Source organism: Harpegnathos saltator, unplaced genomic scaffold (genome assembly GCF_003227715.2).
Source record: "Harpegnathos saltator strain DR-91 unplaced genomic scaffold, Hsal_v8.6 scaffold111, whole genome shotgun sequence".
Taxonomy (NCBI): domain Eukaryota; kingdom Metazoa; phylum Arthropoda; class Insecta; order Hymenoptera; family Formicidae; genus Harpegnathos; species Harpegnathos saltator.
Genome location: NW_020229886.1, coordinates 400,309 through 472,397, shown reverse-complemented (window position 1 = coordinate 472,397; position 72,089 = coordinate 400,309). Strand labels below are relative to the sequence as shown.

Genomic DNA, 72,089 nt, shown 5'->3' with positions numbered 1-72,089 from the left:
GCGTATGTGTGTGTGTGTGTGTGTATGTGTGCGTGCGTGCGTGCATGTGTGCGTGAACTCGGAGATATACCGTGACTCTAAGTGGGTCTCTCGGACCGATGTGTCTCGCTTGAGTCGCAAGTGAGAGGGAAAGAAGTCTCTTTCTTCTTTTCTCTCTCCCTCTCTCTCCTGTTCTTTCTTGGGCGGTGGCATCTGCTTGATTCAATTTTCGAGAGAATCAAGAGAGGCGCGAGAGAGAGAGAGAGAAAGAGAGAGAGAGAGAGTCGAGGAGGACCGGAGAGAGAAGAATCGAGTTGTAACGTACGCGTGAACTGTCATCTCGCGGACGTTTTCACGCCATCTGCGCCGCGACGACGTTGCTTTTCCGGTCCGTGAAGGTGAACTGAAGTTTCCATGCCAAGTGGCCGCGCGAAGATTTCATAAGAGAGACTTTTTCTCGTGGCGGTTGCGCGATATTTCTCGGCGCGCCGTCCGTACCTCGAGAAGAGAAGAAACGATAAGAGGCAGAAGCGATAACAAAGGAATAATACGGGAGAAATAGCAATAAAAGAGAACGGGAGAAATGACTGAGCATCTCTTCCGTGTGTATAACTTTTATCGAAGTAGAAGGCATTGTAAGGAGGCTCCTCCGCGATAATTATGGGAAAGCTGTCGATAGCGCGTCGTCGCTTATCTTCGACGGCGATGTTCTCTCACAGCAATTCTCTTGTTTTGCACGCACGTGGGTTGTCGTAAGCTTGATAAGTGGGAGCAAGGACGATTGATACGCCGTCGCACAGGGCGCAAACAATGTCATACCTTGTACATACACACGGTGCTGTAATCTACCGAGAGTTGACATTAATGAAGAGCTGCACGCGCGCGACGTTGCGTTATGCGGCGCGAGCCTGCACTCGAGAGACTTTTTTCCGCGGGTTCTACGGGAAGTACCGTGTTTTAATCTAATTCATCAGTTCTGATAGGCGGAGGAGTGCTGACTATCCCTTTCGAGCGATCGCGAGATAGCGAGATACAGCATTATCTCGACGTGAGATATGAAGATACCTCATGAGTCTCGGCTGAATGTTCTCTATGGATTCGAACCTAGCTGTGTCTCCTCGTGCACGCTTTAATCGCCGATGTCTTTGTCAACGTCTCTTTCATATCTGGCGAAGAAACTTCGCGGGACGTAGGATATTCACAGACAAAAAATCAAGGTTGGGGAGTAACTCGTTACTCGTAAGTTACAGTTATTTTTTGTTTTGGTAACTATAACTCAACTTCGTTCCGTTTTTTCCATCTGTAACTGTGACTTAACTTAGTTACTTTATTTGATAACTAGTAACTAATTTAATTGTTACTTTAATCGTTACTTTATATATTTAAAATTTAAGTTTCTGACAGACCAGCACGATAACGCGACGTGTGATGCTTGATATTCAACAAGCATACAGTTATTCTGGCTGCATTTGGAAAACGCGCAATTGCATCATTTATCTTTATCGTTCATTAGATGCAAAATAAGGATAAAATGACGCAATAGCGCTGATAGTCTCCTCTCCGAACGCAACCTGTATTTCTTTCAAAAAAATTGTATACCTATTGAATATTTCCATCGCGCGTCGCTAGTCCTTATTTGTTAACATAATCTGCGTTTAGCAGATGAACCGTGAAGTGCGTGGTTTCAGTTGTATAAAAAATTCAAACAACGAATAAAACATCTCAATTTCCGGAAAAGGATCGTAAAATGCTATGGCCAGCATATGCAGAAATATTTGAGTTACAGTAAAAATTTGGAAATGAGAACTGGACATTTCTTTGCAAAATATGCGCTGGCAAAAAAATTATTAATGCAAGTTCATGCAGAATTTTAACTGCAAATTTGAGAATATAATTTAATAGCGTAATTTAAGAACATATGAGTGTAAGTCTTTATTTATAAAATATTAATATATTTTTTTAATGGAAAAATCTAATTTTTGATGTTAAGATTATTTTTAGTATTTTTAGTACTTATTATTCTCATCAGATTCATTCACTTTCTTATAATTGTTATTAACAGTCTTAAAGAATAAATATGAATTGCTTATTTAAATTAATGAATCTGATTTGTAAAAATTATATACAATATGAGGAATATAATCAACAAACTACTTTTGTATGAAATTGAAGGAATTTACACAATTATAAAATTTAAAATAATAGCACAATTATTGTAAAAAAGTAATTGAAAAGTAACGATTCGTTACTTTCTAAATAACTGTAACTGTAACATGTTATTTTTGAAGGTCAGTAACTTATAACTGTAACTAGTTACTTTTTCAGTGAAGAAGACTATAACTGTAACTAGATACTTTTACAAAGTAACTTTCCCAACCCTGCAAAAAATATCCACACTGTAAAAAATATATAAACCATAACTGTGTAAAACGTTTCTCGTCGTGACTGAGAAAGTGACGTCGATCAATTTTCTTCAATTGTCCCGAAGAATTTTCTTGAAAAATACCTAAAGTCCTTAAAAATTTCCTCTGATATAAAATCGCTTACCAAATGAGCGACGGTTTCGCAGCCTTGGATCGTAAAAGGGAATGTTCAATATCGAGTAAAAGTATTCTCTCGACGACTCAGAATGGAAGAATTCATTCCATATGATTCAACTCCCTCCGCTTTTCAAGAAATGTCACTTGAAAGAATCTCGAGAATATAATTTTTAATCAGACGATATGCCCATAGAGACTTACATAAAGCCTCAGTGGAGCGTCCTCTGCGTATGAACGGGATTAAAAATCCCTCGTTGCAAACAGTGTCGGAGGGGATGCTCGCGAATGGTTCATCATGCGGATGCGTCATCGAGCGGCAGGGAGATAGGCGTTACGCGCTCTTCTTTGACGCGAGTTGTTTGCCGTCGTTTGAGTATATCTGTCGAAAGCCGCGCTGGTAGATGACACGATTGCGGGCCGTAATCTAATCTGGACCACATGGACCATCGTGTGAATACGTGCGAGTGCTATCGACATTGTTTCTACGCGCCAGCTACATATCACGAATAAGGTGCGTCACTCTAACGCTTCCCCCCCCCTCCCTCCCCCGTGCGATATTTCTCTGCTTACACAATTTTTGAGGAGAAAGTTTTTCTCGGATGAGAGTTGTTTCATGCCAAGCGAAAAGTGTAACGCCGCTATCAGTTTGATCTTGAGCGGCATTTCCAAGGTCAGCTGAACGTCATCAATTCTTTTAAACCGGACTATGCATATTCATTTGCACTTTTGCATAGGTCACGTCGAGACCTTTCTGAAACACCGGTTGTTTGCTATTTTCACGTATACACGAGGTCTGACACAGAAAAAAAAACAAGACTGTGCTTGCATCTCTTTTTATTGAACAAATTGAGAAAAATTACGATTTCCTTCAAAGTAGTTCCCTTCCAAATCGATACATAATGCTGCCATCGTTCAAAGTAATTCTGCAGGTAAGTTTCTGAAAGGCTGTTAAGGATCTCCATCGTTTTTGTTCTCACATTTTCTACCAATAAGAAACGGGTTCCCTTGAACACTGACTTGATCTTTGGGAAGTGGTAGAAGTCGCAGGGAACCAAGTCTGGCAAATAGAGTGAGTGGTCAAGCACAGTGATATTGTGATTAGCTAAAAACTGCTTCATGGACAAAGCATGATGAGCTGATACGTTGCTAGACGCAGAATCCAACCGTTTCTCCACAATTCTAGTCGTTTTCTTTTTACGCGTTCGCGCAATTTCATCAAGACTTCAAGGTAATACTGCTGTGATTTGTTATCTTTTCCACTTCGTTGTCGCGTCGCTTGCACTGGAGCTCGAGAAAAAGGAAGAAAGAGGGTGAAAGAAAGAAGCAGCCGCGAGAAGCTGCGTAAAGATGTGAAAGCAAGAATCACGGAGGTCCTTTCAATTGCTTTGAACGTTGATGGTATCGTATGCTGCTGTGTATCCAGTCAGAAAAGGGAATTTTGAAGGTCATACTTGATTTCCTTAATTTCTTAAATAAAAAGAGATACAAGCACAGCCTCGTTTTTTCTGTGCCAGACAGCGGACTCACGATAAAAAAAAACATTTCAAAGAAAACAATTCATAGGAAAAAAGCCTTAGCACGAATACGTTAAAATAGCCCATCCAGTATATACGCATATACACATCGGTTTGTATCGCATATACATACCGGTGGGAAGATAATTGTAAGCTACAAATGTACGAATTTGTGTGATGGGGACTCGAACTTCATCTGCACCAAATGAACCACCTGGTCATCTGGTGACGTCGCGCGCGTGTGCACGCGCATGCGCAAACTGTGGACATCGTTTCGTTAGGTTATGTTACATGTAATTATGCATATATACATGCACACCAATTTGACCGATGCAAAACTGATCGCAAGCTGCAAAGAGGATTTTTATCAGGAAGGCGAGACTTTGACCTAATCTGCACCGGATGGACCAACCGGTGACATCATCGTACAAACATGGGCGAGGACTCGGAGAAGCAAACAAGAGCGATCTAATCGCGCGCGAGCGCGCCCGTCACTTATCGGCAACGGAGTTTTACGGAGCAAAGAAGCTATTGACGTTGCAGCATCACCGCGCGCACCTTTCTCCCAACCTCTCTCCCGAAGGAGACTCATCGGAGAGACTTGGGAAAAAATTCCCCGTGTCCTCGTGAGTGACTGATAAGACTGGAGTATCATTATCGCCTGTCTCACGGGCGGCTGTTTGATCGGTTCGTGATAGAAGCGCATCGGCTTTCACGTCTTTTACTCGATGTTTCTCGGATTTTCAACATCGAAAATGCGGATTTGGAAGATCTCGCAAATCTGTGTACAATGCAGGGTTGACAAGCAACCCTCGTTATTTATAACGAAGTTACAGTTACGGTTATTTCTTTTTCTTTTTTTTTTTAGATAACTAAATTAACTTCGTTTCTTTTTCTCCATCTGCAACTCTAACTTAACTTAGTTACATTTTTTTGGTAGCAAATAACTAATTTAATAGTTATTTTCAATTTCAATTATCAGTAATTATTTTGGAAGAGAGAGCTGGTTATATGATTATATAGATTAGTGTACGAAGTACTTTATGAAATTGTTAGGAAATTATTGATTAGAAATTGCGGAATAAATTGAATGTTGTAATGTTTTAATAAATTTTATTAAAATATTAAAATATTATACTTTATTATAATATCACATTTTGTTTTGTAATATATACAAAGTATCCGGGATCTTTTGAAAACGAAAAATTGTGAAGATTAATTAGATCAAACTAAGCAGAAAAATTATGTACCATTTTGTAAACAAGTGCGCAAATTCCCAGGTTATTAATTAAAAGAACTTCTAGATGTGGTCATTTTCAATCATTAATAACTTAATAGCTATTGCGATTTTTGCAAAATGGCACATGACTTTTCTTAGTTTCATCTGATTAATCTTCGCAATTTTTCGTTTTCAAAAGATTCCGAACACCCTGTATATTTTATGATATGCAAGCGGAAAACTATCAATGCCGATACTCAAAAGAGGATATTTTGGAAATGCCAATGAACTTCCTAAATCTGAGTGAATTTCCATTGAAAGTTTCATTGGAAGTTCGAATGGTTTGTTATTAAGGCTAAAATATACATCTTCCAAATTTTAACTTTCCAAAATTTTCAGGCGTTATATCCAACTAATGAAACTTTGAAGTGTAATTATTCGAAGACTCGAGCACTCGCACTCGTTTAAATATTCGAGACTTCAGCGACTCGCAAATCATACGATTGAATAAGTAGAAAATTGATTCTTAAAATTCCGGTATTTCGAACCTTCGATTAGAATTCGAAGATCTGAGATTATCGAATTAGTTGAAAGTTCGAATTTCAACATTAACCATGAGATTCTATCGAAGCTTTGAATATACAGAATGTCCAGGATCTTTTGGAAACGAAAAATTGTGAAGATTAATCAGATCAATCTGAGAAGAAAAATAATGTACCATTTTACAAAAATCGCAACAGTTATTAAGTTATTAATGATTGAAAATGACCACCTTTGGAGGCTCTTTTAATTGATAACTTAAAAATTTGCGTACTTATTTGCGAAATGGTAAAAGACTTCTTTATTCAGAATAACCTAACCTATAATTATATGATGATTATTGTGTCTAGCGATTGATATGAGCATATTGAACTTTGAACCCTAAATTTTGAACCTGTCGCTAGGCGCAGTAGCCGTCATATAATTATATGACCGTCATATAATTATAAGTTAGGTCAATTTGAATAAAAAAGTCCTTTACCATCTTGTAAATAAATTTGCAAATTTTCAATTAAAAGAGCCTCCAGATGTAGTCATTTTCAATCATTAATAACTGAATAACTATTGCGATTTTTGCAAAATGCTACATGACTTTTCTTTTTAGTTTGATCTGACTAATCTTCACAATTTTTCATTTCCAAAAGATCTCAGACTCTCTGTATGTCTCCGATGAGTTTGGTGACGTATCGGAAGGGGAAATTGATTTCTCGAGGATTACTAAAAAACAAATTTTATTACACACGGAATATATTATGAGGCGAAAGAGTGTTGCGACCTTCAGTCGGTTAACCAATTGTATCGGTTTGGAAAACAGCTTTCATAGATTTTGTTCCGATCAAGATAAAATCACATCAAGCTCATGAGCTTGCACAGTAATCGGTTATGACAGGAGCTGAAGTAACAATATTTGACTAATAATATTCCATGTCGCAACTGTCACAGGGGATTTAGGAAAAATCAAAGTAAAGTATCTTTATTATATTCTCATTTGTTAGATGAGAATATAACAAAAGGCCCCAAGATTTACGCTATGCTGTTATTTCAGCTGCTGTCATGACCGATTACTTTTCTGTCAAACGGCAGAAGAAGTTGTTCTATAATTGTCGTATAATTCATAAACAGTTTCGGTATGCTTTCAATCGTGACTAAATTTAAAAACATACCCGATCGATCAAGTTCGCGAATTTTATAACTGTTGTAAAACAATTTTCTCTGCTGAATTGCGACGCAGCTAATTGCGACTACTTAACGTTCTTCAAATTTCGTCGGCGTGTACAATCTTTTGTTTGACTGTTGCACAAGAATTTGTCGGTCTTCTTCTAAATGCTTGGAAACTGTGGAGTGAAAACATCTTCGTGACCAGCTGTGAGCAATGTCTTTTAAGTTTTGAGATATCAGCTCACTAGAAAATATTAGTCTCCGTATGTTTCATACGACAACTTGTTGCTTTCTACTTTTTTGTTTGACCGTTGCACGAGAATCTCTCGGTCCTTTTTCAAATCCAACACAGCTTCTAGACGGAATGATTTGCAATCGTGATATTAGCCTGCACTTCCCGCTGCTCGTTGTTACAGCATGTCGTTTAAGATATTTAACCTTTTCAAAGTTTTCAAATGTCAACCCAGAAGAGAACATCAGTCGAAGAGTTCATAGTAAAATCTTATGCGACTTCTGTCTAAAGCCACTTCTTTGTTTGCTTTGTCCCAGCTTAGGAATTTTTTGGCACTTCTCCACAGCACAGATTCTCAACGTTGAAACATAATAAATGATGTGATTTAAGACAAAACTCGTCCGTCGCATCACGCGCACTGATTCTAGCTCGTTTTCTTGCAAAATATCGCAAAAACCAGCGTGGTTGTAAAATGTTAGAGGACTTTCCTTTTCAGTTTCCCTTTTTAAGCACACGAGCGTTGCTACATTTAAGTCGAGACACCTTGTACACCCGCAATATTTTACGTGTTATATTTTATGTTTTATTTGTTATGTTTTATTTTAATATAAAACGAGAAAAAACCAGTAAAAATGTTTTAAAAAATATGTTTTAGAGAGCAAGGGTATGTGTGTGTGTATATGTATATGGGCCTGTTTTGTGTTATACCTTACCTGTCGACATAGCTAGAGCCGAGTCGTAGCAGTTATGGCTGAAATCAGCCATTTTACTACTACTAAGCTCTTTAGTAAGATCTGAGCTCTTCGTATTGGTTGATTTTGTTGAAGTCCGAAGAGTTCCAACGCCTTGAGAAAACGCCTTATCATTTTATATTGCAGCCAATCATCTTGCGAATTAGCTGCAAGTGGAACTGGCAAAATAGAATTGCGTGAGTTGTCTCTTCAAAACATGTCGTATAAAGTAGCATAGAATTCAAATTGTATAAATTAATTAAATTACGATTGTAATGACGCAACACTTGGATGGAAATTGAACTTTCTAATTATTTATTTTATGTCATTCCTTCCTTTTTGTCTTATATTTTTTTATTATTGAACTTGCATGTATATCTTATTAAATACATATAAACGTTTTGAATTATTGTGAGACTTATTAAACTATAAGGAGGAACTATAAATATAAGAATATAAAATAATGTTACAGCAAAATAATGTTACGTATTTTTCGAAATATAGGCAGTAAAATTGAAAGCAAGTTTGAGGTTCGGCGAAATTCCGACAAATAACTAAAGCTTCAAAGACAATCGATTTTCTTTCTGAGGTCTTTGTTGTTATAGTCAATTTAGAACTCGTATTTTTTCAGTTAGTTGCACCCCAGGTTATATCCGCGTGAACATTAATATATTATTTTCGTTTAAAGATTGCGGCCAAAGTTAGATCGAGAATAGCTTATTTCTTTGATAGAAAAGATACACGGAGAAGAATACTACTGACATATCCGAATTACTCATTATCATCTTCATCAGTTATCTTGTAAAAGAATTTATATTTAAATAATTTATATGTTTATATTTATCTAATTTATATAATTGATGTATATATGGGGTGCCCGGGATCTTTTGGAAACGAAAAATTGTGAAGATTAATCAAATCAAACTGAGCAGAAAAGTTAAGTATCACTTTGCAAAAATCGCAATAGTTATCAATGAATGAAAATAACCACATCTAGAAGATTCTTTAATTGATAACTTGAAAATTTGGATACTTATTTCCGAAATGGTAAAAGACTTCTTTGTTCAGAATAATCTAACCTACAATTATATGACGGCTATTGTGCCTAGCGATAGATATGAATCTATTGAATTTTGAATCCTAAATCTTGAACCTGTTGCTAGGCACAATATAAGCCGTCGTATAATTGTAGGTTAGGTCATTCCGAACAAAACAATCCTTTACCATTTTGCAAATACACATGTAAATTTTCAGATTATTAATTAAAATCTATTGACTTTTCTTCTCAATTTGATCTGATTAATCTCCACAATTTGTCGTTTTCAAAAGATCCCGGACAGCCTGTATATAATATTTTTTTTATTTTTTAATTTATATATGTAACATAATTTATATAATAACATAGTTATATAGAGCGGTTATACACATGCAAAGTCTAACCCTTATAAATAAGTATAAATCACTCTACGTGAGAGCCAGGTCATCCGTCCGAAAGCTATCTCGCCCTTTTTACCTGAGGTGTACATTAGGAAGATCAACTGGTCGCCGGAGGTGGAGGGGAGGAGGGTTGTGATCACGTACACTTTTCTCAAACAGGACAAAGAGAACGGTTGAAAGTTAACTGCTCCGCAGCCGTTTTTTCGCTGATCTTTGCAGCTAACATGACTTCAAACAGACTCAGGTCCGAACAATGGGGTAAGGGTCGAATCAGCCAGACTTTTTAGCTTCTTCCACAGCATCTGGTCACTAGATCAATCTTCCTGCAGAGTCACGGTCCAGGTATCTCGAATTAGCATAGACAGGCGTTCCTTTGACATTTTCGAACTGTCCTAAAATCCCCGTTTTTCTGCCATTGGTTTCCGTTGCCCGAGACAAAAGTGACGTCATGGTTCTCGGACGTGGTTTTAATGCGCGCGCGCAGTACGCTCTAAATTTCATGAAGGGAAGCCTCACTCGTAATAAGAGGAAACTTTAGAGATTAAAGAATAAAGATTATTATTATTGCTATTATTATTATTAAACTTTATCCCCTAAGCGATAGTGACAATATTGTCGACTCGAGAATGCAAGGGTGGAATATATCATATTCATTCTTCAGTCTCAAGAGAAAATCTTTGAGGAAAGTGCGAGTGGACAAGAAAATGGTGAAAGAAAATAACATATTTAGGTTTCAAGCGCAGACATCGCACATGGAAGTTGTTAATGCTTTCGCCGCGAACATACAAAGCTGATAATGCGTGACAAAGTTGTGTATCGAAATCTCACCCTTACTGGTCAAACTTACCGAGATATAACATGAAATAATAACGTACAAATATTTTCTTGAAAATCAGTGAATACTACGCAGTGCGTGAATTCTGAGTCGTCGAGAGGATATTAGGGTAAACTCGGGTATGATGGCCATAAATTGTGATCTCTTCAATAATAGCCAAGTAGTGTTTTTTTGTAGTCATTCTCAAAGATAATTGATAGTTACAGTAGTTTATGCGCATACACTATACGAAATGATTATATTGTGAATAGTATATCATGCTTTTACTTTCAATTGTCTATAAAGTTTCTCGTGTGTTCATTAAAAATCGTTACAACGTCGAATAAATTACGATTAAGCTATCGTGATCAACGTTTGATACATAACAAAAGTATCTTTCAATTATAATGTGATATAATTTTTATTTCAGTTTTCACTATTTTTTAAATATTATGGTCGTTTCTTCCTCACAGTTTTTGTACGACAGGCTACTTTTTCAGGGTAAGTTGGCCAACGCAATTGACGTACATTAGCATCAGTATTGTAGACGGAGAACTATCGATAACTTGTAATATTTCCATCGATAACTCGCCGATTATCGCCGATACTACCATTGATAGCTTTCCGTTTGCATATTATGAAATATACAGAGTGTCTGGGATTTCTGAAAACGAAAAATTGTGAAGATAATCAATCAAGCTGAAAAAAAGTCAAGTACCAGTTTGCAGAAGTCGCAATAGTTATGAAATTATTAATGATTGAAAATGACCACATCTAAATGTTCTTTTGATTGATAATTTGAAAATTTACATACTTATTTGAAAAATAGTAAACTTTGTAACTTTGTAATTGTAAACTTAAATGATAGACTTTTTTGTTCAGAACGACCTAATCTACAGCTAATATGACAGCTATCGTGCCTAGCGACAAGTTCAAAATTCAAAGTTTAGAGTTCAATATATTCATATCTATCGCTAGACACAATAGCCGTCATATTAGCCGTAGATTAGGTCGTTCTGAATAAAAAGTCCTTTATCATTTTGCAAATACGCAAATTTTCAAGTTATCAATTAAAAGAGCCTTTAGATGTGGTTGTTTCCAATCATCTAATAATCTAATAACTATTGCAATTTTTGCAAAATGGTACTTAACTTTACTTCTCAGGTTGACCCGATTAATCTTCACAATTTTTCGTTCCCAGAAGATCCCGGACAGCCTGTATGTTCAGTATTATAAAACAGAGTAAATATGTATGTGTAAAGTTATAAGTTTTTCATTATTTTACAAAATATTATATAATGATCGACCGTCCCAAAATGATAAGGTCATCTTTTCCTCAAAAGTCAAACCGCTAAGATAGCCAATGCTAATGTTTTAATATTTGGATAATATGAAATTATTATCAAATATTTTCTCCTTAACTTCAACGATATCAAATACTTTAAGCTTCAGTAAAGCAAGCGCTATTAAAAAGTAACAGAAACGAAAGTATGACCTTAACATTAAAATATTAGGTGTGTGAATTAATTCGGTCCGTTTTTTCTTCCAAAAAAGACTTTAGTATGACAAACTATGAAAAAGTACACTAATTAAAGTATTTGCCATCACTTGCTATTATTTTTTCCCATCTGTCTGGCAGTTATTGCATTCCGTGACGGAAAAACGACTCGTCCTTCGAAGCGATCCATTCATTGAGCCATTTCTCTATTTCTTCATAATTGTTGAAGTGCTGGTCCGAAAGCCCGTGTGCCATCGATCTGAACAAGTGACAATCGGATGGAGAAATGTCTGGTGGATACGGCGAGTGAGGTAAAACGTCTCAGCTAAGTGCTTCCAAGGTGGCCTTCACAATCTTTCCAACATGTGGCCGAGCGTTATCGTGCTGGAAGATCACTTTGTCGTGTCTCTTTGCATATTCCAGCCGCTTATTTTTCAATACGTTGTTTGAACGGATCATTTGTTGTTGGTAAAGTTCGGCAGTGATGGTTTGGCTCTGTTTTAATAGTTCATGATACCCTACACCCTTCTGACCCCACCATATATCAGGTATGTAAACATGAAACCGGAATTTTTGTATAGAAAATACACGTTTATTGTATGAAAATGATAAAAAATATTTTATTCGAAGTATTGCCCATCGCTAACTATACATTCTTCCCACCTGTCTGACAATTTGTGGATGCCACGCTAAAAAAACTGTTGCTCTTTTGAGGCAAACCAGTCATCGAACTATTTTCGTACATTTTTGTAAGAAGTGAAGCGCTGCTTAGCAAGTGCGTGTCCCATCGATGCAAATAAGTAGTAATCGGACGGAGCCAAGTCTGCTGAGTAAGCCGCATGCGAAAGTATTTCCCAACTAAACGCCTCAATCGTTTCCTTCACCAGTTTTGCTGTGTGTGATGGTGCATTATCATGAAGCAAAATCACTTTGTGTTGCCTTTTTTGATATTCTGGTCGTTTTTCACGCAAAGCTTGATTCAAATCGATCATTTGTTGTCGGTAGCGTTCAGTATTAACGGTTTCGCCAGGTTTTAGCAGCTCATAATAGATCACACCCTTCTGATCCCACCAAATACAAAGCATTGTCTTCCGTCCATAGCGATTTGGCCTTGCAGTCGATGTCGATGGTTCACCTGGAGTTACCCTTGATCTTTTACGCTTAGAATTCTCAAAATATATCCACTTTTCATCGCCAGTCATAATTCGATGGAGAAATGACTTTCTTTTGTATCTGGCGAGCAGCATTTCGCAAGTGGTTTTTCGGTTTTCCTGCTGTCTTTCATTCAGTTCATGTGGAACCCATTTTGCCATCTTCTGGATCTTTCCCATGGCTTTCAAACGTGTGGAAACGGCTTCTCGTGTCACATTTAATTGATCCGCGAGTTGTTGTTGCGTTTGAGCGTCATCCTCATCCAACAATGCTTGCAATTCGCTGTCTTCAAACTTTTTCGGTGGTCTTCCACGTTCTTCGTTTCTCACGTCAAAATCGCCACATTTGAATTTTTTAAACCACTCAAAGCACTGTGATTTCCCAAGAGCATGCTCACCGTAAGCTTCGACAAGCATTCGATGCAATTCTGCAGTTTTCTTCAAATGGTAACAGAAAATCAATGCTGTCCGCAAATCGTAGCTTCCAGGCACAAAATTCGATATGTTCAACGCTATTACAAACTATGCTGTTGTATAAAACTTGTATTATTGTGAGTTGAAAATCTTTGTCAGATGTCAACAAATGGAAATGGCGCCAATGACGCGGTTTGACGGTAACTACATTGACAGCTAGGGCCATCTATGGGCAAATTCCGGTTTCATATTTACAAATCTAGTACAGAGCTGACATTATTTTCTTGCCATGAATATTCCGCTTTGGTATCGATGTGGATGGTTTTCCTGAGTCGCTAATGGATTTCCTTTGTTTGGGATTATCGAAACATATCCATTTTTCGTCTCCAGTCACAGTACGATGCAAAAAACCTTTTCTTTTTTGCCTGGCAAGCAAGATTTCAGACATGGCTTTTCGCCTCTCGGTGTCTCCTTCTTTCAGTTCGTATGGCATCCATTTTTCTTCTTTGTAAATCTTTCCTATGGCTGCCAAACGCACAGAAATTGTTGATCGATCAACATTCAACAATTGCGCGAGCTCGTGTTGCGATTGACAGCGGATCTTCATCGATTAGCGCTTGCAATTCCTCATCCTCGAACTTCTTCGGCTGACCTGGACGAGATTTGTCATCGACACCGAAATCATCACTTTTGAAACATCGAAACCATTCTCTGCATGATTTATCGGTGGGAGCACTTTCACCATAAGCTTCTACGAGCATTCGATGAGCTTCAGCGGCTGTTTTCTTCAAATGAAAATAGAAAATGAGAACTTGCCGGAAATGATGCTTTTTTGACTCGAATTTCGACATTTTCAAATCAGATAAACACGATATTATTGTTACAAACCCAAACGTTTATCAACTGAATATTATTGCCAGATATCAAAACTAAAAAATAAAGCCTTTTGCAGATATTAAAAGTTAGAAAATTACATAGTACAGCAATTGACCGCCAGATGGACCGAATTAATTCACACACCTAATAAAAAGAAAAGAACTATGGCCATCTTATCTAAGTTTACCCTGCCGTTCGAAGCCAACCTGCGCTGCAATGACGTCTCCCAGACGTCCTATTGTTTACGAACCAAAATCGTCCAGCGCGTCCCAGGCACGTATAATGTAACGTATGCTTTTGTTCTCCCTAAGCGTCGACATAAACATATGCGTAGTATGTCCCGCACGATCATCGATTAAATGCCAACGCGAAGGGTTAAAGAACGAATCTCTTGATCATAAAACGACCAAGATTTAGACACAATGAAATAAAGGACGCGGCAAATTACCCAGTGTAAACATTAGCCCTTTATGGCGCTTTTATCTGATAGATAAGAGTCATGAAAAATTCCGGTGTTCCTCTTGACTCCTCCGTCGCAGCTGCTACACCGACGTTTCAGCTTCCAACATAAGCGATTAATGTACCGATCGGCCGTCGATAGCTCGACGAAGATTTATTGCCTAAACCGTGTCGCAACAAAGCGCGTTCTCCATCGTCACTAGAACGAATTCATTCCGGTCGATCGAAACGTTCCATCGTACGGGCCAAAAGTCCACCCTAAGTTCCAGCAAAACGTTCGCTCTCATGGCCGAATTTTTACTATCGCTCGCCGTAGAGAATGTTCCTCTCTTCCCCGTCCCGGCAAGTTTGCCGTGCAAGTTTAATGGAGTTAGAGAGAGGCATTTGCAGGCTAATGAGCTCGAGTCATATGCGGTAATTTAGACAGACGCGATAAGTCGAGCGCACTTCTCTGGAAGAAGTATGCGAGAGCAGAAGGGGGAGCAGAAGGGAGAGGAAACTCGCGATCGAGAGCATCTTTTCCCACTCTGTCTCGCGGTTCTCTAGGTCGGGAATATATGAGACAAGATTTCGGTCCGACATCGCGCACACTCTCCGGAGAGACAGAAAGAAAGAGAGAGAGAGAGAGAGAGAGAGAGAGAGAGAGAGAGAGAGAGAGAGAGAGAGAGAGAGTGCGAATATGAAAATCCTTATGTTAAATTTTCAGCGAGCGGAGCTGATTACTTTCAAATGTGTCTCTCCGTTGACAAATGCGCATGCATTTGCCACGGAGACTGAGGCGATCACGAAACACGCCAGGCTAATAACAGAAGCTCTTACGAATTCCATATGAAACGTGTGTCCTCTCTCTCTCTCTCTCTCTCTCTCTCTCTCTCTCTCTCTCTCTCTCTCTCTCTCTCTCTCGCTCTCTCTCTCTTTCTTTCCTGCGACTTTATCGGGATTGTAAATGGCGCATCGCGCGTCTCGACGCTACGCGAGTTCGAGCGCGTACGCTATCTATGAAATTTTAACGCTCGGTCATCCGTCCGATGCCGCTGACCTTGCATCTTATCGGTGAAATTGCCATGTTAGCGGTAGGTCTCTTCGCGCGGCTCGAGTACCGCGCTATTGTCGATTTTCCCGCAGTGAGAAAAATTCGGTTAACGAAATAAGTAACCGCAACAGATGGTTCGTTAATGTGAGACGGCAAATGACCCCGTTGTGGTAACGAATGATTTGTTACTTATGATTTGTTGCTCTAACCAACAATTTTATAACAGGAACAAATGGTATTGCTATGTTGATCCGACAAATTATAAATTGTTTATTTGTTGGCGATACAGAATACGAGTAAAGGTTAGAAATTGTGTATAAGCAAATCAGTTGTATCAATTCTTCATCACCAATAACGTATAATGTATAGCAAAATATGTAGAATACTTGATGAAAGCACATTATGCTACACTAGCGCGTATCATAATTATCAGATAATTCAAATGTAGCTCCATTACATTTAATCAAACATTGGTAGAGATAGGTTAACGAAATAATAATCCTGTGTGCGTGTATTTTGCAAGAATTCGGGGAAAGAAATAGAGCAACGCATTATTGCATCAATCTTTATTTTTAGTACGACATATTACATAAAATTAGTAAACTATTAGATAAGGTTACGTAAAGTTAAAGAGGATATACATTTAAAGGCTTGTACTGTAAACTTTTACTATTACTTTTATCAATAAAAGAGTCTGTAAAAGTAATCCGCACCTACTTAACTCTTTCGTACCTAATGGGACATATATGTCCCAGAAATTCCAACATTCATATCTCCCACAAAAATAAAGATAGCGACTTCTTCTTGAGCTGATTTTAAGGAGGAAAAATAAGACTCTTCACACAAAAATCAACGCCCTTTAGGAGACCCTTGTTAGTTTCATCCTCCAATCTGCATATCTCGTCAAATACTCGTAAAATAGGATAAAAGTGAAAAAAAAATATATATATATATATATTTCACAAAAATTAAGATAGCAAGTTCTTCCTGGGCTCATTTTGGAGGTCAACGTAAGGGCTATATGAAACAAAATTGTTACTTAATTTGAAAATAGCGGATTCAATATGGCGAATCAAAATGTGAAATTTTTTTGGATTTGAGTGAAACTCATTTTTCAGAGGTTTTTTGAGTCGCTGATAACGAATTTGAAGTCAAAATTTTCAAATTCAATATAGTCATATTTAATATCGTTGACAAAATGTAAATAAAAAAGGTCGATTCAATTTTATTCACATTTTGTGGAATTTTTTGAAGCACGGAATGGAATAAAGTGGAACTTTGCACGCTATGCATATTGAATTCGTCATTTTTAACTTTGGAATTTTGACTACAGATTCATAATCAGCGACCCTAAAAATCTCTGGAATATGAATTTTATTCAAATCCAAGAAAATTTTACCTTTTGGTTCGCCATATTGGATTCGCTATTTTGAATTTTGAAATTTTGACTACAGATTCATAATCAGCGATCCTAAAAACCATTAGTAAGACGTGAATTAGTGCAAATTATTTCTAGAAAAAAGTCAGGCACTTAAAAAAGCTTATAAATTACTTTAAAAGATGCTTTTATCTACAGGGTGTCCGAGAAACGAAAAATTGTAAAGATTAATCAGATCAAACTGAGAAGAAAAGTCATGTACCATTTGCAAAAATCACAATAGTTATTAAGTTATTAATGATTAAACATGACCACATCTAGAAGCTCCTTTAATTGATAACTTGAAAATTTGCGTACTTATTTGCAAAATGGTAAAGAACTTTTTTGTTCAGAATGGTAAAGAACTTTTTTGTTCAAAATGACTTAACTTACAATTATATGACAACTATTGTATCTAGCGATAAATATGAGTATATTGAGCTTTGAAACTTAAATCTTGAACCTGTCGCTAGCCGCGATAGCCGCCATATAATTGTAAGTTAGATCATTCTGAACGAAAAAGTCCTTTACCATTTTGCAAATAAGTACACAGATTTTCAAGTTATCAATTAAAAAGCTTCTAAATGTGGTCATTTTCAATTATTAATAACTTAACAATTATTACGATTTTTGCAAAATGGTACGTGACTTTTCTTCTCAATTTGATCTGATTAATCTTCGTTTCCAAAAAAACCCTCGACATCGTGTATATTACGACTTTGCTCTTCTTTTTATTAAAGGTTGTACATCCAACAAGCATATGATTTGCATCTCCAGCGATGTATATTTGTTAAAATTACAAATAACGAAAAGTGATTTGTTGCGGTAACTGTTTAATTTGTTCCCCATACAATTATGAAACAGTTAATTTATTATGACAACAGAAGTCTTTTTCTTAGTGCGAGTGCGCACGAATACGAGCGCCGGCGGCGACGTCGTCGTCGCCGGCTGTTGCGGCACGTGCGCCTCGTGGTGCGTGCGTCAGGAAGTTGCGGAGGAAGTACCGTGGCAAACGGTGTGTCCGATCTCTTTGTGTCGGACGACTGCTTCGGATGACAAGACGGTGACTGTTACAATCCGCTCGAACGGTGGATTGACGGAGATTTCCATGTTGCTGACTGGATATTTTCTTTATCTTAGCCAGCCATTTTCTCCTTCGAAGATTCCTAGATTTTTCAATCTAAATTTCTCAATTTTTCTGAATTTTTTAATTCTAAAAATATGTTTAAGTAGCAATTTTAATTCAGGAAATTAGTTCACATTATACAAATCACTTATAGAGAAATTTTTGTTTCGTATTATATTTTTTTTATTATTTTTGGATTACATATGGCTTGTCAGAGTAGCTAAAAATCATTTCAGAAATCAATATTTATTCTCAGCAATTCTCCACTTTGTTTGGAACTTTTTGGCCTTTTTTACAGTTACACAGTTTTTTACAATAACTCAATTCCGCTAAATTTATTTTTTCATTTATTTTTTTCAACAAAGAAACTTTAACCGCATGCATATTTTTAAATGCAAATTCTTATGAAGCTGCTCAAATCGAGTAAAATCGGAGATACAGCATTAAATTAGCATCTAATTAACGCTTAAATTCTGACATGACTCTCATTTGAATTTTCTGTATCGAGAATATCAAATTAACAGAGATATATTTTCGTTTTCATTGAGTGTTGACTTAAATATATAAATATATAATATATATAAATATATAGATAAATAAATAGAGTTCTATTTATTGTTATCCTAAGGTTTATCTTCTAAGAGCGCTGTGGCGAGGGGATAAAATATACAGATTACTGAATGCAAAAATATTTAAAAGAAAATAAGAAAGGAAATTTAATTAAATAACCACAAATTAAAAACGACGAGTGTAAAATGAAACTTTAGTTTGGTGAGAAATAAATACATATGTCCTACGCAAGTAGAAAATAATTATGTGTCAAGGTGAGAGGTTAATGTGTACTTACGAAGAATTCATTCCAAGTTTGAGTTAAACGTTCATTCTTATGATTTCAAGTAGCGGTATCTCTCCTATCACTTCTCGAGTAAATCACCATTCGTTTCGAGTGAGTTGCGCTCAAAAGAACTTACAGATTCTTCTATGGACACCAATTTGGATCTTTACAGGAGTCATAAATGATAAAAAAGGTTCTGTGATAAGCTATGACAGAACCTGTGATGTTATTAACACTTTATGTGCCGGAATTTCATGAGTCTCATATGACTTATCGGTGAACCATAGTGCCACTATACGAGCCACCTTTTATTTGTCAAATAACATCTCGTCTCATAATTAGTCTCAATAATTATTACGAAAGCGCTTTCTGATTGTATCAGGTTAGTCAGAAAGTCTTTACGTATTTTAAGTCATCCTATTTGGCGCGTCTGCGTTCAAAACAAACCACGAGAGGAAGAGGAAAGGACGATTGTTTTGAACTCACCTAACCTCGTCGCGCAAACTGTGAATTATTGTGAGTTTACAAAAAAATTGCAAAATGGAGCTTTCAAAGCAAGAAATTTAGGCTAATTTTGTTAAACGAGTTTAAAAGGGGCACAAATGCGTTTTAGACCCATCGAAAGGATCTCGCACCCAACATATGAACTTTGGCTCCCGGCCAATTTTTCTGGAACTGATATATGTTGTACTATATGACCGCCCGCGTGTGTGCGTGTGTTCGTATCTTGCAACCATGTTTCGAGAAGTAGTCATGAAAACGACTTGTTTTGGAGAATACGTGACAATAATTCGTCACGAACAGTAAAACGATTGGTGAAAAGCTGTTCACTACGAAATGTCAATCGAGAAGTAATCTTAAAAACGACTTTTTTAAAAAAACACCGGCATTAGTCATAAAAACGATGGTTTCAAAAGATTACTTGGACAATATTATCTGTAAACAGTAATATTATTAAAATAGGGAAAAGGAAATAAACAATAAATAATTAGAATATATACACACACACACGCACACACGCACGCTCGTACGCGCACATATACACACATAAACATATCCCATTTACCGCCAGATTTCTGACAATGATAAGGGCTAAAACGAAACTTTCCACCTCTATGTATTCCGATAATTATTAATTTTCAGATTTAGGTTCCATGGAGATTTTTGCTCGGGCGGTCATATAGTACAACAGATGTCAGTTCTAGAAAAATTGGTCGGGAACGAAAATCCATATGTTGGGTGCGGGGTCCTCCGTGTGAAGCTCGTAGACAAGATGTGTCAAGTTATGCCAATTTTGGTTTTAAAATTTTCGAAATTTTGATCATAATCTGGTCTAGCGATAAATATGAATATATTGAACTTTGAATCTTGAACCTATCGCTAGGCACAATAGCCGTCATGTAATTGTAGGTTAGGTCATTCTGAAGAAAAAAATCTTTTACCATTTTGCAAATAAGTATGCAAATTTTCAAGTTAACAATTAAAAGAGCCTCTAGATTTGATCATCTTCAATAATTAATAACTTTATAAAAAATTGCGATTTTTACTTGACTTTTCTTCGCAGTTTGATCTGATTAATCTTCAGAATTATTTGTTTTCAAAAGATTCCGGACACTCTATATATCTCTAACGATTCTGTAATTGTATCTTTCATAAGTAAAGTGAATTATCGATTAAGTTTTGATGCTCCCCAAGTTTCTTCGAGCAAAATTCGGAAAATAGACGAAATCGTCACAGAGCCGAATAACTTTTTTACTCGTACGAACCTCTTCACTTTGAATCGTCGAGCGAATATTTCCATACAAAAGCGAAGAGTAAATCTAAAACGTAATCCATCGTTAATGGAATATACTCATTATAACCAACTGAAGGAACCTTCATTCGTATAAAAAAAAATGTATTGTGAGTGTATTCTTATCTAAATAAAATTATGTATAAATAATCAGCCAGATAAAGTTCTGACGCCGACTCATCTCTTTATTTGAATAATATAAATATACAGGGTATGTATAAAAAGTACCGGGACGATGGAACATCACAAAAACTAAGCATTTTAGAAAAAAATGTTTCAAATAAAAATTGTAGGGTTGCAAAAGATCTATTGACATTATGAATCTTATTGACATTATGAATCTTATTGACATTATGAATTTGATCTTGGGTAGCGTCGCCAAGGTCAGGACAAGGTCACCTTGAATTTTTTAAATAGGACCCCCTATTTTTTGTCACATATTACATATTCTTGTAACCCTTTTTCAGACCTTTTCAAAGCACTACAATTTTTTCCACTTTGAGTAAGCCGTTTTGAAGTTATCGAGCTTTTTATAATAAGATGTTCAGCCAACCAAAGCAAAATCAAGAAAGTATGCGGTCAAGGTAAGGCAAGATCAAAGAAGTATCCAGCCAGCCAAGCCAAAATCAAAGAAATATCCAGCCAGCTAAGGCAAGATGATCATAAAGGAAAACTAGCAATTGAAAGCGCAATTAATGTATCAAATGCTCAAATTTTTCACCATTCATTGTTTGACAATGCACTAACCGATGATAAAAACCTGAAACAGCATCTTCTTACAAAAGCGTTTGAGAATAATGTTAATCTCTAAAAGAAGAAGTAAAGTCTAACGAATAAGCTAGGAAACAAAAAGATTTATCCAATAAACAGAAATTTGTATTAATTAGATAACAAAATCGATAATTCAATAAAAGAAAGGAAAATCAGTAAGAAGAATCATTTATTTTTTCCGTACGAAACAAAGCGTATCATGTACAAGTAATGTGTTCTACTTCAAGTCAAATTCATTGCAAATTGATTTAAAATAATTCGAAGGTGAATTTTAGCGCTGTTATAAATTTAGTACATTAGTATTACTTTTTAATATTACATGTGTCTGAAATACAAGTCACGAAATTGCTCCAGCCGCTGGCTGGACATCTTACCATAAAAAGCTCGATAACCTCAAAACTGCTTACTCAAAATGGAAAAAATTGTATTAAATCGTGAAAATTGATTTAAAAAGGTCTGAAGAAGGGCTACAAGAATATGTAATAAAAAATAGGGGATCCCATTTAAAAAATTCAAAATAACCTTGTCCTGACTTTGGCGACGCCACCCAATGTCAAACTCATAATGTCAATAAATAGATCTTTTGAAACCCTACAATTTTTATTTGAAACATTTTTTTCTAAAATGCTTAGTTTTTGTGATATTTCACCGTTCCGGTACTTTTTATACACCTTGTATATTATTCTCACATCCGCATCTCTTAAGCTGAAGCGCTATCTTCACAAAATTATCTAAAATGACATTTCCCAGATAATTTGATCTACATTCCTATAAAAGTGTAAAACATTGAAATAGTTTCCGCGTTGCGTCATTGCGCATTAGTCGCTCGCATCAGACGACATTAAAACCGAGATGGCATCGAGATTTACTTATAATTGGAACAAAGTGCCAAGAAGAATGTATCTTTCTACTTTATACTTTATCTCAATTTATCTTACTTTTACTCCAGCTGATTTGAAGATAATCTAAATTCACAGTACTGAACAACTTTCAACTAAACACTCGCTCTCGCGACTTGCAGTAGCGATGTTACCGCTATTACTTCGAATGAGCTTTCATTTCCATCCCACTGAATTTACGACGGTATTCACGATCGAAACTCACATTTAAACCCTCTTAGCTGTCAATGACGGAAATATCCGCGCGAAAAAAAGAAAAAAATTTTGTAACAGAGCAAATGGAATAGTATATTTTTGTTTTCGGGGTCACTGAATTCAAATTCGCGAGGTCGAAATTGCGAATTTCAAAAGGGCGGAAAGAAAATTGAAAAAGTCGTTCAGTTCAATTTTGATCCCGAATTTAAATTCAGCAACTTAAATTTGCGCAGACATCGAGTTAAGCAATATTGAACTTCTTCAAGCCGCTATTTCTCAAATTCAAAAAAAGATTTTAAATTATTATCAATTAGTATAAAAATTGGTCCTCAAGCGTTTTTTAAACCGGTGATTTCGAATTCGAAAGAAGAGTTTCAAATATAAAAATGACAAAACTAATGATAGCTTCATTGTAAACATTTTTCTTAGAATGCATGGATATTTTCGTCATCAACGGTTTGCGCCACTTTTCTCTCCGCGGACATCTCCGTCTTTAACAACTTAAGGAGTTGAGATCGTCTGAAATTCTTTTCTTCGTCGGATCAATCTCCATGCGGATCGTCTCGCGATGAGCTTGAGATGACCTTAACGAACGCACATCGCGTCTGGCAACATCGGAATTTCTTCGAGAACACAAAAACACGTCTCCACCCCAGAGTAATTCCATTACACCGGCCGCTGGGAGCGAGAGGGGGTAAACCGCTTTAGAGATAGGGAGATCAGGTGGAAAATCGATGGATCGCAGCCGCGGACTCGCCTAGCGCCTCTTTCCCGCGGAGGGTAGTGCGTCGTCGGACGTGGATGACAATGCAGCGCGCGCGATCCATCGGCGAGGGGTGGTCTCGCAGAGTGGGTGTGGGTGGCAGATGCGTCAGGCGCCGACTCGACTCGGCTCGGCTCGAGCCGAGTCGATCGCGTCGTCACGTTCGTGTGTGGTACATACACCGGCCGACGATGATGATGATGGCTCGGCGCGGCGCCGGCATAGGTACAGACTCGGGCAAGATGGTGGGGATCGTATCGGACAAAGAGACGCGCGTCCAGACGATCTCCGGGACGTGCCAGACGAAGACGTGCGCAACGGGCGAAAGAGGGAGCGAGAGGCCACGGAGGGGACCAGAGGAGCAGCGCTGAGGGAAAGAGGAGACGCGTGCCGTGAGAGCGAGCGAGAGGAAGCGGCGGCTGGAGGGAGCAGAAGGGCGAAGGTTTCCTCCGCTGGAAAACACGTACCTGTGCATAGGCGTCTGCAAGCGGGGGCCGCGCTCCTCCGCGCAGGAGATGGAGGTTTCCCGCGAGTAACAATGAAATCATTTCCCCGAACATCATTATGGCGTGTTAGGCTAGGGAATTGCACTTTACGCGGACCGAACGCGTAGAGCCAAGGGCCAACGTGACTTTTGAGCTCTCTCGCGCGCGCGCAACGATTCGACGTCTGCAAGATGTCGATCGATTCATGCGGAGAATATTTCTTCCTTTTCTAACTATTCACAAGTGTATAACTCACTTCATGTATAATTCCACATATCTGTGGACCGCTGCATAAGTATGCTCAGCACGCGGGGTCAAAGGGTCACCTATTGCTCTCGAGGAAGGCCTCTCTGCTAATTCGCGCTGAAACCCTATCAGAGATTCTTGACAATGTTGGGACCGCTGCGAGTTTCTCATCGAAAGATGAAAAACTCGCGAGGGAACGTCCTCCTTCCCTCTCTCTCTCTCTCTCTCTCTCTCTCTCTCTCTCTCTCTCTCTCTCTCTCTCTCAGGATATTTGCACCCGGAGGACGCCAATGTGCATGTACCCACGTAGAAATATCCAGCAGAAGTCGGTGAGCGGTCGGCTGCAGGGTTGCGGACAGGGGGACTCTCCGTCCGCCGGCGGTGGTGGTGGTGGGGGTGACCGCAAGAGAGCCAGAAGAGCGCGAGCCGCACGCGGGCGGCCGGCGGGACGGGGACGGGTGCGGTAAGGGGTCGGACCAATGGGAAGGAAGGGATGATGAGCAGCGGCACAGGCTGAGAGGAATCAGAAGCGTCGTCTCACTTCTGCGCGGTGAGTCGGCCTGTCGTGGTGACCTGTTCTCATGGACCCCGAGAGAGGTCCCTCTCTCTCTCTCTCTCTCTCTCTCTTTCTCTCTCTCTCTCTCGCTCGCTCTCGCCGCGCTCCTCCGTCTCCGCTCGGCCGCTTCTCTCTCGCGCTCGCCCCGCCGCCGTCCCGCTTCCCACCCATGCAAAACAGCCGATCGCATCCCTCTCGCCCACCCCTTTCGCTCCTACCCTACCGTCGGCCCCACTCCTGAGCCGGAGCTCAGGTTCCTCTCGTTTGACGATCACTTCCGTAGCTGGAGTCCAAGTCTCGCCGCGGTGCCTCAGTCTCTGGCTGGATGCAGAGCTGTGAAGACCCGAGTCGCGGTGCGTCAGCCGAGTGCAAGAGAGGAAGAGACCGAGAGAGAGAGAGAGAGAGAGAGAGAGAGTACGAAGTGCGATCGATCGCCGTGACAGTCAGTCGTGTTCGTCGGCGCGCAGAGAACAGTCGCCCGGAGCCGTCACCGCCGCCGTCGTCGTCGTTGCGCGATACTTCTCCTCTCCGGTGATATGCGTCGCACGGACGGCCCGCTGGGGTCGCATCGTCGGAATAGCGAATAGCTCGTGGGCTTTCCCGGAACATCCCCTCGGGTCCCGGGTCCCGGGTCACTCCGGGATCAAAGTGCGTCGGCCGCGCTGTGGGAGCCGATCGCATGGACTAGTGCGGAAAATTGTGATCTGTTGTTTGGGTGTTGGAGTTTACATCCCGGAGGAGTGAACTCTCCCGCGGGACCCAGCTTACCAGTCGGTTGGTCCGCAGCGGATCGCCGCCATCGGGAATCATGGATTACGCGAAGAAGGGTAAGTCTTGACTTGAGGGAGGAAACGGCGTGTCGCGGGAGAACGCCCCTGCGAGCGCGACCTATTCCAGGCTCATTTTCCGCGTTGTTTCATTTTTATATTTTCTCTTCTATTTTCCTGCTCCCTTTCTTCTCGCTCTCTCGTTGTTCTTGGTCCGACCAATTTTCTTCATCCCTCTCCGTGTCGATCTTTCGCTCTTCACGCGGGAGGTGCGCGTTTCCTTCACGGCGAGTGTCTTTCCCTGATCGTTTTTCGAGTATCGATCTCGGCTGCACAGGTGTAAGTGTGTGCGCACATACACACACACACACACCCGTGCGTATTTCTGTGCGTGCGTGCGTGTGTGTGCGCTTCGGTCAGGTGAAATTTTACAACACCTAGCCGCGACACTCACGCGTCTTCTTCAGGCCCGATCTCGAAAGCGAAGCGAAAGACTCCGTAAACGAGGCTCGCCGAGATAACGAGATAACGAGATTATATCAATTGTATTGGTGACGCAATTCTGTGTTTGTATATTCGTGTGGGTGATCTCGACGGTATCGGGATCAGATTCTTCGACGATCGAATTCGCTCCTCCGCGTGAGATAAGGGCGATAAACGAGCGTAATATCCGGGATCGTTCTTAATCTCGTGCGACTGTACACGCGTGTATGTGTGTGTGTGTGTGTCTCGGAACGCGCGTAGCGCTGAGAAGGATATCGAAGAGACGGCTACAATCTTATTTTCGTACGCGGGGAAGCACCGACCGCGAGGCGCGTGAAAAATGTTATCTAAAAGTGGCGCGCGATTTTTAACGAGCGACACTCGAGAATCCTCACCTCCTCGAGAACGATTCTGCGATCGATATATGACGAACGAGCTCATCAATGCTCCTCGCTCTAATGACGGACGGGGGGTTGATTAGAAATGTCAAAGGTCACGTCGGACCACGTCACAACGATGACGTGTCTGAATTCTAACCTTCGTAATGATGCATCGGCAGGATTTCCGATAAGGACCGCCTTATCCGCGGAGTCCTTTCGAGAAAGTTCTGAATCTGCATGCAAACATCACTCCCGAGTGGTAAAGCGAGAACGAAGAGGCCGGATCCTCTCCGGTTGCTAAATTGTATCCAGCGGGTGCAATATTGCGCGCACTATTGTGAAATATATCTCGGTTTTAATGAATTTTTACAAGTCTCGGAGAGAAACGGATATAGCTTTCTTTGTCTCCCTCTCTCTCTCTCTCTCTCTCTCTCTCTCTCTCTCTCTCTCTCTCTCTCTCTCTTTCTTTTCCATTTCTCTCTGCTGCGAAGATGCAACAAAGTTTCGGTCTCAGTCCAGGGGGACGCGCGTCTTTCTTCAAACGACGAAAGAAAGACGCATCAATCTTCTCGTGAATAATTTATTTTTCTTCACACGAATACTTTTTCGCGACAGAACTTACACGTTATAACACATTTAAGAATGCAAAATGCAATTGAGCATAGATAAAGAGAAGCGATCTTTATTAATAGCCCGTTAGGAATTCGTTACTTCGTCTTTGTCGAACTTCTCATATCGGCCAAGTATATGCGCGAGGCTATTTCCTAATTAAGGCGCGAGAATTTGCGACTTGCCTCGCAAGCGACACGGACGAATATCGGACGGAGGAAATTTTCTTCTTCCGAGTCCCGCGAAGGCTCGCACGGGGGGGATGATTACACGGCTCCATGAGAGAGCTGAATTAGGGTGTGGTGCAGAAAGTCAACCGCTCCCTTTTCCACCCTAGCCGCGGGACGCCCTTCGGAAGAGAGACGGATTAATTGGCAATGCTTATATTAATTAACGAGCGCACGTGTTTATCGATCTTCTTTTTGCGGTAATCTCGTCCGAGCGGTCGCGTAGATTGAAAAATACGCGCGGCGGAAGTTGGAATAAATTATAAGTTTATACATTATGCGTACAAACAATGATACATAAAGTAACGGGAGAAAAACACGCTCGACCGATTGCTCGCGATTTCTCCCGTAGAGCGTAAAGAAACCCGAAAGAATTCACGGGACCCTTGGGTCCCTCAAAGTCGTCTTTCGGTCTAATTCGCGATTTATATCTCGCTCGTTTCCCGGGACTCGCTCCTTCGCGTCTCGTCCTGACGAAAAACGCCGACTGCGCGCGCGATGATGCACGATCGATCTCCGCTCGCGGTTGAAGATTAGACGTCCGCCAACCGCACCTTTCATCACTCCCTCGCCCTCGCCCCGCCGCCGCCGTCGTAAGGTCGTGAGGCCCGGGATTCGTATAGGTGTTGTTACGAAAGCGATCTATATCTGCGGCCGTAGGTAGCTAGGTAGATGGGTAGGTAGGTAGGTAGGTAGGTATGACAACCGCGTCTAGGTACATGCGGAGACACTCGGTTGGGCCACGTATACGAGAGCACTTTGCGTGACATCCTTCGCGGAATGTAAAAGCGCTCCGGTACGATTAATGAACCGCGGCGCAGATTTTTTTTCTTTATTCGGAGAGCCTCGCTCTCTCCTCGGCGCCCGCATCGGTGCGTGCGTGCGTGTGTGCGTGCGTGCGTGCGGTCGCGTCGAGCGATTGCTTTCCGCAGGACCGCTCCTGCCGCCACGAGGAGCGTCCACTCGAAACGATTATACCGCAGGCTACCTCCGGGAGAAGCGACGCGCGACGGCTGTGCGAGCGTTTGGTCAAACTTGCCAATCTACGATTGGCGTACGCGTTTTGGACTCCCCTTTCCACCCAGCGCTATCCATCTTCCGCGAGAGTCGCTCACTCACTCCTGCGTTCGAATCTCCCGATCTCCGGTCTGAAATTCGAACGGAAATGCGGACGCTCTCGCAGAAGTGTTCACGTGTCATCGTAAGCAGAAATAATGTTGCATCTCGGTGGACGGCCATAATGGGGCCGTGAGATTGTGTGATGGATGGCAGAATCGAGCCCTCCAAAAGGCCGTTGCTCTTTCGAAAAAGCAGATAAGATTTCCTCGTCGAACGCGGACGAGCCGCTGCGTCCTTCGGCGCGACGGACGCCCTCGAAAGAGGGACGGACGTCAGTCTGTTCCGCCGGTGGAACCGACGGAAAACGGGATAAGCGGAAGAAGAGGGTCGACGGGCACGAGGGAGCCGGGTGCTCATGCGTCAACTTCGGAGTAAAGCCAGCCGCGAGCCGGGCCGAAGGGTTGCTCCGCTGGGTCACGGATGGCTGCACCCAAGGTTGTCAGAGCTACAACTCTCGAAACACACTAACCGCCCGCCATCTTTGTTCCTCCTGCGTGGTGCGTGGGTGTATCCGAGCGTGGAGGAAGCGGGGATGACGAGGGAGAAGCGGCCAAGAGGGGGCAAGAGGATGGCGAAGAGGGAAAAGAGCCACCGCTGCTGCTGCCGTCGTTGAGAAAGAGAGAGAGAGAGAGAGAGGAGAGAGAGAGAGAGAGAGAGAGAGAGAGAGAGAGAGAGAGAGAGAGAGAGAGATAGCGACGACGGCAGCAGAGAAGGAAAGGGGAACAAGCACGAGACGGCAGGGTTACGAGGACGAGTAGAATCGGAGATAGACGAGGGCCGGAGGAGCGGGAGGACGGAGAAGGACGGGACGCGGTTGTGAGTCTGCGGCTGCGGGCAGGAAGGAAGACGAAGAGGAGAGAAGAAGAAGAAGAAGAAGAAGAAGAAGCGCACTTGGCGTGATCGCCGGCGGACGGAGCGATGGACGGATGTCGGCGGCGGCGGCGGCGGGAGAACAAGGGAGACGCGTCCATGGGCGAGAAAGAAGTCCAAGAGCGGGGGAGAGAGGAGGCGGAGGCGAAGAAGGAATTGGCGATCATGAGCGGGACACGTCCGAGCGAGATAAGCGGAGCAAGAGGAAAGAACGAGCTCGAGGGTACGTCCGAACGCAAGATAAAGGGGCGCGATAGAGGGGCCGCGCAGAGCGAGCGAGATAACACGAGAAAAAGAGAGCGAGAAAGAGAGAGAGAGAGAAAGAAGCGAGCCGAGGGACAAGGAGGAAGCCCCTCCGAGGGGAACGGGCGTGCGCGCGATAGTGGGGAGAATGGTGGTCGGACTGGAGGGGAGAGTGGGAGATAAAAGCCCTGCTGAGAGATGAGAGGCGGGCAATGGCGGGCGCGCGCGGCGTCACCGCGCCACGTTCCCCCACTCGGCGCGCTGCTTCAGCGCAGCATCTTACACGAGTCTCCCTGCGATTCGTAGGTGGCGGTGGCCGAGCGACGAACGGAAATGCGCATGTACGCCCTCGTAGCGCGAGCATGACACTGCTCCCTTTCGGTCGCGCGCACCACCCCGAGCGAGGTCGCGCCTTGCGGGGTGCAATGCAGATATAGGCGTGGCGCGCGCGACGCTTGTTCTTCTTTGGTCCTGCGGCCGTTCGGGAGCTTTTCATCCGAGAGGAAACAAAATGACTGGAAGGCTCCCCGAAAGATGAAACGTAAATAGCGGGAGCGAAAGAAAAAGTAGTTGATTAACCTTCAATCAAGATACAATGATTTTATAATACAACCGGACAGAGGCCGCTCAGCACGAAATAGCGGAAATTTATAATTCTAAAATATTTTACTTCTTTTAGTTCGGTTTATTCATTTAATTACGAAATAGTAACATTAATACATATTATAAGTTATTTATTAGTAACATATTACATTCGTTACATTTGATATTTAATAAAAGAGCCTCAGAGGTTTCTTTATCCGGATGAAGATTAATGTCGACATATTTATCGGTTGCGAAATTTTTGACTCGAGACCATTTGGATTTTGAACTAGTCATTTTTTCTTTCTTCAAGTTTGTATATTTATCTCACTTCAACGGTGAAAAGCCGTTCTAGCTGAGGAAAACACTCTTTCGGAATTTCTGTTGTTTTTTCGAGTGTTTTTCTTCACTCTCGTGTCGAAAATACGGTTGATATGGTCTCTCTCTTTTTTTTGACAGAGCGACCTCTAGTGTTTCAGTGGAAAGAATCCCATGTAGAGAATTTTTTGGAATCTATTTAGGACAGTCCAGTTTCCTAGAGAAATTATGTTAAAAAACTTCCCTGTAGAATACCATAAAAATATATCAATTTCACTAATCGAAAAAAAGCACTAGTTTGTATATTATTTCTATTTTGATTCTAACAAAAATCATGTTTGTTATTAATTCTTAAATGAAATGCTCCATTGATGCTCATAATCGGGTAGCCAAGTTTGAAAGAAATCTGAGCATTCTGACTGGAATTTATGATGTATCTGTTTATAAAATTTTAAAAATGTTTTATTATCCATATATAAAATTTTAAGAAATTTTTGTACACTATAGCTTCTTTTCCTATAAATTCTTTTTAATGTTATATTCTTGTTATATAATTTCTTCTCAATTTTGTTTTCTAATAACGAAGATGTGGGTTGTCAGTGGAATTCATCTTGCTAAAGAGCATAGTAAATTTTTCACGCATAAAGACTTGAGTTTCTAAAATATAAATTCTCAAATGTAAGATCTTCCGAAAAAATAAAGGTGCCTAAAAAATGCAATATAAGCAGCACAAGCAAAAATATAGTTGATTAAGGCAGAATGTCGACATGTCTCTCGGCTACAAAATTCCTTGCTAATCTTAAAATATAATTCTCTCCGTGCATGTTTCCCTGACGATGCGTCTTGTTGCTCATTTCATCGTCTCTCGAGTGAATTCGCGCACGTGCGAAAACTCCGCGCGATTTTTCGCGATATTATCTTGGCGCGTTGTTTAAGATAAAGCGCGTTAGTCCGATCTCCGTGCGAACATCCTCCATATTTCTATTCTTCTGTTACGTAACGTCGCACGCATCACGAACGTGCGTGTGTCATCGTCGTCGTCGTCGTCGTCGTCGTCGTCGTCAAAAGTCGGATATAATGCCAGAATGCACGTACGTAACGGTGGAAGAAATGATTATTAAGACACGGACGCGAATACGAAATAAAGGAAACCGCATATATCTGCCAAAATAATTGAAATGCCGCAGATGGCTTAATTAATTTGTATTAATGAACTCGTCCCGAATGCCGTAACCGTTCGGCTCCGTCATCGGAGATTCGCGTTGTCCTTTCTATTCGCTGCCACACGCGCGTCTCGGTGTACTCGCGTTTTCTAATTCTCGCCGAGTCGTCCGTCCGAAATTTCACCCGAGGACGCATCGGCGGATCGCCGGCATGGGTGAAATTCGGTATAGATCCTCGATCGTCGCAATTGGAAATCTTGCCTGTCACGGTGCTTTCCATTTCTAACGATCGTGGCTGCGACCGGAGACCCGTCGTTACGGCGTTCCGTGAACCACGAAAAGCGATTTCTATTTTTCCTCGTCGTGCGCGTTTCTCGACCGTCTCGTCCGTCGATCGTCGATCGTGCGAGCGCGTATTGACGTATCTGCGCCAATACACGCCGTTTATCTCGCCAGATGATCGCGACGATATCGAAAATGCCGAACTTATCTCCGTCGGTGACGGATCGCGCCTGTCGCCTGCCAGTACTTCGGAGCCGGGCGTAATTGAAGTTCGAAGAACGATCGGCTTTGCGGAATCACGCGAGCGCGATTATTCGGTCATGAGAAGAAGAAATTGTCAACGCGCGAAATTCTCTGCGCGTGTTGTCGCGTCTTGGTGGATAAATACGTAAGCAAGCAAGAAGCAGAGTTTCCCGAGGGAAATTTTTAAAAGAAAAATTTTCTAAAGAAAAGTGCATTTGTCGCATTCAACTTGCGTTCTGGAGTTGGATGTGAAGGTGAATTTTTCTGTCGCGTATCGCTCTTTCTCGCTTCCTCCGCACTCGCTCGCTCGATGGGATGTGATATCTTGAGAGGCAGTTCGTTTTATGTAGTTCCACTGCAGACTGAGAGAATTTCACAGATAAACTTCAGTGCGCAGATACTGAATTGATAAATTCCAATAAGAACACGGAAATTATCTCTTTCTCTCTCTCTCTCTCTCTCTCTCTTTCTCTCTCGCAGGCAATGTGATAAAATTAATAACAACAACGGTGATACATCTGTCGCCGATCGGCTACTCGACTGGAAGAAACGACGACGGCCGGGAGCTATTAACGATCAGACACGAGCCAAACCACAGGCGAAGTTGATCAGACCTGTTTCGCCGCACTCCGCTGGAACGTGCGCGCGTGCACGTGATTTACGCGCATGAATAAAGTTCACCTGCCGACAGGTACGTCTGTATGGGCGCCTGCCGGGCAGGTTCGCTGAAGTCTACACTCCACATGGCCACCACACTGCGATGTGCCCGTTGAATTTGGCGACCTGTGTAATGCGATATGCCGAGGCTCGGCTTTCTGTCACCACAAGAGATAAATCGTGTCTCATACAGTGTTTGCTCTTATCCAGATGAGATTATATAAATGCTCATCCGGATGAAGTTCGGGCTTACTAATTTATTTTTGTCTAAATAATATAAATATGTATCATCTGCACACTGAGGGAAGAAAAATTGGTTTGGGTTAACAAGACACCGGTAACCGCAATGAATGGTTTGTTGTATATAATGTAGGATATAATTGTAGGTTAGGTCATTCTGAATAAAAAGATCTTTTACCATTTTGCAAATAAATAGTCAAATTTTCAAGTTATCAGTTAAAGAAGCTTCTAAATGTGGTCATTTTCAATCATTAATAATTTAATAATTATCGCGATTTTTGCAAAATGACAAATGGTAAACTTTTCTTCTGAGTTTGATCTGATTAATCTTCGTTTCCAAAAGATCCCGCGGATACCATATATATCACGACGTTGCTATTTTCCTTTTTATTAAAAATTGCGAAGTTGAAGAAAGGTTTCGTTGGGTTAACAAGACATCGGTAACCGCAACGAATGGTTTGTTAACGTGGGACAGCAAATGACTCCGTTATGGTAACGAATGATTTGTTACTTATGATTTGTTGCCAACAATTTTATAATGAGAACAAATGGTATTATTAAGTTAATCCAATGAATCATAAATTTTTTATTTGTTGACGATATAGAATACGAGTAAAGGTTAGAAATTGTGTATAAGCAAATCAGTTGTATCGATTCTTCATCACCAACGTATAATGTATAGCAAAATATATAAAATACTTGATGAAAGCACACGTACGTGCTACACTAGCGCGTATCATGATTACCAGATAATTCAAATGTAGCTCCATTACGTCTAATCAAACATTTAGTAGAGATGGGTTAACAAAATAATAATTCTGTGTGCGTGTTTTGCAGGAATTCGGGGAAAGAAATAGAGCAACGCATTATTGCATCAATTTTTATTTTTAGCACGATACATTATATGAAATTAATAAATTATTAGATGAGGTTAAGGAGGATATACATACAAAGGCTCGTACTGTAAACATACTTTTATTAATAAAAAAGTCTGTGAAAGTAGTTCATAGCTTAAGAAAGCTTATAAATCACTTTAAGAGCTTTCATCTACAGGGTGTCCGGAATATTTTGAAAACAAAAAATTGTAAAGATTGATCAGATGAAATTGAGAAGGAAAGTCACATACCATTTTGCAAATAATCGCAATAGTTATTAAGTTATTAATGATTGATAATGACCACATCTAGAGGCTCTTTTAATTGATAACTTGAAAACTTGCACTTATTTGCAAAATAGTAAAGCACTTTTTTGTCCAGAATGACCTAATCTATAATTATATGACAGCTATTGTATCTAGCGATAGATATGAATATGTTGAACTTTGAAACCTGAATCTTGAACCTGTCGCTAGCCGCGATAGCCGCCATATAATTGTATGTTAAATCATTCTGAACGAAAAAGTTCTTTACCATTTTGCAAATAAGTACACAAATTTTCAAGTTATCAATTAAAAAGCTTCTAAATGTGGTCATTTTCAATTATTAATAACTTAACAATTATTACGATTTTTGCAAAATGGTACATGACTTTTCTTCTCAATTCGATCTGATTAATCTTCGTTTCCAAAAGACCCTGTATATTACGACGTTGCTCTTCTTTTTCTTAAAAGTTATACATCAAACAAATATATATAATTTGCATCTGCAGCTATGTATATTTGTTAAAGTTACAAATAACGAAAAATGATGTATCGCGATAACTGTTTGTTTTGTTCCCCGTACAATTATCAAACAGTAAACGTTAATTTGTTGTGTGACAATAGAAATTTTTTTCTCAGTGAATGTTTGTGTATGTATACGCATCTTAAATTAGAAAAATAGTTATTTTTATGTGCGAATTATCTAAGATGACACTCACAGATGATTTTGTGTACATTGCTGAATTTAGTCAACGTTGTGCGAAATAGTGAAATATTTTTTTCTGCGTCGCAAACGTTAGTACGTACTGCACGCATCAAACGGCATTGAGACTGAGATTCATTGATAATTAGGACAAAGTGCGAAGAGGAATTTACATATTTCATCTGATCTTTATTTAGCTAATTCTGAAATTATCTAAGCACAACGCTGCTTTCATACAATTGCGCTAAATGTTGCATCAACGAGCGTGGCTAGTATCGGGTCGGGAAAAGCAAAAATGCGCAATGCTAAGCGTGAAACTCATGAAAAAGCACCGTGAAATTGCTAGAGAAAGAAGCTCGAAGAGTATCGTTGACTGAAAAATTGCTGAATCTCCAGCGCGAAGAAACACACCGTGTGTGAATAATTAATATCCGTTATCGGTAGGCACGCATAAACATCTGCGAAGTCGACTGCGAGATTTCCGGAAAAAGAACGCGAGAAGTCCTTCGGCTATTAAAAGTGTCAGATGTTACGCTTCGACGTCCGTCTGTTGCGTAAAGTCGCACGTCATGATTATTAATTTAATAACAAACATCCCGCTGTAAACGTTGGAGGGAACAAACGGATGAAACAAACCATGAAAGAAGGAGGGCGTACTAGGTGGCAACGACGGGACGCCGTGCGTTCGGGACCTGCATCTTATTTTCGTTCCGAAGAGAGAAAAATATCGAGAGCGCGGTAGTCGCTAGAAACACCGGAGAACCGAACCCGGGTCTTTCTCTTGCCGGGCGATTGCTCTAAAACCACTGAGCTACCTGACGCTCCACGCTCACGACATTCTCCTCTCCCTAGATAACGTTAAGAGATGTCGTTCGGAAGCGACATCTCTAGTGCTATCTCGAGCGCACGGCGACTACAGGGAGAGGCATTGTTACTTGTACCTAGTGGTACAAGCTGGTGGTCTCTCAAAGTCAAAGATTGCTATCCTTTAAGACCTGCTGTCCATATATGCGCGTTTTGTGTAGACATCTGAAAATCTTATTGATGTTCCTCGAATTCTGTCGAGGAATCGGCGAGCCTGTCACAGGACTCGACTCCGGTATGCTTCTTGTGATTCGAATGAAGTAGGCGATCTTTATAGTTTCACGTTTAAAATTATCGCAGCGCGTGTTGCAGGAGTCCTAATTCTGTAGAAATTTATTTAAAAAGGACTGTTATTAGGAATGTAGTTTGGAGGATTTTTTTTCTCAAAAACTGATTTACTTAAACAAGATAATGAGGGAATACCTTAATCAAAATATTTTCCCTCGTTTTCTACAACTTTTTCTCATTTTTCTGGCAAAAGATGGATGGATGGTTCGTAGCGATAAAAAGATTCTCCTTTTTGTTTGACGATCAACGAAATGCAAACGTTCAACCGGTTCGCAATGACATTTTCCGATAATTGATGTGAAACTCATTTTCCTTCTTTACCATATTTTTCCCATATCATATGAACATTTAGTGATTGTCATACGATCAACATTTAATATTCTGGCGAGTTCTGAAGTGGATTGTGTTGGATTTCCGTCCAATAATGTTTGCAAGTCTGCATTTTCAAGCTTTTTTGCTCGTCCCGAACGATCTTTGTCGTTAACATTGGAATCAAACTTTTAAATCGTCTAAACCAATATTCACATGTCTTAATTGATGGAGAAACATCGCCATAAGTTTCTATCAGAATTTTATGACCTCCAGCCACCGTTTCCTTCTGATTAAGAACCAAAAGCAACACATGTCGAAAATGCTTTTCAAGAAGCTCTATTTTTAAGATGGTATTAATACGACTTTTACCACGTCTATTATTAGTGAAATATCATGGATTAATTTTAAAGCATTAAGAAACAATAGCTATGATTGAGTGTCTTCGACAAAACTGACATTAGTGCCTCTTACAAAATTCTCAAAACTAAATCACACTCTTAATACATTACGGACAACTATCTTTATTGAATATCTTTTAATTGTAAAGAAATTTATTCACCCAAAAAAGTAATTTCAGAACAAACGGAATCATTTAAATTTTAGAGGATTTTATATACATTGTATAACCTCAAAAAGATTCCTCTAAGATTAAGAGGAAAATATTATAAACACATTATTCTTAAAGTTAGGGGAATTATATGTTATATGTATAATGCAAATATTATTGATTTTAATATAATATAATAAATTTCTTCTTATGCATAGATTACTTAATCTTTTTTAAGAGGATTATTATTTATTCTTATTGTACTTTATTCTTACTGGTTATACTAATTAATTTGTAAAAATTATTATAATATGTAGCAGAAAATAATATATATATATGTAAATGTACTTCTGGTTCCAGTTTTACAATAAGTAGGCCCGAATGAAATAAGATCATCATAAGAAACAAATTTTCAATCAGTTTTGTTATGGATTTCATAGCTACAAAGATCTTCATCATAAGTAATTGTATGAAATATAGTTAAAAGAAAGAATGTATTATTCAACTTCTTGAAATAGATTATAAACTGTATTATTGTATTATTGTAAATGTAGATTGTAAACTGACCAAATATGGGTAAATTATCTTCGTTATATGTTACAGCAACACGTATACCTTTTTTGAAAAGCGTTCCAAATATTCTGACCTATGAGCATATGGTAATTTTTTCGTTCATGTCTGGAGGTAGAGCATGACTGAACAAAAGAAGTCGACATTCAAATCTACATATTCCTCTTTATATAAGAGGAAAATTAATTGGTATAAGAGAAAATCCTCTTGAAATAAAAGGAAAACAGAATAATATATAATAAATTTTAGATGAATGGTTCATTTTAATCGTTTTATCGAGAGAGGAATTCTTTTTCTGTACAAGGCTCCGCTTAGAATATGAGACTATGGGAAAAGTCACTTTACAAATAGAATATTTCTTTTTGGGTATTCAGAGGGGATGAATATTACATCTATCATTATCAAATAGATTTTAATTTGTAGAAATTTATTTAAAATTAACGCAATCCGACTTTTCGCATTTCGTACAGCAATCAGCCGATCTCATTACTCTCCGGATAAGTAGATTTTATTTTGTGTATGTGGGAGTGAAAAAGTAAGTAATAGATAATTATTTACGAACAGGAAGAGGAAAACTTTTTAGTTATTAGGTGTACAATTTTGCTTCCGCCGTTTTTTTCCCGAAATTTGAGGCTTTATTGTAAAAAACTGGTTATACATTTATGATTCAAAGTATTGTCCATCGCTGGCCACTATTTTCTCCCATCTTTCGGGCAGCGTACGAATCCCACGTTGAAAAAACTGGTCATCTTTTGAAGCGATCCACGAATCGATCCAATTTCTTACTTCTTCATAAAAATCGGAAGTACTGGTCAACCCGTGTGGCCAGGCCGTGTGCCATTGATCGAAACAAGTGATAGTCAGAAGGAGCAACGTCTGGAGAATACGGCGGGTGAGACTTCCCATTTCAACGTTTCCAAGTATGTCTTGACCACTTTCACAACATGGGGTCGAGCATTGTCATGCTGCAAAATCATTTTATCGTGTCTCTCGTTGTATTGCGGCTGTTTGTCTTTCAATGCTCGGCTCAAACGCATTAATTGCGTTCGATAACGATCGCCTGTGATTGTTTCGGTCGGTTTTAACAGCTCATAATACACTACGCCGAGCTGGTCCCACCAAATACAGAGCATGACCTTGGAGCCATGAATACTTGGTTTGGTCGTCGACGTGGAAGCATGGCCGGGATATCCCCATGATTTTCTGCGCTCGGGGTTATCGTAATGAACCCATTTTTCGTCCCCAGTCACAATGCGATGCAGAAATCCCTTCCGTTTTTGCCTTTCAAGCAACTGTTCACAAGCAAACAAACGCCGTTCAACATCTCTCGGTTTCAACTCGTACGGCACCCAATTTCCTTGCTTCTGAATCATTCCCATGTCTTTGAGGCGTTTTGAAATTGCTTGTTGTCACTCCCAATGATCGTGCCAATTCTTCTTGACTTTGACACGAGTTTTCATTAAATAATGCTTCCAATTCTGCATCTTCGAAAACCTTCTCTCTTCCACCACTATGGCGGTCTTCGACGTGAAAATCACCGTTCTTGAAGCGTTGAAACCACTCATGACACGTTCTTTCACTAATAGCGGCCTCACTATAATAATAAATATTTGAGAGCATTCGATGAACCTCAGCTGCAGATTTCTTCATATTGAAGCAGAAAATTAAAATCTCCCGCAAATGACGAGAATTTGGCTCGTAAACTGACATTTTCAATCGAGAATAACTTTATGATGCAGACACAAATCGACTAATGTTTCTATGGGGTTATGTTGACAGATACCCAAGTTTATTGCATGACATCTATGATCTATTTATTTCGACTACTACTTACCGCTAAAGCCATCTATGGGAAAACGGCGGAAGGAAAGTTGTACACCTAATACATAATAAGAAGAAATAAAGCAGCGTGCGTATGAGAGAGAGAGAGAGAGAGAGATTTCCTCATAACTTGGTTTTAGAATCCAAAGCGGATGTGTAATCGCAGCTCTCGAGATACACACCGTCGAAATCTGCGAGTTTAATTTCACGACGATCGATAAGGAAATATATATAGAACGACTAACATCGGCAGATATTGAGCCGTTGTGACTTGCAAAAAAAACTCTGCCACGTTCTCTAACGTAGCTCGACTTTATCTCACGTCTCATCGGCGAAGTCGAAGGATCGTCGGTCGAGACGTTTCAAAAAGCGGAACATCTCCGGAATCGGGCAAAAATTAATCCCTTTCGACGAGCGGGCGCTTTGAGATCTTCTACTCGATCTCGAAATTAAGCGAGATGTTTCTCCGATGATGTAACCGACTGTTCCAGTTATCAAATCGGCTGATTCAGGATATGGTGTAATAGCCTTAATTGCGACCGGCCATCGATTGGCATAGTTCGTCATATCGTATCTCGCGATTCCGATCGTGATTCCGCCGTCGGCTCGAGCGTCGGAGCTTCGACTTCTCTCGGATCGATAAGGAAACGACGACCGCTAATCGCGAGATGTGCTCGCTGCGTCCCTCAAAAGTGTGCAAACAGCCGAGTGCGGTTAGAGCGCGGAGCGAGGCCGCGCTGATAAATGTTATTGTCCCGGCTCGATCTGCGGTTCGGTCTGGGTATCAGCTTCCGGAATACTTAGTCAGATTTGTGTCCTGCCGCTGACACAGTTCCTTACCCGCTAAGGCGGAGAGCAAGCGAGTTTCCGCGGAGAGACAAGCACAACGCTGCCAGGATCCGGCGGCTCCTATTTATCCGCGCTTTTCAGGCCGACGCACGTCGGTCGGTACCATTATTATTATTATTATTATTCCCGCACATTTTACGTTATTACACCGTTAACGCGAAGGTCTGCCTTACGCCGCGGCCCGTAATCGCCGCATCGAGGACGGACCGTTACGTTTAAGGTCGCGATCTTCTTGAGGAAGGATTGCGTATCCTCGAGGCGAAGTTCTCCAATCGCTCGCGGATCATTACGGCTGATGGGCGATTCTTCATGAAAACCGAGCGAATATCTGTGCAAACGGACACTCAGAAGAGAGAAATCGAAATTTATGTTCCGTGTCTCGAATCCGTCTTCCTTCAGCGAGGAGAATCGTCGCTCTCTTCCGGTTTCTATTTTTTCTTTTTTTTCCCGACGAGACGAATGAAGCAGATAACAGGGGATAGAACCATAGCACCGCAGAAAGATAACACCAACCGCGATGGATTTGATGTGTAGACGTATATAATTGTGTCCTTTAGAATAATTTTATACTTGTGCGCATGCGCGCGCGTGCGCTCTTTAATTTGTTTAAGTACACCACTCGTCTTGCTACGTCCGAAGTGTCTCGGTTTTCCTGTTTCGTCAGCTGATTTGTGGTCCAGGATGATCGCATTTGCTCCGGGTTTTTCCGGTCTCTGTGTCTCAATTCTTGAAGTCTGATAAACGACTTGACGAGAAATCTGAACGTGAACTTTATGCTTTCCTCGGCGATTTGTATTCAGATCGATACGAACTGTTGCGATTAGCATCGATAATAGTAATATTGACTTTTCAAACACTTGTCTCTCTATTCTTCTCATCAAATTACTTATTTTATTATTATTATTTTCAGTAATATATATTTATATATTTCATATAATTTTTATTTCATTTTTCATTATTGTTTACTTACTTTACAAGTCTTTGCAAATTAATGGTTCACATTTCGAGCATTTAATTTAATTTGTTCTTTTTTTATTAATTTAATTTATCAATCTAAAGAGAAAACAGCGTATTTTGTGTTTTACCTGGCTTTTAGTTGCACATCATTGTATAAAAACACTGAATCAAAACTTTAGAGGTTCACATTTTTTTATAAACGCATTAAAAAATTTTTATGTGAAACTCACTTGTTTTTCCCACGCTTTTTTTTCGTGAAATCTAAAATTACCTTTCTCTTCCGATATATTGGAATTTGGAAGTTGGATTTCTTATTTTCTGATTGAAGATAAGTGCAAACTTGAATTTATGCCATAATCAATGAGTCTCCTCGGGATGAAGAAATAAGAAATAAAACAAATAAAAAATTAAACTTAAATGAGTTGTATGTTGTTCTGAAATATTGATTTATAAGGAATCGCGTAAGCATTTTTTGAATTTAAAACGGTTCGATAAAGTGGTTGCTTCTAGAATATTCTCAGCGTAATTAATCTATAAAAATTTAATGATTAAGAATTTAAGAATTTAATGATTTACTGATTAATTTAATGATTAATTTAATGATGACAATTAATTTAATGATGACAATTTAACTGATTAAGAAATTGTTGGAGATGAAATATCACACAAATATTTTCTTCTAATTTTGACATTGTCTAGCAATATTTATTTAATTACGTTAACATCAATTACGCTCACGAGCGGCTCATTAAGAAATACTAATTAAAGATTGAATATTTCTAGAAAGAATTAATAAAATTTCTACTTAATTAGCGATAAACACACGCACGAAATATTTGATAAAGTTGTCGATGGGACATACATTTATTGAATATAAATTTATGCAGATGCGAAAAAATTATTCATTGGATGTTTTCCTATTCAAAAATTTCCCGATCGAAAAGATTTTTATTACGTATATTGATGTTTAAGAAAACAAAGAATTATTACGATATTATCTTTTACATTTTTCCTTCGATGTTTTTATGTGTTAAGTAATATTAATAGAATAGAAGTACTTAAGGAACTACAATTACATTAATTAATTACAATAAATTAATACAATTAAATTAAGATAAAACGTTACAGATTTTTGTGGCCATTGTAGATCTTTCGTTTAACATTTAAAAATTATTAGTTCTATGATATTCTTCAAGTCAATCTTCGAGAACAGTTCTCTCGTTCATATAATATTAAATAATTTCATAACATGGTAATCACTTTGCCAGAGAATTATTCAGTCTAACATTATGGCGAATTCAAAAAGAACGGTCTGACTCGCTTCTTTAATGTGATGCCAAAAAATGCATCGTATTATTCTTACGATCTTCTTTTGGCATAAAAAGAATTTAAGCGTAGTGAAAACCCATCAAATAGTTTACAAATTATTAAAAAAATGCTTCTTTCTCTAATTTGAAAGTTGAATATCTCAATTATAGGACGAACACATTTTATATGAATATATGGAATTATTTTCATCGAATTTACATGCCTCTCTGAAAAAAATGTCTTTCTCTCTCCTGTGTATTGAAAATGTCTCTCATCTTTATATAACAGTGTTGCTTCAAAAAGTTATATTTTTAGTAAATATTGCTACAACAATTGCTGTAGACATTGCTGCAAATATTGCGCTATGTGCGATACACGCTGTTATCTTTCTCTTTTTACTACTCACACATCTATGGTTTATTCTACATCATATCTACAAGATGCTACGAGATAGAAAACAATGATAAAAATCGATTAAATAGATTAATCGACTAATTCTATAATATATTTATAGAATCAAAAAGTTTTCTCGTAAGATTTTAATCATTCTTCTTGAATTAATGTAAGAAGTAAGATCTTTTTTGCGCTTAGGTTCGTTTCATCTCACATCCTGCTACATGGGAAATTAACATATCATTTGGTGACATTACTATTATTTAATAACATTAATATACATGTATAATCTCGTTTAGGAATGTATTGATACAAATAACAACTTCAGATTGACCGATTATTACTTTAATATTACATTAATTAATCATTCTCTTAATTGTGTAAAAGAGTGGAGATTATGCATAAGCATTTTAAAACTTAAAATTCTAAAACAAATTTAATTCTTAATTATTAAAATACATTTTAATTATCATTAATTATTATTAAAATTAATTATTATTAATTAATTAATATAATTATTAAATAGTAATTATTTTAAATATTAATTATTAAATAATATAATTAATTATTATTAAAATATATTACACCCCTCCCATTTAAATCGAAGAAATCCTCAATCCTGTTTGAAAAGATTTAGACATTCTGTGTCAAATTACATATCCACCAGCTCCTGAAATACTTGATACAGGTTGTCCTAAAACTATTATATAATATTTAAACAACATATTCTGGTTTGTAATTAGTGTTTTAAAAATTTTAATACAAAAATGTCAAGATATATTGGTCTTGGAATTACAAGTGATTAAATTGGAACGATATCATATAAATTTCGCACTTTCAGATCCATAAATGGATAATTTCCAATTAGCTGCTACTGATTTTCACAGGCTGATTGATTTCGATTTCTTAAAATATTATATCCACTATAGCGGTCAACAAATGGAAAATTTTATTAACGCCATTTTTTCATTGCACAAGAAATATTTAATTTCTTATTTTCATCAAAAAATTTAGTGATTAGTTGATTACTTTACTTGAAAGAATTACTATGTATTCACTTTTCTTGATATAATTAAATTTATGTATTTTTATTATTTCAATTCAATTTGACGAATTCCTTTATTTTTTCTGTAATATCATGATATTTATATTTTCTAATGAAATAAAATATTGAATCACTCCAAGAAATATAAATGTTATATCTCTCATTTCCCGATTAATTAAAAATATACAATTTTACTGGTCAAGTGTGTAAAGCTTTTGAGAAAATGTTAACTTTCAAAATAAAACGGAAGATTTTAAGGAAAATTTTAATTCACATAAATCACTAGATTTAATAATTTATTTTAAACGATACGATCAATTATATTAACCGTTAATGAACCATTAAATTTGAAATTTGAACAATACGTAAGTTGACATTTCTCTCTACTAATCAATTTGTTAAAATAAATGAGTCGCTCTAATGCACTGTAATACCTTAAGAAATCAAATAAAAATACACATATTAACACAATGTACTTAGCTTAAAAAATAACACTTTCTGTAAGAATTTGAACACACACATAGTTGTGGAATATTAAATATTATAAAATACTTATATCTAGTATTTTTTACATACTTTACAATTCTGGAAATAATCGCTTACAATCAATCTTATCAAATTACATTAAAATAGTCATTTCAATCGCCGAACATATTTCGAAGCCTAAAACCGCCTGTCACACTTTTTTGTCTATTTCACACATGCACGATTCGCGAGGGGCACTCAAACGTTTTTTAGTGAGAGACGAACCCATCTTTATAGAGACACTCTGTACATTCTTTGTATTGTTCACCGACTAATTATATCTTCATTGCGCACTCGATGCAACAGTTAAGCAAACCACATCTTATACGAATACTTTCCTTTCGCTTTACAGTGACGGACACCCAAAACGGACCCGACCAAGAGCAAGAGAATGAAACGCAGAGCGATGCTGCGTCGCCGTCATCGAGTGTGAGTATTCACATTTGATCAGTGCGCAATACAGCGTATGTTAATATAGAGGATGTCCTATTTTAAATGCTCCAGGCAAACATCTCGAAAAATATGGAAGATACGGAAAAATGTTTCAGACAAAGGTTGTATGGTTTCAAGGAGGACATAAAACAACTATATCAGTTTATTTATTTACAGAGGCGGCATTTTCGAGATATTCACTGATCATTACTTTTCTTAAATAGAAACCCCAATTCGTATTACATCATCTTTTTCTATCAATTAATTTGAATAATTTTTGTCTGAAACATTTTTGTATTTACCTAATATTTTTTGAGATATTTAAGGAAAACTTGGTAACTTTTTCAATATTTAACATACGATATCTCGCTAACTATTTGTCGGAAGAAAAAATAATACTAGAATTTTTTCCTCTATTTGATCTCAAGAATATCTCATTATATGCCCTTATAATGCCCTAATGTTTGTTAACTTATCGACTTTTGGAAATTTCAAAATCATAAAATTAACAAAAATCAATATGCTATTGTAAGCAATATATTTTTGAGACTAAATAGAGTGAAAAAGTCTAGTACCATTTTTTCTGTCGACAACAAGTTAGCAAGATGTAAGTTAAATATTTAAAAAGTTGTTTTCTAATATCTAAAAAATATCTAAAAAAATATTAGATAAATAAAAAAATGTTTCAGACAAAAGTTGTTCAAATTAATTGGTGGAAAAAGATGATATAATAAAAAATTGGAATTTCCATTTAAGAAAAGTAACGATCAGTAAATATCTCGAAAGTGGTGTTATTTGTAAATAAACTGATATAGTTGTTTTATGTCCCTCTTAAAACTATGTAACTTTTGTCTGAAATATTTTTCCGTATCTTCCATATTTTTTTAGATATTTACCTGAGGCACTTAAAATGGGACACCCTGTATATATCAACATAGTCCGTACAATTAAAGAAAAAATACCGCGTGCCCAACTAATACTGTTTTCCTAAAAACAGATTGAACTGGTGGAGAGCGCGCGCCCATGCTCGACATGTCCGTCGATGCTCTCGAATTCTCGCGAGCTGAATCACCAACGCGAGCACAATTCACCTCGCAGCACGGACTGCAGCGGCGAGGAAGACTATAGTTGCGGCAAATGCAACAAAGTCCTAGTACCATCCAACGACGAGCGGCCAGTTCATCGGACACTGTCGCCCAACAGTTGCACAGACTCTGAAGGAGGCAGCAGCGGCTCGGACAGACCAGCGGCAAGTGTCCGAGACGAGTACAACAGCAACGAGCTGGCTAGCGGTAACTCGCCAGAGTCGCTCGAGCGGCAGGAAGCGTCACCTAGCGGCCGCACGACGAACAAACGAAAGTGTCCGGACAGCGAGGTAGACGAGACGGAGAGTCAAAGGAGGGACAGCAAGATTCTTCTGAACAACTTCAAGATGGTGATCAGGTTGGACGAGGGCTTCACTTGCCCGGTCTGCGGGCGGCAGGACTTCGCGACAAGCGCGTTGCTGCAAACTCACCTGGAGTGCCTCCACCCGGAGTTCCCAGCCAAGTGCGAGGTCTGCAACCTTACGTTCAAGAACCATCGTACGCTGAATCTGCACCGCAGCATGAAGCACTTCAGCGAGAATACAACTGGCACGAACAGTCGGGGCGCGCGCAACTACGTGGACGGCTTCAACGATTGCACGTTCGTCGACTTCTCGTCCACTAAGTTCCCGACGATCGCGCGGGCGGTGTGCGAGCGGGAACCGCATCGGCCAGCTTCAGGTGAGGCCAACAAGTTCCAGTGCATGAAGTGCCTCCGCGCGTTCCCATGCAGCCAAGCTCACCTGGCCCACGAGGAGGAATGCAAAGGTCCATATGAGAACAAAAGGACCAATAATGACAACAATAACAATAATAACATCAGCACCAATAATAACCTCGACACGGACCTGGATCTTGCGAGTCCACCGGCGGACGACCTGAAAGTCAAGCGCGAGACCTTCTTCGCGACTTTGGACCTGCAGAACAACTCGACGGCGCACGAGGTACTGAAAGAGCGCAAAGAACGTGTAAAAGAGCCTACAACGAACGACGTGAAAGAGCCGAAGGACCTGGCGGATATCCAGAGCATCATTCTGACCGTCGCCAACAACGCGCCCATGTCGTTCCCGCGCTCCGACGCGAGTACGCCGGAGAACAACGTCAAGTTCAACCCGAGCGTCGGCTCTTCCGGCTCGTCGGGCACTTGCTCGTCCGAATACACTGAGGAGGAAGGTCATGAGTCCTTCGCCGCGGAATTTCGCAAAATGAAGCTGAAGGGCGAGTTCCCTTGCAAGTTGTGTACGGAGGTGCTGCGCAACTTGCGAGCGCTCAAGGGCCACAATCGCGTGCACATCAAGCATGCTGGCGATTACGGCTTGCCGTATCCTTGCAACATGTGCTCCTACACCAGTACTGACAAGACGACGCTGCAGAGGCACGTAAGGTCTCACAACGGCGACCGGCCGTTCGAGTGCTCGCTCTGCAACTACGCTTTCACCACTAAAGCGAACTGCGAGAGGCACGTAAAGAAGACGCACAATATGTGCAGCAAGGAGGACATTCAAAACGCGCTCATCTACCACCCGAACGAGGACTCGACCAACGACAACGTCGTCGGCAGGAGCTCGCCCCGAGCCAACCGGGAGGACGCACGGAAGACGTTGGTTTACCCGAGCGAACACGAAGAGGCTGTTTTCCAACACCACCAACAACAGCCTTACACGACGGACTGCAGAAATCCAGGTCCATCCGCATTAGCGGTGACGACGCGCTCTGACAAGCCGGAACCCCTGAATCTCGTGAAGAAGGACACCCCGGACCTGATCATGCTGCAACTGCCGCTGATGAACGTCAATTGCTCGCGAGCGGACGAAGACGCTGAGTCGAGATCGTCGGATGGCAGCGTATCTCTAGTCAGTGATACCAGGCCAGACCAAAGAATTCAAGCTAGTCCGATGAATCTGTCGAAGCCGTCCACGAGCGGCGCTCACTTTGTACCAGCCGCGAGTGGGTCCGAAGATAGTCCGCTAGACTTGTCTATGGACGTATTAGACTTGAGCAAGAAACGCAAGCGGGAGGGTGAGGCATCTGGCTCTTCTAGCGCAGAGGACTTGCAGCATAGCAGCAGGCAGAGAGAGATGTACAATGTCACCAGCCACGCGTTGTTCCTCACGCATGCTCTTATGAGCAACGCCGCCGCCGCGCAGAACTCCGTGCCGACGTCACTCGAAAGCTTCTACGCCAACACTCGTTCCCTCATTTACCGTAACTTGGGCACTTTGACAGCCGGCGCGGTCGGCGCCAGCATGATACCGCCGTACTTACTCAACCCGCAAATGCTAAACCACGGGTTGGCGGTGAACGGCAGCAAATTGCAAAGGGACCTGGTGCGAGGCCTGCAGCTGACCGGCGGTGGCACCATGGTGGACCACTCTTTGCCTAGCACGAGTTACGCGGTGCATTCTCAGGTGAGCGGCAACACTGGCACTCCGCAGCCCCCGAGCGAGCCGAACGGGTACCCGAGTCCGAATGCACAGGTCGCAGCCACTCAACAGCAGTCGACGACTTCGCGTCAATTAACACGACGAGCCGAGAACGTGCCGTCCAACAACTCGGTGAAGATGGTGCTAAAAGACGGCATATTGGTGCCCAAGCAGAAGCAACGCAGATACCGCACCGAGCGACCGTTCTTCTGCGCAATTTGCTATGCGCGTTTCACCCTGAGGAGCAACATGGACCGACACGTGAAGCAGCAGCATCCTCAGCGTTGGTGCCAAAAGAAGGCCCGTGGAGGCCACTCAGCCAGAGGTAGACCTCCTGCGAATCACGCAGCTAACATGTCTGTACAGAATCCGGACGTCGTTCCGGAAGACGTTGGCTCGCCGAGCCCGCAGGTGGCTCAGTTGAACGCGAACACGCCGCGCACCGAGTCGCCGATGACCTCGACGGAGCACAGCCGGCACTCCATCTCCGACCAAGTGAAATACGCGATTCTGGCGCAGCAGTTGAAAGCCAGCAAGATGGATGACAACGACTCGGAACAGGAGATGGTGATAGACGAGGGCTCGGCCGACCGGGAGCCGCAGGAGTCGCAAGCTCAGCAAGAACCCAACGCGAGCTTGTTGAGGGGCCAGTTGGAGGGCAACGAAGGTGTCAAAGACGTTGTCGTGAAAATGGAGGCAGAGGAATCTGTGGAAGGCACATTGGATGAGTCTCACAGTGAGCAGATCACACCCTCTGACGTCGATAAGATCAAGAAGGAGGAACTGCCGACCGTGGACAGCAAAGAGACATATAGCGAAGACGCGATGAAGACGCAAACCACTGGAGGCGAACAGGGCAAACTGGAAGACGGCACAGCAGACTTGGCGAGCGTGTCGAAGCTCCTGGACAACGCTTCGCAACAATATCAACAATTTAAGCCGCAGTACTTAAGCGATGAGGAGGGTTTGATGGCCTCGACCAGCGATTACAACAATTCGGGCAGCGAGAAATCGGATTCGCTTAATTCGCTCAACTCTGAGGCTTCATCGAGCAAGAAGAGAAAGAAGAAGAAAAAGTCCGCTTACTCGATGGCGCCAAACAGGGTGATCTGCCCGTATTGCCAACGCCCGTTTCCGTGGACTTCATCGCTGAGACGGCATATTCTCACACACACAGGCCAGAAGCCATACCAATGCAATCACTGTTCACATCACTTCACCACCAAATCCAACTGCGACCGTCACTTACTGAGGAAGCACAAGACGAAGGCGAACAAGACTCGCCGTGTTCGAAATTCCACGTCGCCGGAGGTCGAGCAGGTAGTCGTCAATAGCAACAGCAACACGTTCACAACGAGGAACGTGCCCGAGAGACCGTATAAATGCAACCAGTGCCCGAGCTCGACGTTCTCCACGTTGGGCAACCTCAAGAAACATCGCTCAACGAAGCACGCGCTTCGCAAGACCAAGTCGAGGTCGGACACGCCGTCTAGCGACCAACAGAACAGCCCGCCGCAGTCGTCCGCGCAGAACGACCAAAGCGACTACGAGAGTCGGTCGTCTAGTGTCTCCGAGAACACTGACAATTCTCCGTCCGCCACAAAGTCGAACCCTACCACGTCTCCGTCGATAAATCACGAAACCACCAGGTCCCGTAAGTCATCCCCGACACCGGTCGATGTGCCCTTCAAATGTCACCTGTGCGACAGCTGCTTCACAGAGCGCCAAGATTGTCTGGAGCATATCAAGGTGAATCACAAGCGTTCATATGAGATGTTAGTGGCCAAGGGCGCATTGGACATGGACATAGACGCGTCTGAGGACCAAATGCTAGCTCAACAACATTCCAGCGACGGTGAAGGGAAAGGCGGTCGTTTCCACGACTATAGTAACAGAAAGGTAACTATTACGGGGAAAAAGGAGAGGGGATAAATATATTGGCTCAAACTGATCACGACTTTTGTGAATTTATTTACATGCCACTTTCCAGATCTAATTGTATTTACATATTTTTCTCACAGTGACTATTCTCAATGACTGCAATTAATAATACTTATTATTTTCAATGACTGTAATCAATAATAATCACTATTTTCGATGACTGCAGTTGATAGTAGTCAATGACTATTTTAAATGACTATTAATAATAGAATTAATTAATAATAGCTATATATATATTTTTTTTTAATAATTATAATTAATAATAGTCATTGTTTTCAATGACTACAATTGATATTAGTCATTATTTTCACTGATTTTAATTGATAATAGTCATTAACTATCTTCAACGATACTACTTAATAATAGTCACTATTAATAATATTATATAATAATATTATAATATTATATATAATAATAGTCAATATTATTTTCCATGCAATAAACAATAGTCATTGACTATTTTCAATAACAGTAACCAATAACAGTCGAATTTCCATTTTTAAGAACACTGAATTCTACGAGTTTGAAGCCAACAAAGTGATAAGTTGTTAATTGTCCGCCGTTATGCTCCTATTTAGACGGCATTTCAGAAGAAAGTGTCAGTTGCACATGGACCAACTAACTCTCAATTTCCGCAGGTTGTATGTGCATTCTGCATGAGACGATTCTGGTCCGCGGAGGACCTTAGGCGGCACATGAGAACCCACACTGGCGAGAGGCCCTTCCAATGCGACATCTGCTGCAGGAAGTTCACCTTAAAGCACAGCATGCTGCGTCACCGCAAGAAGCACGAGTCCGTCGACTCGTCCATGTACATAGCTAATAGCGGCGACGAGGAAAACCCGCCTACGCAGCCACCGACGATAACCCCGAGGAGCCAACAACATTCGCCGGTACCAACCAATACCAGCAGACCCCGAACTCAAGACAGAATCTCCCTGCCGACTGTCGCGGCAGTCGCGACCGCGGATGCGGCGCCCTGCGCGCTTATGCGGTACAATCACTACGATAATATGGCCACTTTGACCGGCAGAATGGCGAACGATGGCTCCCAAAACGCTGCGCACCCTCCCCTTCGCTCCACGCCTCCGCCCGCGGAGGCGTCGGGCGAAAGTGGCGAGAATGATCTGATCTCCGACTTGCTGGGGATACGCGAAAAGGGTCTACTCGACAAGGTTCTTCTCAGCACGGCGGACGACGCGGCGAAATTGTTGGGTGTCAATCGTAACGAGTGATAAACGGTCAGCCGGAGGCGTAGACTGCCGAATAGCGGACATTTCCGAGCCTGAACGCGGGCTGCTAATGTACTATGAACAGAATGTACTATGAAAGGAGCAACGACGAAGGCTATGAATCTACCGGACGATGAGAAATGGCGAGGGTGAATACGAAATTATTCGCAGTGTATTCCGAAAAAAAGTTTATTAGAACAATATCAACCTTCCCCCTGTGTGTCATTATGTTATTTATTAATCATGTTATCATGTTATCAATCAAAATTAATATTTATGTTACTATAATGTGTTATTAAATTAAAAGATTGTGCACTCTATTTAGAAAAACGGGGAGGGATTTTTTATTCCTCGGAGGACCCCTCTAAGAGAAGGCAAGATCATGAGAAGTAAGTTCTTTTAAACGGTTAGAACTGCTGAAACGACAAAAGAGAGGTTAAGCAAAATCGAATCCGATAGACACTCCTGTGCGTATTCCTCAGAGAAAAATGTTTTGAACTGAGAGATGAACAATTCACTCATTCATTGCTTGTAACAATGAACGACACTCGTTGTAGTGGAAATGCACGATAAGCTGAAACTTGCAACTTGAGTAGACGTAGAAGATTGTTGTTAAAAGTTGCTATTTTGTAGCGTGACAATGTTCAAAGTGTGTCAAATGCACATTTATGTTTGAATGATTCGAAAATACATTAAAAGCCAGAAGACAAAAAAAAAACAAAAGATCACAAAAAAAAAGTTCATAAACAGTGAGACCTGCTACACGGCAACGTTAATCCCGATTAGTAACTACCGTAGTTAGTGCAATCTCGAATCCGATTAGAGATATTTTTAGATCTAAAGGAATATACCAATCGGATCAAAGAATTCACTAACTACGGTTGTTACTAATCTGGATTAACGTTGCCGTGTAAACGTAATTAGTTTTCGTCTTTCAACCTAAGATTTAAGACATTTTTTGTAAGGGTATATGAACATTTGCAGCAAGATTTAAAAGATGATGACTTAGTAAATTCTCCAATGTTGTTTTAATAAATATTGAATCTGTATAATCTCACAAAAAAATATATTAGGTTAAGTTAGGTTAAAATACGTTGAGAAAATAACTATTTATACACTGTTGCTTTACTTTTAATCCAAAGCAAATCTGCGACTCTTTAAGAATCTTTGAACGAACCGAGTATGAATGATAATCTGAAGGTGTAAAAGTTCTTTTTCTTTTCTCAATGCGTAGCATCGATCATTGATAGACCATGTCAATCGGTATTGAGTAATTCTGAATCTGAATGATGATAAATCTCAGATAATGATGACAGATGTATAGGTTGCTTAATAAGGCCCTCGCATGAAATCGAGAAAGTCAATGCGTTGCTCTCGTACAAAATCGGAAAGATCGACGAAGCCAAGGCTGTGAAGGCTGTGGACATCTCGATACTTGGACACTCGGTGTCCCGATTGTCTCAGCAACAGTACGAGCATGAGCAGTCTTCTAGCTTTATCTCGAGTTGCGAATCAGTTTGAGCTTATCGTATTTTACTGCAGCGACTTCTGTTCATTATTTCTCGTCTTTTTCGAGACAATATACTTCAGATAAAGACTTACAAGAGAGAATGGTGTACAAGTGGCTTGTTCATCGACATAAAACTTCTCTATGACGGTGCACAGAGAAACCTAGATCAATATGGATCGGATGAGTCGTGAAGCTCAAGAGCGTAACTACTCCGGTCAGAACTATAACGTTGATTCAACGTTGACTTGACGTTGAAATGATCGATGAACCGTTGAGTCAACGTCGTGGTTCTGACTGGATACGTTGAGAAATGATGATCCGCAAATTCGGAATTAACGCTGTTCTAATAAATTTCCCAGTTATAAGTAATTGCTCACACCCTCTCGTGCGCAAAAGTAGAGAAGTAAAATCGGGCGTGAGGCATCCTTGAATCGTGAGCAGTCGAGCCGTTAGCTCGGATTCACTGAGCCTCCGCGTTTCTTCAAGGTTCACGATCGTGCCTTATGTACTTTATCTATGTTTATCACACGTGCGTGCGTGCGTTAAAGCGTCGCAGCGGCACTTCGGCGAGGCCCTCGTTGCGACACGAAGTTGCACTTCGTTGAGAATCACACCAAGCGCCGCGTGCACTCGTCATGATGGAAAATAGGTGAAGGAAAGGTCGATCAGGATTCATCTCAGGAACTTGTCCTCATCGGAGACTGCTTTCATACACTTCTCCCGTGCTCCCGTTTGTCTCCTCCTATATTTCACTGTTCTCTCTCCCCTTCCTCTCTCTCTCTCTCTGTCTCTCTCTCTCTCTCTCTCTCTCTCTCTCTCTCTCTCTCTCTCTCTCTCTCTCTCCCCCTATTTCACTTGCGTGCCCATCGGTGAATAGGAGGAGACACGGACTGAAACCAGTCCCCGATCCCGAAGATTACACCGGTCTCTCACAGAGAACACGCGAGTGCCTCTCGATTCATCTATTTTTCATCCGGCATGCTTATTCCCGTCGAATCACCGAACGCGAATTGTATATTATTTGTTATCATTCTCATCGTCGTCGCGCACTCTTTCCCCCCACTGTCGGCAGAAGTCGCACACTGCACTTCCCCCTCATTTCCGTGCCGACTCATCAGCTCAACTCTCAAGTATTCGCACGAAGGAAACAGGTCCCAGTCAGAACTATAACGTTGATTCGACGTTGATTTGACGTTAAAATGGTCGATGAAACGTTGAATCAACGTTAATTCAACCCTCATCGACGTTGAATCAACGTTGTGGTTCTGACTGGGGTGATTTTGTCGTAGTTAACTCGTACAGCGCACAAAAAATGTTGCTGCAACGTTGGAACAATGTTGCAATGTTGCAGCAATATTACCGCAACTTCTGTGCTATATGGGCAGTCAATCCATAGCGACATAAGCGGAATGTACTTCGAAGCGGACCGACACGTTAACCACGTTAACTAATTTTGAACCTGAACGATGTAAAGACTCAAATGATGATGACAAACGCTAGGCACTTGTGAATTTACCGGATCAATATAAATCGCGACGACGATAACGCAAGTAGCTCCTCGTCAAAATATGAGCTCTAAATTGTCGCAATTCGAGCATTCACAGCTATTTGAAACTATCCTCTTTCGTCCTATGAGAATGTAAAAATGAGAGAAGAGAAAAAATTCAGCGTAGAATACTTAAGAGCTTGAGATTCGGTGGCTAGGCAAGTACGGTCAAGATATCACGCATCTTCCTTCTTCGACGCACGACGGAAACGACTCACGCTTTGAACATAAGTTCCTCTGTAACGTCTCTCGAGCCTTCGTTTCTCCTCGCGTTTTACAAGTGCATGCCTTGTATCCTGTACATATGTGGATCATATAAATTTTCAGGATATTCGTCTGCATCTTCGATGACTGTGTATGCTTCGTGCGAGCGTGTGCGACGAAAACGCGTGCTCGAAATTGTCGGAAGCAACGACACATGTGTTGTATATGTGTGTGTGTGTGTGTGTGTGTGTGTGTGTGTGTGTGTGTGTGTGTGTGTGTGTGTGTGTGTGTGTGTGTGTGTGTGTGTGTACGTGTGTGTGCGTGTGTGTATGGTTTTGCATTTCTGTTCGCGCCAGTATTAGACGAAGTTCGGTCTCGTGTCTCAGTCGCGATCGCGAGAAGACGTCGCTGCGTTTAATCCCAAAGATTTTACAGTATAGATTTGTAAGTTATATATATATATATATATATATTATATATATTATATATATACACACACATAGTCACACGTATGCTACATCGTGTTATTTATTGTTAGTCACGTATCTCTAAAAGAGTGAGACTTTTAAGTTAAGGCGCGCATTATAACTATTCTACGTATACATAGTTGTGTAAGTAATCGGTTTTTTCGTATTCGGTCTCGCCGCGTTTTTATTTCTTCTATCGACTCGAGATGTCTCTACAGGGCATCTCATGCGAAATCTTTCGAAGACGATTTTAAACTTGTATCGACTTGTTCGTTCGATGTACCGAGAGAGAGAGAGAGAGAGAGAGAGAGAGAGAGAGAGAGAGAGAGACCGTGTCAATCTTGCTTCTAGTTTTCTTCTTCGATGAGACACGAGCAACGCAATTCCCAGACGGACCGCGAGATGTGAAAGCGTGCAAAGCAATATCGCAAAATTTATTATCACATATAGACTAATTTGTATCTCGTCGCTGAGAACTTTAATGTATATAGATAGTTGGACTTTACTGTATGCAATCGCACGACAGCTTGCTCTCGAACTGTCGGCGAAGATGAAGGGAGAACATATCTATAGTAAAGCGAGCGAGACCCATCTGAACATTCCACGCGACATTTCTCTCGACTGTATGCGAAAACTAAAGTATGGAATAATCAATTGTAGCCCATGTGTACATGAATAAGATGTATTCCTAGAAATCTTAATAACAACAATAATAAAACACGCAATGGAAGCTATAAATACGCTGTAAATACAAGTGCGCGTATCTTTCATTTTCCAGTCCTCGTTTACTTACTTTACCTTAAATAAACTAAACTATGGTCAACTAAACTAACATTAGACAATTGTTTACCATCTAACTATGTGGTATCCTCAGTATAAAAATTAAAACTAAAAGCGGTAGATCGCAGTTCGATTTTATGTTGATCGTCTTATTAGGTTTGTCTTCGCAGTTTATATTTAACTAAAAATTTCTTAAAACCTTTCCAAACATGATATAGATTCTTTCTGATCGAAATATCCAAGTTTGTCTCGAGATAAATTATTCCACTATTACAAATTCTATTCCTACCTTGGACATGGTCTTAGAATCAAAAAAGAAATATAGAAATATAAATTTTTTTTAATCTACTTCTATGGAGATTCCAGCAGGGAATCCTATTAAATTCAAAATTCAAAGTTGAATAAAAGATAAAAAGAAACATACTGAAAATACTTTGAATATTTATGTCTTTTATACCTATAGTTATGAAATATAAATATATTTAATTGTTTATCCAAAATATTCCACACATATTTTTGTGATTCTAGTTAATGTCAAACAAAAATCTGAAAAAAATGCGCGCATAAAGAACGCAGATGTTAGTGGTATCTTCTATTAATCTTGATGACATTTCTATAGAAATCGTTTACTTTACCTACAAAAAGGTATTCCTATATTTCTTTTTTTATTCTAAATGTTTAGAATAGAAATAAGTGATTGGTATTGCATTGGAATAATCTATCTCGATATATTTAAGTTTCTCAATTAGAATCACGTGTTTAAAAGATTAGGTTCCCAACCTGAACATATGTAAATTTCTTAAGTCTATAATTTCACTGAAATAATTGAACTACATTTCAATTATAGTTCTTACAAGATTTTCTATATAAAACTACATAGCATCTAAAGATAAATTTGAAACAACCTTAAAATATCAAATTATTAATACCATCTTAGGAACAACAATCACAATCGGGTCTTACATTTAAGATTGGCTGAAGTTCACCTTCAAACGCTGTAAAGATCGGTTTCATCGGCTTCATATATTACCTATTATTTTACCTACAAAAAATCATGTACTTCTATATTTCTTTTTTGATTCTAAGATCATGTCCAGAGAAAGAGAAATAGGATTCGTAATAATGGAATATCTCGAGACAAACTTGGATATTCTGATCAGAAAGAATCTATACTGTGTCTGGAAAAGTTTCAAGAAATTTTTAGTTAAAATTAAACTACAGAGACAAACTTAATAAAACGATCAACATAATATCAACTTCCTAAGGTGAACTTAAAGCAATCTTGAACATAAGATCGGATCACGAATGCTATCTTGAATCATATTCATACAGGTCATAGGAGATAAAATAGTCCATAAAAGAGAGTCACTATTATAAAAACAAAAACAAGACAGAGAAAAACATTTTGCATGCTTGTCACATGTAATAAGATAAAAAAGAAAAGGACCAATTTTATAGTCTCATTATAATTGTTAGTTATTCAAAGAGATAGGGAAGGCAAAGACAAAATTATATGCGCAACCGCGACAATTGGTCTGACAAGGAGGACACCTTGTCGATATATGTCTTCGACTTTTTCGCGTGCAACAGCGTGTTTTCCGCGTTGAGCAGATACTGTTTCAGTTGTTTCTCTGTAAGATACGGCGCAATGCCGTCGTTGCAGATGAAGAACCAACCGAGTATGTTATTGAACAAGTCATTGTAGAAGATCTGCGGCACGATGTAGACCCTGCCCATCTCCTTGACAATCAGATTTTCCAGCTCGGATTCGCACGGCTGATCTATCGCGAACATCAACTTCTTCAGAAAGTCGAATATAATTAAATCGTTCGGCTTCACTTTCCGCAGCTGTATGAACAGATTCGGGTCCTCATTTAATATGTTGTTGTCGATGCGATAGCGCTGTCCTTTCCCTTCGAAGCCGAAGATCGAGTCGTTGTTCACCGGCACGAGGAATTTAATGTCGGAATCAATGTTGGCGTTCGTGAAGATCGTTATATCCTGGACCTGATCTATCGTTATATTTTCGAAGTTGCCGAGCATATCTATGTAAGACTTATATAGGTAGATCAGGCTGTACTGATTCTTTTTGTTCTTGGACGTCAGTGAGCCATAAGTGATTTGCGCGCTCTTGCAATTGTGTTTTATCTGGACGAAGCGATACATGCACCTATCGTTGACGATATCGTCGAATATGTGCCCGTTCGCCGTGCCCTTGACCCTATACTTCAGCACCAGATCGTGTAACCCACGAGCGTTGCGCACCTCTGTGCCCAAGCACCAATTCTTCATACTTGCGTCGCTCTTACATAACAGCTTCCAGGCCACCCAGGTCAGGAATCTTACTTGGTAAACGATGCCATGCATGATGCCTGCTTTCAGGTACGCTCCGAAGAACTTGTCGTTCGGTAATTCTGTGGAGATAACATAATTGACATCACTATAATCAAGACAACGAGATAAAATATCAATAGCATACATACACAGAGGAAAGAAATGACTGAAGAGAGTTCTATCGCAATTGTCTTCGCGCAATTTATTTCTATTGTCTCTTTTCGTGTGTTTTAATTACTAAGACTGGTATTTTGAGCTCTCTTTTATTAATAAAAATGGCTTATAAGCTTTTTGATTAGATATAAGCCATTTTTAGAGCCACCTTTGTCAACAAGAAAAGTTTACAGCATATTTCCCCATAATTATTATATATATAATATATAAAATTATATATATAATTATATAATATATAAAATAAACATATATTTATATGTATTTATATATTTATGTATTATATAATATGTAAAATAAATATATATTTATGTATTTATACGTGAATTTCTTATTAATAAAACGACATTAATAAATCACATGATAGAACGGAAGGCTATGATTATTAGCTATGATATAATTTAAAATCACGCAAGGGAATGGAGGGGGGAGGGGATAAAAAACGCCGAAAAATATATCACGTGATTAATGGACGATCCCTTAGTCCAACGATTACAGTAATATTTTCAGACAGATCATGCATAGTTGACAATTGACGAAAGTAAACTTTTGTTTTATTTTAATCACAGAAAAAAAACCGAATATCATGCAATAAAAGAATATTTTTTGGAAGGTTTAAAGAAATATATCAATTCTAAATTCTTTTATTGTTTGCGTTATACATTGAGCAACGCTTTTATTCATTTTTGCATTTTTATAAAATTATTTATAAAATCATTTGTAATTCTGTATATAAAAAAATAAATAATTCTGTAATAATTGTAATGAATAACTTAACTGTAATAAATAATTAAGTTACAAATTATTTATTAGTTATCTATTACAATTAAATTTAATTGCAATAAATAATTTAACTGTAATAAACAATAATTATTAATAAATTATTAATAAATAATAATAATTTGTGATTATGTATATAAAATAAATATAATTTAAATGAATAATAATTTGTAAGAAAAATGTAAATTATTTATATCTTAATTGAAATTTTCCGAGATACCTTAACATCCTGGTACGGTGCGCCACTGCATTTTATTTGCACGGCCCTGTCTTTTATGAAACTGCATAAATATATACAGTAATCTGCAGATTTGATGTATGATTTTTACATAACTAAAAGAAGAAGGACTTTAATAATTTTCGCAGTAATTGGATCAACGCCTTATGCTTTTTTGCGAGCTAATTTATCTATATGGTTCATTGTACTTCTTCTCACAATTATGTCCAGGTCATCAAATCAAGGAGTGATGTAATAAAATTGTATCTCATCAAAGTACATTTTCGTATTGTTTCCTGGTGTCCAGAATTTTATTTAAATTTATAATAGTTATTTTTATTTTTGATAAGCCAACTTCGAATCTTAAATTTCGTAGTTAATCCTCTGGAATGCTTCTCTAGTGCTAAGGGTTTTCAAATGGTTTTATATTCCTGCGCATACATTTTTAACATAAATATTTTGATCGTTTCTATATTTCTGCTTTTAAATTTTGTTAATTCATTAAACTAGTTACATTCAGCGGAGAATGCAACTTTTATAGATTTTGCTCTGAATGCCACCTAGCAGCTTAAGCTTCTACAACATGTCTGTTAAACATCTTTCGCCATCTTTTTTATCATATCAAAAGTAGATGCGCTTTAAGAATGTAACAACTGGGATCCTTAAATCTCTGCAATCCCCATAATAGAGAAACAGAAGAGAAAGAATCAATTTATAATTCTAACAATATTATTTATATTTTTTTGTATTCCAAATGGTATTCATGAAAGATTACAAAATAGTACATAAATACATACACTATATAAAATAATCATGAAATATATTATATAATACTTGGTAATTTACAGAACTAGAATTTTTTAATGAACATTTCGCTAATAACCTAGCTTTACGATTCAGAATTTCATGAACTAAATTTTGCATTACATTATCTATAACGTTACTTAAATTTACATCTTCTATTACGATAAATGTCCCATTCATTCTTTATGCTCTATGTTTTTGTTACGGTTGCCGTAGGCATAGTCGGCATCTATAAATGCGCTAAAAATGCTGACAGTACTATTATTGAAATCAGCATATTTCGACCATCCTGAAATTGTCAATAAACCGTGGTAGCAAAAAGATCGAAACGCAATTGCAGCACATGCAATATTACAAATGACACATTGATATAACTCAACATTCACGAATGACAAGAAGAGCGATATAATCCATTTAAAAGAAAAGTGTATAAAAGTGATATTAAAATTATAAAGAAATTAACCACAATTGTAATTGTGCTACACAAAATATTACAAATTTCAATGAAAACTGTTGGGGAAGTTCATCTTCAGATGACAAAGAAGATATTTTGAATATCGTTAGAACTAAGAACGATCGAATGTAATTAAAACCACGCGTAAAAAATTATATTGAGAATGTCGTAACTTTCCTTTCAGATAAAGGATTTGAGCGACGCAAGTATGCTTATAGTCCACGAAACCCAGCTGCCATTATTGAACTTGCACTACCTCGGGAGTATGTGCAAAATCAGCCGAAAATCAGCAATTCCCTAAGATCTACTTTCGTCAAAAAAGTAGTAATTATAACTCTCTTGCAGCACGCTGAAAATTCCGGAAGGTAAAAACAGTAGTGTCAGTACTTTCAGCACATCTTGAAAGACGACCCATAGAAGTGCATTCAGCAGAAACTATAAGCTACTACTAGGAGCGCAACGCAAAGCACTCACTGAACAGATTTCTTTGTTGAAGACAGCCAATGTGAAACTTCCTCTGAAATATTCAAGCTTTTAGCAAAAGAAAAAAAATGACGTTTGCGTTTAATTATATCCAGGATATTCTCAGTCATCCATAGTTGGCGCCAAGATCTAAGGGCGCATTCACACCTGGGCAGAAAAATAGAAAGCAGAAAGGCAGCAGCCAATCAGAACTCGCGCTGATAATCCGTCTCTCTCTTGCGAGAGTTTTTCACTCTGTCACTCTCTTGGCTTCTGCTGTTATGCTTTCACTTTTTTGCCCAGGTGTGAATGAGCCCTAACTCTAGGAGTTTACGTTGATTGTATGAATGTTATTATTGCTTCTTCGACATACACTGCCATAAATCATCAGGATCGTGTATAGGTAAAGATTGAGATAAATGACTATCCAGGTGTCGTAAAAACGTTATAATATAATGATAATAATTTGCTATTAAAAATAAATTCTGCACTAGCTAACATTTGCTGATATTATTAGAGAACACTATTTATTTTTAACAAGAATATAGTCAATAGATCTTTTTCTTTCTTAGCCAGACGTGTAGCCGTTTTATATGTATGATTTTTAGTGCTTGTGTTTGTAATTGTAAAATTATTCTTAATAAAAAAATTGCAACAATCTCTCTCTTCTTTTATTTCTAGATCCTATGCTATATCTCCCAACTTTTCTCTAATGTGCTCAACTCCAGGTTGACTGGCCAACTTTAGCATTCAAATCGTCCATTACTATCAATATTTCACGATCTGAAATTTTATTGATAGTTATCTGTAATATTATAAAAGTCTTCAAATTTTTCATCAGGAGCATTCACTATTGGCACATAAACTTGCATAATAGATGATAGACAATAGTTGATAGTAGATGGTTTGCGGTTAAGACAAATTGTCATATTATGGTTATTGATTGTATTGTAGCCAAGCACATATTAATAGAATTCATTTTCTACAAGGATTGCTACTCTGCTATGACTATTAATATCTAAGCCGGATGTGTAAGTCAGAAATATCTATGTTCACGTCAATGTGTTTCAGATATGCCAGCAACCGCAACATCATATCATTTTCATTCATTGGCAACGACTAAAGTAGTTTTCCGACATACTTCTCAAGTAGCCATCCGTACATCAGTTCTACTTTTAATTTGTTTAATTGTACCGACATTAGATTCTCCATGTTATGCCCAAATATCCACATCATTATGTCCATAGTATATTTCCAGGATTGGGAAAGTTAATTTGTAAAAATATCTAGTTACAGTTTTTTACTGAAGTTACAGCTTTTACTGAAAAAGTAACTAGTTACAATTACAAGTTATCGATTTTAAAAAATAATTCGATTTAAAAAAATGATTTTAAAAAACGATTTGAAAAAATAATTTTAAAAAATAACAGTTATTTAAAATTAGTTAAAAAATAGTGCATCATTACTGTTCAGTTACTTTCTTGTAATGCAACTACCATTGTGTGCGTGCGTGCGTGCGTGCGTGCGTGCGTGCGTGCGTGCGCGCGTGCGCGCGCGCGTGTGTGTGTGTGTGTGTGTGTGTGTGTGCGTGGGCGTGTGTGTGTGTGTACTACTATTCTAAATATAAAAATCTTACATTTTAAGTTCTACTAATTTATTATATAGAGTGTTTCAAAAGTATATGTCAATCGCTCGGGAGGCGATTGGGGACCTAAAAACAAGAAAAAAAATTAGTATAAACAAAGGTCCGAAAATGCATTGCGTGCGTGCGTGCATTTTAAAGCGGGATGCCATATAAGGCTGTACTTCGTGGTGCATTTTAGGTGGTGTTAAAACAGCTTGCATCTTTTATTTAACTTTAATTACGTTATAAAATTTACAAAAACTCGAAAACTTTGATAACTTGAAAACAATTTTCGGATCTATGTTTGTATCAACTTTTTTTCTCGTTTTTGAATTGTCAGTCACCTACCGAATAACTGACCTCTATTTTTTTAATTATCCTGTATACTTAATTATGTGTTATATTATTTGATAATCAGTAAATGATAATTTCTTTCTCCTGTAAAACAAAAACATATTATATGTTCCCTCTAAATATTGATTCTATTATAAATGTATATATTACAAGACAATATATAATATTATAATAAAGTATGTTTTAATATTCAAATATATCTTATAACTGTATAAATATATATATACCTTCGTAATCATATCGATAATTAATATTATAATAACATAATAACATAATAATAAACATATTAGGAGTACAAATAAGTTTCCGCCGTTTAACAAAAAATGGCCCCACCAGAAAGTTATGTTGAAATTGTCAGATGTAAAATGTAATATCGTAAGTTTGGACATCTGGTAACAACATAACCTTGAGGTATTAGTGACTCTATATCACATAATTTTTTTCGCATCACATAATTTTTTCGTGCGAAAATGTCAAGTTTTGTGCCGAATAAGCGTCATTTGCGGAAACTTTTGATTTACTTCTTTAATTTGAAGAAATCTACAGCTGAGGCGCATCGATTGCTTGTAGAAGCATATGGTGAGACTGCTTTAAGTGAGAGAAGTTGTCGTGAGTGGTTTCAAAAGTTTAAAAACGGTGAGTTTAACATGGAAGACAAAGAACGTAGTGGAAGGCCGAAAGTTTACGAAGACACGGAATTGGAGTCATTATTGGAGGAAGATTCGTGCCAAACGCAAGAAGAACTTGCACTTACATTAGAAGTGACTCAACAAGCAATTTCACATCGTTTAAAATCGTTTGGAATGATTCAAAAACAAGAAAATTGGGTTCCATATGAACTGAAGCCGAGAGACGTTGAGCGCCGATTTTGCACCTGTGAAATGTTGCTTGCCAGGCATAAAAGAAAGGGTTTTTTGCATCGTATAGTCATTGGTGATGAAAAATGGATCCACTACGATAACCCAAAGAAGAGAAAATCATGGGGACCATCTGGCCATGCTTCAACATCGACAGCCAAACTGAATATTCGTGGAAAAAAACTCATACTGTGTATTTAATGGGATCAGCTTGATGTCGTGTATTATGAGTTGCTCAAACCGAGCGAAACCATTACTGGAGCTCTCTACCAAACACAATTAATGAGATTGAGTCGAGCACTCAAGGAAAAACGCGCCCATTACTACTCCAGACACGACAAAATTATTCTCCTACATGACAACGCTCGGCCATATGTTGCAAAACCGGTCAAAACCTATTTGAAAACACTTAATTGGGAAGTCCTACTCCACCCGCCGTATTCACCAGACATTGCCCCTTCCGATTATCATTTGTTCCGGTCGATGGCACATGGCCTATCTAAGCAGCGCTTTACATCATATGAAGATACTAAAAATTGGGTCGATTCGTGGATAGCCTCAAAAGATGAAGAGTTCTTCCGACGTGGTATCCGAATGCTGCTAGAAAGATGGGAAAAAGTAGTGGCTAGTGATGGACAATACTTTGAATAAAACGTAATGTACCGTTCTTTCACAATAAATTCCTAATTTTTGATAGAAAACGGCGGAAACTTATTTGTACTCCTAATAATATTTTAATAAAATATATTAAAATATTAAAACATATTTTATTATAATATTAATAACATACAATATATAATAATAATATTAACTACATTCACTTTATTCCGCAATTCCTAAACAATAGTTCCTTAAAGTTTCGTAAAATGCTCAGTATAATAATTTATATAATCACAACCAGCTCTTCTCTGAAGTAACTATTAAATTAGTTATTAGTTATCAAAGAAAATATTATTAATTACGAAAAAATTAAGTTAAGTTACAGTTACGAACAGAAAAAAAGGAATGAAGTTACTCCATTTTATAAACTCCATATTATTCCATATTATGAAAAGGAAAAAAAACTGTAACTTTTGGTTATAAGTAACGAGTTACTTTCCAACCCTTTACACTTCACACTTATCACGCAGCAAAATGCCAAATATTATCTCAAACGATACGTTATTAGTCCGTAATTCCATCTAACCATAAATGCTCTTGCCAATAAAATATAGTATATTCCCCTTTTTATACCTTTCTATATTGCAATGCATCAGCCGCTCACGATTTCAGACAGAGTACACATTTTTCTTCTTATATTATTCTGGCTTGCATTGTCATCCGATCTCAATCGCTGTTAGAAAACAATCAACAAGCGCAAGATACATATGTCTCTTCAGAATGCCTACAGAGCTCGTCTCACCGCATTGCAAACATTCATACATCAATTTTCTTGCATTAATTCAGCGACAATTAATACATTTAGTTAGAGATGTGCGAACTATTCGAATTCGAATCGAATCGAATCTAATGTAATTCGATTCGATTTGAATCCGAATCCCTATGATTCGAACCCGAATAATTCGAATAGGAATCAACTACATTGTCGTTTGCGTACATCAGCTACAAAACGGACTATCTGGGCCTGTATGTTTGAATCCTTAACTTGTAATTAACTTAACTTATAATTAATAACTTAATTATAAATTACTTTAAATATTTAAATATATTAGGTAAATCGGAAAGTTCCATCCGTTTAGCGACAAGTAGCTATAGCTAGAACTGTCGTTAACCTGTAATGTCTAAACGAAGCTTAATAGTTTGTTTTGACATCTGTCAATAACATTCAGTACATAAAAGTATACGTTTGCATCAATAACATTATTTTTCACTGCATCGAAAATGTCGAAATTTGAGCCAAATAAACGTCATTTGCGCGAAGTGTTAATCTTTTGCTTCAATTGGAAGAAAACTGCAGCTGGAGCTCATCGAATGCTTGTAGAAGTTTAAGGTAATAATGCTCCTTCCGATAAAACATGCAGAGAATGGTTTCGACGCTTTAAAATTGGTGATTTTGATGTAGAGGACAAAAAGCGTTCTGGACAGCCAAGCGTATTCGAAGACGAAGAATTGCAGGCATTGGTGGACGAAGACCTATGTCAAACGCAAAAGCAACTTGCAGAAACATTAAATTGTGCTCAATCTGTCATTTCCGATCGTTTGAGAGCCTTAGGAAAGGTTTACAAGGAAGGAAAATGGGTCCCATATGAACTGAAGCCAAGAGACATTGAAAGGCGAAAAACCACCTGCGAAATTCTGCTCGCTAAACAACAAAGAAAGGGGTTTTCACATCGTATCATCACTGGAGATGAAAAATGGATTTATTTTGACAATCCCAAATGTCGAAAAACTATTTGTGATCCCGGCCAACCCTCAACATCGACGCCAAAGCGGAATATCCATGGAAAGAAGGCAATGCTCTGTATTTGATGGGATCAGAAGGGTGTGCTGTATCATAAGCTATTGAAAAGTGGTCAAACAATCACAGGGGATCTCTACAGAGAACAAATGATCCGCTTGAGCTGAATATTGCACGAAAAACGACGAGAATATGAAACGAGACAGCATAAAGTGATTTTGCTTCATGACAACGCTTGGCCTCATGTCACAAAATCTGTCAAGGAAACGTTAGAAGCACTTCGCTGGGAAGTGTTACCCCATGCGGCTTATTCACCAGACTGTGCCCCTTCCGATTACTACTTGTTTCGGTCGATGGCACACGCATTTGCTGAAGAATGCTTCAATTCTTATGAAAACGTCGAAAAATGGATCTCTGACTGGACAACCTTCAAAGATGAGTCATTCTTTCGCCGCGGAATTCGCTTGCTGACCGAAAGATGGGAAAAAGTCGTCGCTAACGATGGACAATACTTTGATTGATGTACTTTTTTTATTTTGTTTCTTAAATAAAGCCATACGTTTTGCAAAAAAACAGACGGATTTCCGATTGACCTAATACATTTTACTTTAAGATCATATTACAATATCAATATTCCCTTTCATATTAAAATCTTCCATCATTATTTGCATGTTTAATAGTCATGATAAATTTTTTAATGATTCAATTCAATTTCATTCGATTCAATTCGAATTCGAGTGAAATTTCATAGATTCGATTCGATTCGAATTCAAATTTAAAAAATGAGATTCGATTCGATATAAAAATTCTTGATTCGCACATCTCTACATTTAGTTAAACATTACTGTCTATTATTAATTTAGCAAGGAATGTTATCGTCTAAAATATCATTAGCCTTTAAACTGATATACTGGTTTCATAGAGCGCTATTGAAAATTTATTTATCAATAACTTCCTTGACATCTGCAAGAGGCATCTAAACTCAGAGTACTTTCGTACGCCGTATGTCTTTATCAAATATTGCAGTGTCCTCTTGTGTATATCAAATACTGCTTGTTATTCACTGGAAACGTGTAACGAGGCGGTTAAAAAATTATAGCGGTCTCACAGACCGAGTTTACCGTTTGCGTTACTTCTTCGCAGTGAAAAGTTAATACCAATAAATGAGCCACAGGAACATAAATATATCAATCGACATTTTCAAAAAAAGAGAAACGTGTACTATCGTGTTATATCGTTGTAAATTAAACGTGTTATATCGTTATAAATTAAAACCTAAAATGACATACAAATGCGCAAAGTGCGTGACGTCAGTTTGTTTACATTGCTTTCGAAACAATTCTTAAAAGATATGTTTTATGATATAAGACTATATAATAAATAACTATTTATATTTTCGTTTATGTTGGTTTAATCAATTTTGTTTGAGCTAATTAATTATTGAAGTAAATTTTGTTCAACTTTAGATTTATAAAATTTATGAAACTTGTTTATCATCATTTACATATATTCTATTTCATTTATATGTGAGCCTTTTTATTAATCCTCATTATCATTATTTTTTTTAAATGGAAATCTGTTATTCTCAATTTTTTATTATACCATCTTTTTCTACCAATTAGTTTTAACAACTTTCGTTTGAAATATTTTTTTATTTACCTAATATTCTTTAAGATATTTAAGGAAATCTTAATAACTTTTTCAATATTTAACCTACGATATCTCGCTAACTATTATATATAAAAAAGCGGTACTAGATTTTTTTACTCTATTTGGTCTCAAAAATATATTGTAACAATAGCGCCCTGACTTTTATTAATTTAATGATTTTAAAATCTTTAAAAGTCGATAAGTTAACAAAAGTTCAGGCATTATTATAACAATATATCCTTGAGATTAAATAGAGTAAAAGAGTCTAGTGACAGTTTTTCTTTCGACAAATAGTTAACGAGATCTAAGTTAAAAAGTTATCAAGTTTTCCTCAAATATCTTAAAAAATATCACGTGAATAAAAAAATGTTTCAAACAAAAGTTGTTCAAATTAATTGGTAGAAAATGATATAATAAAAAATTGGGATTTCCATTTAAGAAAAGTAATAAGTAAATATTTCGAAAGTAACATCATTTGTAAACAAAGTGATATAGTTGTTTTACTAGTATGTCCCTTTTGAAACCATATAACTTTTGTCTGAAACGTTTTTTAGTATCTTTCATATTTTTCGAGACTTTTGCTTGTCTTATTTAAAATGGAACACTTTGTATATTTTTCATTACAAAGAATTTCAAAAATTATTGGGAAATATTATAGCGGTTTGTGAGACTGACATTATCGTTAGTGTAATTTTTTTCGAACGTATTAGTTTAAAGATTAATATAGCAAGAAGTGTAAATATCTGAAAACTCCAGGAGTCGAGTAAGAAATGAAGTATTGATAGATTATATAGATAATCTGTTTATGACAAACACTTACGTGGCATAGCTCTAGCATAGCGGTCACAACAAACTATCGTGCGATCGATGTGAGATCAACTAAACTGTAAAGTCCAAAGGAAGCGTCTGATATCACAAAAAAGAAATTCGAATCGAACGTCGAATGATATACGATTCTCATCGATAAGATATTAGCCCCGCGCGCAAGATAGTACACGTATTTCGCTCTTGGTTCGTTCTGTACGAGCAGCAAGTATTGCGGAAATATTGTTTATCTGACGGATAGGACGAGAAGGGGATGATTAAGTTGATGACTGTGTTTAGCAAAGAAAGGCAGTTTAATAATAAACACTCTTTGCTGCGATGTTGGTCATTCATTGAGTTACTTAAATTTTACGCTTTCCTGACACGTTTGCTAAGCGGTCCAGCGTATTAAAAATATTTTGGAAAACGTTGTAACCGCTTAGTAAACACGTTGGAAAAGCATAAACCGCTAATATCGCTTAACAGAAAATTTTACAACAATCGCAAAGATGCTGACAGCACAGCGCAACTGTGAGCGCAATTATCAAATTGCTTTCTCCTAAATGAAGCTAACATTTTTCGGAATTTCGACAAATAAGAAAAACAGAATTACGCGTTGTGAATGACATTTTGGCAATAACGACTCATTTCTACGTTTGTGAATGATTATTATAAAATAAAAAAAAATATATACATATTGTTGTGTCCGAGCCACAAGGTTTGTGGCAGCGTCCGTTGTCCGTGAGCCTTAGGTATCTGATGCTGATTTTGACAACTGAACGAAGATTGTCTGGACGACGGAAAATCGATAAGAAGAAAACAACAACAGCTGACAGAGAGTCTCCGGCAAGCTGTCTTGGAGGATTGACGCGAGAATTTAGAAGTTGTAGAGAATTATTCTTGTTTAAAGCTTGAGCGAGCTGCGCTGTAAATAGTAAAGCTTATTATTCTTACGCGAGTGTTTTCATTTACCTGAGTGCAAGCGCGAGTGCGAGAATGAGCGCTAACCACGAGAATTGACGATTTTTGCTAAAACTTGTAATACTCGTTACTTAAATCTTGCTTCAAGTAAGAGATGTACAGATTTTAATTCAAAATTAGAGATGCTAGTTTTATTCAGTTGAATCGCAGAATCGCAGTTATAAACAAATAAGGTTCAAAATACTGAAATATAAATATCTTCTAAATAAATGGTTTTATCAAAATCTATCAAAGATACTTTTTTGTAGATAATTAATGAAATCAAGCTAGCGACAGTAATATACCACTTGAATACCATTTTTATCTTATTGACTTCTTATAAAACGGCGATTATAGGTAAAAAATGAATATATTGTTTCTTTACTAGCTCGGATTAATAAAAAAAATCTCTTTTTATTTAGGAATTATTATGAGAAAATGATAATATTATAAAGTTTTCAATACTTTATATATCTGAAATGCAAAACCTTTATATGTTCACATAAATTTTTCTGTATAAAATGACTTCAAAAATGAACTCTTAAAATATTAAATAATACTTAAGAAACACCCTATATAAATTACAAAACATACCATCCTTATCGTATGATCCAAAGCAGAAACTCAGATCTAATTCTATACTAAACAAATAATAAAGTAAAAAATAAGAGAGTGTGTGACGCAATATCCTTGCTACTTTGAATGTAGGCCCATGTGTAATGCGCTGATCAGCAAAGTTGTATATTATAATATTATCAATCATCATATTATTGTCATCATATTGATATATGATGATATTATCATATCATCACATATCATCCGCCATTGTCAAGAGATTGTCAATAGATTCAGACACCTTGGAGTTCGTCCAAGAAACTTGTCCAATCATATCACATGTACTCACTTGTCAATTTCTTACAATTAATATCTCAAAAATTATCATGGTTGTTTGCGAAATGGTATAGAATTTTTTCATCCAACTCGATAAGTATTATCTGCACACAATGAGGCATACGTGAGTTGTATTATATAGATACTTTATACATACCATCCAATATTCAACCGAGAAACTCAGATATAACTTTAAATTCAGATCTGATATCGCGTATGAATTATGTTTCAATTACAACTGATACCTATAGTGATCTAAACATCTTATGTGAAATAAGTTTTAAATAACCACTATTGATACGGGCTTGAGATCAAATTTGAATATTTTATGTGAGTCGCGAGTTTTAAAAGTAACTACACTATTAAATGTGCCTAAATTCAGAGATGACTGGCCTTGCGCTTACATCGATCGTTTAATACGCGTACTAACTAATAACCATCTATCAATATCGACGATATATGTAAACAACGGCGTATTAATTTGATATAGCATAGTGGGCTTCCGATTACACTCTGTGACCGATTTTTCTTATTACCATCCTTACTCCTATCAGTCGTTTCTCAGCAATAATCTGCTCACGAAGATGTTTAAACTCAGGAACGAATTAACTGAAAATCGTACGGAGCTTTCACGAATATTGCTCACTGTGTACTCGCAGAGTTAATATTATTATTATTGTTGTTGTTATATTGTTATTATTATTATTAATATGTTATAAATTTAAAAAGTAACACTATAGTGAAACATGTTAAATATACAGGGTTCTCAAAAAGTCTTCGAACGATAAATTATCTCGAAAACAATCAGTTTTTGGAAAAAATGTTTCAGGCAAAAGTTGTAAGGTTTAAAATGATCTATTTACTGATCTTATCAGTTTGACCTTAGCTAGCGTCAACAAGGTCAGGGCAAAGTCACCTTGAACTTTTCAAATAGAACGCTCTACTTTTTTATTCTTATTATATTCTTATAACGTATATTCTTATAACGTATTTCAAGAGCTTTCCAAAACACTACAACAAAGTATTTTTTTGTTAAGTACATCCCGAGTTATGAAGCTTCAAAGCTACAGTACCGTCGACATTAGCCAAGGTGTACCGCGTGGAGGTTGCACGATCGGATTTACACCTCTTGTGTGTGTGCATGTGTGTGTGTGTGTGTCTGCGTGTTCTGTAACAGAAACAAGGACCCCACGGTTCGTCACTCCCGTAGTATTTCATGATTCCAAACATCATTGTTAAATGGTAGAAGAAAGACAATTTGAACATTTAATTAATTGAAAAATGTCTTAAAAGATGAGATAGAGTCACTTTACACAACAGAATGGGTTTGAAGTCATCACACACACGCGCATACACACACGCACACATACACACGCGCGCGCGCACACACACACACACGCGCGCGCGCGCGCACACGCACGCACGCACACGCACACTCACTCACGCGCGCGCGCGCACACACACACACACACATGCACACACACAAGAGGTGTAAATCCGATCGTGCAACCTCCACGCGGTACACC

The 72,089-nt window shown here is 38.7% G+C and overlaps 2 protein-coding genes across 5 annotated transcripts in view; one reads left to right on the top strand and one right to left on the bottom strand.

Annotated features, from left to right (window-relative positions):
• The first annotated feature begins 24,593 nt into the window (after positions 1–24,593).
• LOC105180668 (ras-responsive element-binding protein 1) lies at positions 24,594–52,965 on the top strand. The gene is given in 5 exon segments (XM_025301003.1): positions 24,594–25,507; positions 44,536–44,612; positions 45,613–50,022; positions 50,703–51,254; positions 51,256–52,965. Coding segments are annotated over 5 exon segments (5,196 nt in total). The 5' UTR covers positions 24,594–25,488; the 3' UTR covers positions 51,394–52,965.
• Positions 52,966–56,198: 3,233 nt separating this feature from the next.
• The window catches only part of LOC105180670 (uncharacterized), a 19,700-nt gene continuing 3,809 nt past the window's right edge, over positions 56,199–72,089 (bottom strand). For all 4 annotated transcript variants that reach the window (XM_025301019.1, XM_025301018.1, XM_025301023.1 and 1 more), the window contains one exon: positions 56,199–58,217. In XM_025301019.1, coding sequence (XP_025156804.1) covers positions 57,313–58,217 — 905 coding nt within the window. In that variant the 3' untranslated portion in view covers positions 56,199–57,312. The remainder of the gene's footprint in view (positions 58,218–72,089) is intronic.